General features: G+C 36.9%; 2 protein-coding genes across 2 annotated transcripts; both read right to left on the minus strand.

The window, feature by feature from the left end:
* Positions 1-22,273: 22,273 nt before the first annotated feature.
* On the minus strand, positions 22,274-24,992 carry LOC124912122 (protein FAR1-RELATED SEQUENCE 9). Its single transcript, XM_047452684.1, has 2 exons — positions 22,976-24,992; positions 22,274-22,599 (listed from the first exon to the last, which is right to left on the minus strand). Exons 1-2 carry the CDS (start codon positions 24,443-24,445, stop codon positions 22,429-22,431), a joined length of 1,641 nt encoding a protein of 546 aa, XP_047308640.1. The 5' UTR covers positions 24,446-24,992; the 3' UTR covers positions 22,274-22,428.
* A 21,008-nt stretch (positions 24,993-46,000) lies between these two features.
* Positions 46,001-51,864, minus strand: LOC124912022 (ankyrin repeat domain-containing protein 2B-like). Its single transcript, XM_047452576.1, has 9 exons — positions 51,705-51,864; positions 51,496-51,567; positions 50,903-51,039; positions 50,126-50,341; positions 49,143-49,291; positions 48,777-48,945; positions 48,104-48,196; positions 47,875-48,014; positions 46,001-46,234 (listed from the first exon to the last, which is right to left on the minus strand). The coding sequence occupies exons 2-9, from the start codon at positions 51,536-51,538 to the stop codon at positions 46,135-46,137; spliced, it is 1,047 nt and encodes a 348-aa protein (XP_047308532.1). The 5' UTR covers positions 51,539-51,567; positions 51,705-51,864; the 3' UTR covers positions 46,001-46,134.
* Between the last annotated feature and the right edge of the window lie 14,637 nt (positions 51,865-66,501).

Genomic DNA, 66,501 nt, shown 5'->3' on the forward strand with positions numbered 1-66,501 from the left:
AGAGAATGAAGAAATGGGAGGACAAGAAAAGAAGACACTTGGAGTTCGGGGGAAACCGAGTGGTAGTAAAACTTCTCCTCCATCAAGAGAGACGATTTTTCAAAGTTGATAAGGGGTCTGTGAGGCGATAAGAAGGCCCTTTCTTAGAGAAGAAATGGGTTGGAAAGCTAACATATCGCTCAAAACTTTTGTCGCATTTGGAGACATCATTTAGACCTACAAAGAGGATGCGACGAGGACGTCGCCGGAATGAGTGGGGGAGAATGTCACGGCCCACTTGCCTTCCTAACCCAAGAGGCTTAATCTTTCATAAAGGCCCAACACAAGGAACCTTCTAGTAGCCTTGTAAGAAAGAATGTCATGCTCTACATTAATGGGTCATTTAATGTAGTGGTTGGTTGGTAAACTATTAAGGTGGTAGTTGGGTAGTAAGTCATCAATGTAGTAGTTGGATAGTACACAATTAATGGGGTAGTTGAATGTTATGTAATTAATGCAGTAGGTGGGGATAACCTTATAAATACCTTTGAGGTATTCCTTTGTAAAGACCAAGTATTCAAGTGAGATAATATTAATATTCTTTGTAAGAGTTTACTCTCTCTCTCTAGAATTCTTGTGTCAACTCTATTAAATGTCGAGTGTTGCGTCGAGAAAGGCTGACTAGTTACTCGTTCTTGCGAAGATCATAACTAGTGCCGCACGGATCGTTAGTGGAAAGACTAAGCCCGTGACACCTTACGTCGAGATCATCTAGATTACGAGGAAGGTGTTGACAAATTCCTCGAGTATACTGTTAGGAATACATCCTGACAAACCGTGAAATGTCCCTGCGTGAAATGCTTGAACACGCCGTTTATGGAAATAGACGAAGTGAAGACTCACCTCATAATTTATGGAATAAATGTTCATTACGAGTATTGGTATTTTCATGGAGAAAAGAGACGTACTACTCAAGTTGTTAATGACGATGTCGATGAAGATGCCAATGACTTAGATGATGATGATGATGATGACGATGATCAGTCGGAGGATGCCGTGCCGGAATTCAACGATGCGAGACCGGAGATGAATAATACAGTTAATGAAGAGGTCAACGAAGAACGTTATATGCACGAATTTATAAACGATTTGTTCCCCAACGTTAATAACGTCCCGAGCAACGATGAACCAGTCGAAGATGCGCATAAATTTTATAAATTGCTTGATGATTGCAAACGGCCATTGTATGAAGGTGCTCGAATAACGAAATCATCGGCACTACTGAAACTACTTCACATAAAAATGTATGTCAGTGGACGAATTCTTCGTTCGATATGTTGCTGCGTCTGCTTAAAGACTACATATTACCGATTGACGCTGAATTGCCAAACTCATACTACGAAAGTAAAAAATTCATTACTGATATTGGACTTAAATATGACAAGATAGACGCATGTAAGAACAACTGTATGCTATTTTGGAAGGACGACATAAATGAAGCTTCTTGCAGAGTTTGCGGTCTTTCAAGATGGAAAGTCGACCAAACAAGTGGGACAGTTCGGGAGAAGCAAAATGGGAAATTCATTCCAAAAAAGGTGTTGAGATATTTCCCTTTAATACCAAGACTGCAAAGACTATACATGTCCTCAAAAACGGCTCCAATGATGAGATGGCATAAAGAAGGAAGAGTTGATAGTGATACGTTGAGATATCCCGCTGATTCCTTAACTTGGAAGACGTTTGATGAAAATTATACAGATTTTGCTTCAGAATCTCGAAACGTAAGACTGGGTTTATCAAGCGATGAGTTTCAGCCATTTGCAAATGGGAAAAAATCATACAGTGTTTGGCCGGTTATTCTCGTTCCTTATAATGTGTCACCCACGACTTGCATGGATTCTAACAATTTCATCTTATCTATGTTAATTCCGGGTCCAAAGAGTCCAGGAGATGCAATTGACATATTTCTCCAGCCATTGATCGAAGAGTTGCATGAACTGTGGCAAACAGGTGTGAAAATGTTTGATTCACACACCTCGCAATACTTTAACATGCGAGCGGCATTGTTGTGGACCATTAACGACTTTCCCGCATACGCGAATTTATCAGGCTGGAGTACGAAAGGTAAATTCGCTTGTCCTTATTGTAACAACGACACGGTGTCCCTTCGATTGGTTCATGGTTCCAAACAATGTTACTTGGGTCATAGACGTTTCCTTCCACCGAAGCACAAATACAGAAGGAATAAAGAGTCGTTTGATGGTCGAACTGATTATAGAGATCCCCCTAGATTGTTAACGGGGCAAGAATGTTACGAGCAAGCACGAGACCTAGAAGACATAATTCTTAGTGCGGATCTGAGCAAGAAAACCAAGATATATCATGAAACACGGGGAGACAATTGGAACAAACTTAGCATTTTCTTCCGTCTGCCTTATTGGAAATCGCTATTATTGAGACATAATTTGGATGTGATGCATATTGAGAAAAATATTTGTGATAGCGTGTTGGGAACAATAATGAATGTGAAAGAGAAGACTAAGGATGGTCCTAAAGCCCGTAAAGACTTAGAACTCTTAGGCATAAAATCATGGTTACATCCTATAAATGATGAAGGAGTTGTTCATTATCCAGAAGCGCCTTTCACTTTGACAACCGAAAATAAAATACGTCTTTGTAACTTCTTGAAAGATCTCAAGTTGTCTGATGGGTTTTGCTCAAATATCGGCGGTTGTGTGAATTTGGAAGAGAAAAAGCTTTCGGGATTAAAGAGTCATGATTGTCACATTTTATTGGAATATCTAATTCCTTTAGCAACTCGTGGATTGGTTCCAAAGTATGTGTATGATGCGTTAGTAAATTTGTCTCGTTTTTTTCGGTTGTTGTGCTTCAAAGAGTTGATTCAAGAGGACCTGGAACAATTGTACATGGATATTACATTGACACTTTGCAAATTTGAAATGATTTTTCCGCCGTCAATCTTCGACATCATGATGCATCTCCCGGTTCACTTGTCATTTGAGGCTTTTCTTGGAGGACCTGTTCAGTATCGATGGATGTATCCGTTTGAACATTACATGGGTACAATGAAAAGATATTTGCGGAATAATAACCACCCCGAAGCCTCTATAAGCGAGAGCTATCTTGTTAACGAAAGTATTAGTTTATGTGCCAGGTATATGGAGGAACAAGATCAGGAAAATGCACAACCTGAAATCTCGGGCATTTCAATATTTGCATCATTGGAAGACCTATCTAACGGAAAAGTATACAACTTGGATTATATCGATCGAGTGACAGCTCATTCTTACATTTTGAAAAATTGTCCCGAAGCAGAACCTTTTTACATGTAAGATTCAATGTTGCTGTTACTAATTAGCATTAAAGAGTGTTCTATTTAATATTCGATCTATTTGCAGAGATTATAACAACGAGTCCAGTGGAGAAACGTTTGTCGCATATTTCAAGCATCGAGTGAGTAAATTACAAACCGTATATCCTAACTCTTTTTATTCATATTAACAACTTCATTTCGGATACATATATAGGTCGCCCATTTAGCAGAAATTGACGACATATCAAGAGACCTCAAGATCTTAGGAGAAGGTCCAAGTATGTACTCGTCTATGTATGTTTGGTGTAAAGTAAACGGATTCAAATTCTGTACAGAAAAACACGACGAAGGTTTGACAACTCAAAATAGTGGGGTGGTTGTTGAGCGGTACAACGGATCTAAAACTATGTCATACTACGGAGTTTTGACGGATATAATCGAAGTACAATACTATTCTCACAAACGAGTTGTTTTATTCAAGTGTAAGTGGTTTGATACACACTCGGGGGAACTAGGAGTGAAAATGGATAAATATGGCTTCGTAAGTGCAAATGTAAACCGAATTTTGAAAACCCAAAGTCAAGACCCGTATATATTGGCGAGTCAAGCAAAACAAGTATTCTACGCCCCTGATATGTCATCCCGACCCGGTTGGAAGATTGTGACAAAAATAAAACCGCGGTTTACAAACATATAGTTCAGATTAATTAATTAGGTAGATTTATGTTTTTAACTTTATATTCATTTTTATTACTACTTTATTTCAATTATTCACTCAATTTTATTAATGGTGTGAATTAAGAATGTCTGAAGGTCCTAAAACAACTTGGAAGAGTATGAGGAAGACACCCAAGAAATTGGATAAAAGCTACCAAAACCTACTTGCCCAATCCGAGTCGTTAAAGCTTCGAGGATCGTCTTCTAGAGACCAACCACCGATTGTTGTGGTCCCGATAGCTACTGCGCCTCCCCGAATAGACGAGGCTGAAGACGATGATGAGCTCCAAGAGTTTATAGAGAGCACATTCGCTGATATGGTGCCTAGCGATGAGGCTGAAGACGAGGGTCTTGAGGAGCCTATCGAGGAGCAGGATGACGAGGAGGAGCACGGGACCACTTCCGACCCATCATCGACATGTATTTCGTTTACAAATTAGTTAGTGTTTCAATTGATTGACATATTTAATTATGATTTTGATAATTTTGAAGAATCTTCTGCCCGCAAGAGACGGGGGAAGAACAAGAATATTGCGCTGTCTAAGAGGGTAGCGGGGACGAGGATCCCTCTAACGTTTAGAGAGAAGGATGGGAGGCCAGGCGGTACAGACGTGGGAAGGACACGATGGTCTAGACATGTGGGGTAGATTATCCGGGACCCCGCAGCCGTCTCACACCGTCTTCTCAAGTGGAAGGCTTTAAGTGCAGACCAATTAGATTCACTGTGGACTGCTATCAAGGTAATACTTATTACTTGATTATACATTACGTCATTAAATAATTATTTTTAACATTTGGATGTTATTTTTTTCAGGATCCGTTCGAAGCGACTAATGGTGACATTGAGTATTTTCGAAAGACCGGGTTGGGACACGCCAATCAGATATGGGATAGATGGCGGTCGGATTTGAACAAGACATATATCCGCGTCCACAAAGGAGACGAGGCGGCGGTACTGGCTAATCCTCCACCAGACTACGATCGAGATGATTGGGAGTTTGTGTGTCGCAACCATTTCTTCACAGAAACGTTTAAGGTACGGTTTCATAATTCAAATAAAAGTTGATATTAATTAATCTAACTTCATTTGTTATTTCAAATACAGAGACACAGTTCTACAAATATTAAGAACCGGAAGAATCTGAAATTCCCGCATCGAACGGGAAGTAGACCGTTTGCACAAATTGAAGACGAGTTGGTAAGTACATTATTTGTAATAACTTAATATAAAGATTGTTATTAATTATATAAATCATTTATTTCAACAGGCGATTGAAATGGGACGGCCACCGTCTGTAATTGAAGTATTCAAGAGGACCCGTACACCAAAATCGACACAAGAAAACCCAACACCCGTCCCGGACGAACACGTGCAAGAGAAAATTGTAAGTGAATTGAATATGCCTAGTTTTTTAGTATAGAAATGATATTTTATTTGAATTGTGTAGGCTGAGATGGAGGAGGTTGTTAGTAACGAACCGGGAATATCGGATTTTGAATTGACGGAGAGGGTGTTCGGACAACAAAAACACGGGGTAGTGTTCGGAATGGGATCAGGCGTCCGGCCCACACACTTTCGTGAGGATCGTCGTAGTGGAAACAGTTCACAGCGAAACAATGAGCGATTGTTAGAAGAGAATCAAATAATGAAGCTCAAGTTGGAGGAACTAGAGAAGAGGGATGAAGAAAGAAGGCGCAGAATGGAAGAAATGCAATCGGAAAAGGAAGAAATTGTGGAAAGAATGGAGAGGGAGAAGTTAGAGATTACCGCAAAAATGGAGAGGGAGAAGTTAGAGATGAACGCAAGAATGGAGATAATCGAATTGTATATGAGGCAACAACCACCTCCTCCCCCCACAAGCTAAGGTTGTTTCGATTCAAAACATTTTTTCATTAGTGGTTGAATTTAGAACAGATTGTTCGGAATATTAGTTTGGTTTCGAATTTTGTAATGTTCATGATCAATTAATGTGATCGTTTAATGTATGTTGCCTTTCTTTTATCATTAATATATTGGTTTGTATGAACAGGTTTTGGTTGTGAGCAAAATAATCCGCACATTTTTAAAAATTTACGGGAAAAAACCGAAAGTAATATTGAAATCTCTCGGTTTTTCTCTTTTTGGAAAAACCGAGAGATATTAGAAAACTCTCAGTTTTTATCCAAAGAGAAAACCGAGAGTTATATGACAAACCCTCGGTTTTTACCCAAAAGAGGAAAATAGAGAGTTATTACAAAACTTTCGGTTTTCCTCTTCGGGTAAAAACCGAGAGTTTTCATATAACTTTCGGTTTTTCTCTTTGTGGGAAAACCGAGAGTTATTACAAAACTCTCGGTTTTCTTGAAAAGGAGAAAACCGAGAGTTATTGGAAAACTCTCGGTTTTTACCCGAAGAGGAAAAACCGAAAGTTTTGTAATAACTCTCGGTTTTCCCACAAAAGAGAAAAACGAAAGTTGTTTGCAAAACCCTCGTTTTTCCACACAGAGAAAAACCGAAAGTTATTTGTAAAACCCTCGGTTTTTCCACAAAGAGAAAAACCGAAAGGTCTTTGTAAAACCCTCGGTTTTTCCAAAAGAGAAAAACTCGAAAGTTTTCATATAACTCTCGGTTTTTCTCTTTGTGGAAATCCCGAGAGAGTCAATACCGAGGGATGGCAAGAGTAACTAAAACCTTCGGTAAGGTGTCTTCAACGAAAGTTATAACCGAGAGTTTTAACTCTCGGTTTTGACCACTTTTTCACCAGTGTCGGTTGAAAGTAACACTGCATCATCCTTTGATCTACATAACAGATTGGAAAATAATAATATTCACTCTCATAGTGAAGATGAGACTCCGGTTTTCAGACGGTTTGTCCATGACCAAATGGGTGCAGATGAAACCCAGCCGGATCAAGCTGCCACACAGCAGGAAGCTGACACCTCGGTTCAAACTGAGGAAATCGGTCGGTCTGACATTATTGCTCAGCCTACCGATATGTCTAGCCTTGATCAAACAAACGGTGATTTGGTAGACACTCCTGAACCGAATCTCAAAAGGAACACAAATCATCCTCTTGAGCTTATTATAGGTGACCCTTCAAAACCTGTCCAAACTAAGCAACAAATATTGGAGGAATACTTTAATTCCGCGTTCATATCCCAGATTGAGCCAAAAAGGGTGGATGAAGCATTGTCGGATCCGGATTGGATCTTAGAATGCAAGAAGAGTTAAACCAGTTTGAGAGTAATAAAGACTAGTACCTAGTCCCTAGACCGAAAGATCAACCGGTCATAGGAACAAGATGGGTATTCAGAAATAAACTCTATGAAGATGGTTTGGTTACGAGGAACAAAGCTAGATTAGTGGCACAAGGATACAAACAGGAAGAAGGCAATGATTTTGAAGAATCATTTGCTCTGATAGCTATAATTGAAGCCATTAGGATTTTTTTAGCATTTGCTGCTTTCAAAAACTTTAAAGTTTTCCAAATGGATGATAAAAGTTCATTTTTAAATGGTGACCTACGTGAGGAAGTATATGTTGAACAACCACCCGGTTTTAAAAATGCTGACCTGCCTAATCATGTATACCGCCTAAATAAAGCATTGTACGGTTTAAAACAAGTTCCTAGAGCTTGGTATGATACACTAACCGCATTTCTGTTACATCATGATTTCACCATAGGTTCAGTGGACAAAACACTATTTAAATTTGAGAAAAAGGGACATATTCTACTTGTTCAAATATATGTGGATGATATCATTTTCAGATCAACCGATCCTAAGCTATGTGATAAATTCTCAACCTTGATGACTAAAAAATTTGAGAGGAGTATGATGGGAGAATTAAGCTTCTTCCTAGGCCTTCAAGTTAAACAACTCGAAGGTGGAACGTTCATCAGTCAGCCCAAATACACAAAGGAACTTCTGAAGAAATTTGGGATGGACACATGATCCTCCGTTGCTACGCCAATGAGCTCATCAATTAAGATGGACAAAGATGATGACGGTCAGGGGGTAGACCTGACCGCCTATCGTGGAATTATTGGTTCACTCCTATACCTGACAGCAAGTAGACCGGACATACTATTTGCGGTCGGGGTGTGTGGAAGATTCCAGGCTAATCCCAATCAGTCTCACTATATAGCCGCTAAGCGAATCCTGAAATACTTAAAGGGAACCCCTGAAGTCGGTCTGTGGTATCCAAATGACTCATCCTTTAACCTCACAAGTTACTCTGATGCAGACTATGCAGGTTGTAAAGTTGATAAAAAAAGTATCAGCGGAACATGTCAATTCTTAGGTGATCGGCTTGTGTCATGGCACAACAAGAAGCAAACATCGGTTGCCACGTCAACCGCAGAGGCTGAATATCTGGTAGCCGGAAGTTGTTGTTCACAACTCCTATGGATTCAACAATAATTAAAGGACTTCGGTATCACCGCCGAAGATTCTCCAATTTTCTGTGACAACACAAGTACCATAGCAATCACGTACAATCCGGTTCTACACTCTAGAACCAAGCATATCGACATAAGGCATCACTTCATCCGGGAACATGTCATGCAGAAGCATATCCGGCTGGAATACGTATCAACAGATCAACAAGTAGCTGATATCTTCACAAAGCCTCTGCAGGAAGCTAAGTTCTCTTACTTCAGAAACATACTCGGTTTAACCGATATTAATCAACTCATTTCTTAAACCTTTAATCTCTAAAGGGAAAATCGGTTCGGACAGACAAAATCAGCAGTTCTTCCTAAAATGTCGAAAACCGAATTTACCATTGTATTTATTGAAGAACCTCTTTGCTCATCAGTTACAGTAAACCGACCAGTTACTTAGTGCCTACACTAATTAACTGCATCGGGACCAATGACTGAAAACCAACCGGTTTGAATATAATATATTCTGGATTATTTGGCCTCCGAACGGAAATGGAATAATTGTCTGTGTTTAGATGTATTTGTTCTGAAAAGATACATTTTCAAAACAAAACAGTCATGCCTCAAAAGACGTGAAGATATGATATCTCTCATCGTCCAGGCCTATGACTCACACCCTTAGGCTGTACACATACCTAATTCATGCAAAAAGCTTTATTCCATGGTTAATAAACTAAATCACCTATTACCCATTGGATAATACTATCACCCCTCAACTAATATATAAGTTATGTGAACATCAGACAAATATCCACAATATCAACTCATCATCTCACTAAGACAAAAATATCTCAGTTCCAAAACATTCTCCAAGTTGATTTTGACTCAACGTAGGGGACACAACATTATGAGATATTCAAGATGATTAAATTTCTAGAAAGTATCGGTCTGAAGCCTTTCCTATATGACAAACATGTCATCTTCCCTGAGACCGTACTCGAGTTTTTCCATAACGCTAGGGTCTTCCGTGGTACTCCATACTTTAATACCCTTATCCAATCAAGGGTTAAAGGAACCGTGTTTGATTTCTCCGAGCGTGATTTTGCTCGGTGCTTCGACCTTCCGATGGAAGGTCTTACCGATCTGAACGTTCCGGCCGAACTAAAAGCCGAAATCTCCTTGAACTTCTCTCGCTCGAACCTTCCAGTTGATGACCACGGAACTCGGTCATCATTGAGGGCTGAATACCAGCTTCTCAATGACATCATCGGTAGGGCCATCCTGGGAAAGGATGTCACAAACACCTACTGCGCCCCGTCTTCAACATCATGACCGCTATCACAAGTGATACTCCGGTCAATTGGTCTAGGCTGCTGTTTGACATCCTGATCTGGATGATCACTACCCGTCATACCGGCTTCATTCCCCCAGATCAGCTTTCTACTCATGGAACTCGAGGTTCTGCTCTGTCCGGGCGAAGGGCTGAACCAATCCCAGGTCTTGACTAGGGATTCCGCCGATTCATTCTATGAGCGGTTCGAGAAAGCTTGGAAGAAGAAGAACCGACACCTTACCTCCTCCGGCAATTAGTCACTCCTTCGACAACCGGTCATTTTGCTATGCGCACCGATTGTATTTTTAACCTACATACGAGGATGCATTCCTTGCGGTTTGCTGTAATGTATCGAATACTAAAGTACCGATAATAGTGCCGGCAAGAAAACCGATCTCAAACTGGAATATAGGCCACTGTGCGAAATTCTGTCAAAGTCAATTCAAAGAAGAGGAGGCAACAATGATAGCCTCACACACTCAAAAATTGAGATGATAGTCGGCTTGGTCAGAGGTATTAAAATCAACTGGGCCAAGGTCATTTTCTCATACCTGTGTGAGATGGTGTATCCATCTTCAAAACGGTCGTGGGGATACGTCGTTCCACTTGGTAAGCTAATGCGCCACTCCAATGCCGAAACCAGCCCGGACGTTTTCATTCCCTCCAACAAGATCATAAAATCCACCCACTTTCTGAAACCGGAGGACAAACCGGGCAAGACAAAGATCTCCGCCAGTAAACAATCAGACACCCAACGAAGGAAATCGCAGCCTAGAAATAAAAGGGCTCCGGTGGGTGAAAAATCCGGAAGCAAGGCGGTTCCGCAACCGTCCAGGTCGGCTAATATTCAGGTCGACACCCCTAATCCGAAGAACTCCGCGTCTAGCACTAGCCGGACTCACTCCAACAACACCGAGGAGAATCGGTTAGAGAAAGGGAAGGAGAAGATGGTCGAAGAACAACCGACCAGAAATGATGATGTTGAAACCGGTTCAGCCAAACGACCGGTGATATTTGAAACCGCGGACGAAAACGTGCGACAGATGGGAGAAGAATTTGTCTCCCAAATATTAGAACAACTATACGATCAGGCACATGCTACGAGCGATGTCTACTTTCGATGGGCTCTAGAACGGCAGGAAGTCCTTTATGCCGACATGTTACCGGCATTTCCCGCTAACAAGAGATATGAAAAACTGATCGAGATGGAAACGTCGGTGCTCAACCTTACAAAAGCTAAGAGCGTCGTCACCGCTTTTCGAAGAGAAAACATGGTCGAAGCGCATGCCAGGTTGATAGAACTCTCCGACCACATCCGTCATCTTCGTGAAAAGGAAGTCCCTGAAGAGGAGAAATCCCAGTTCGATGACTTGGTGTTGGAATTGCTAACGGTCAAGGAACGGGAGCTAATCGATGAAATGACGCGGTTGGAATCGGAACCCGCTCACCAAGAAGCGTCACACTTCTCCAGATCCGAACAAGGCCGAGAATATCTCCCCTCCACCGGAACCCACGATCAACAACATTGAAATCGAAACGGGTACTCCGCTCACCGATCGGCACGGATCTCCGCAAACCGACAACGCATCGGTGCCTGCTATAACCGAGGAAAACTGAACTGAACTACCGGTGAAAAACTGAACTGTGCGGTTCAACGGCTTACAGCCGTTGAAAACAACTACGGCCTAACCGATCAACTGTTCAGCTCCACGATACAAAGAACAACAAATCTGGAGACCGGTCTTGCTCACACCGACCAGCGTGTCGGTTTAATGGATCAAAAGCTAACGACAACAGATCAAAGGTTGGCAACCTTTGAAGTGGGTCTGTCTCAATCCGTTATCCAGGCCGGCTCAATACTTGAAAGGATGGCAACACTTGAAGAAAAGAATGCCCGGACCGAAGCCGAGCTAAAGGCAGTCTCCGAATAGCTGGCGGAGATGATAGCGGCAAAGCTGGCAGCCGACGAAGCGCTTGAAAAGGCGAATGAAATCGCGGCTCAGAAAATTCAAGAGGCCGAAGACGAGCGAATACGGCTTCAAAAGGAAAGGGAACAGGCGGATGCAGACCTGGCCCAACATGTTCAATCAGTAGAAGATGTTGCACCGGCACAAGCGGTTCAGGCAAATGAGAATGCGGCTCGGCTACTCGACCAATAACTGATATTCGAAGACATCGTCGATGCATATAAGAAATCGAAGGCGGCCGCTCCATCAACCGGACCGGTCACCAGAAAGAGAAAGGCCTCCTCCAAGAAGGCAGTGGCTAAAAAGTTATTGGCCGACATTGCTGAACCGGTTGTTGCTACACTCAACCCAGTTTCCCCAGAGGTTGAAGAAGTCGAGGAAGATGATATACCGCCGCTGCACAAAAGAACGCGGGGTCTCGAAGCAATTCCACTCAGATCGGTTCCTCCACCGGACTCACCATTCACCGGAACCTCGGGCGGTCAAGGATCCTCCTCCAGAGTTGGCGCCGATCCCTGCAATCCGGGAAAAGGAATAATAGCTTCCTACCTATGGGAGAGATTCATGCCTAAGAAGAGGGAATAGAAGTTTTATTTCTTATGTGTACTTTATTATATTTCCCACTCTTATATATATAAAGTATTTTTGGAAACCGGCCTACATTTCACTTCCTACATAGTTTTGAATATTTTAAATAAAATAATCAAAAAGGAAGAAATTGATAAGATAAAATTTTCCTTAAATTTTTCCAAAAATTTTCCAACATTTGTCTAAAAAAATTTCTAAGTTTTTTCCAAAAATCCGGCAAAAGAAACTCTTAAAACAACCGGCCTACAATTTACTTCTTACATAATTTTGAATATTTTAAATAAAATAATCAAAAAGGGAGAAATTGTTAGATAAATTAGACCGGTTAAACAAGAACTTAACAAAAATAAATTCACTGTGCAGGAACGGTTAAGAACCAGGATCGGTCAAAAATCTGACTGGTCAAGAATCCAACCGATCAAGAAGACAAGACCGGTTAGAAGAAGAAGCAAAGGATGTATCCAAAACCGGAAAGATATCTGGTTAACCTGAAGCTATGAACAACCGGTAGACATCCTAAACCGAAATGCATCCAACCGGAAAACCGATGAAGAAGCTACTTAGAGAAAGAAGTCAGAACTATCAAATTAAGTACAATCTACAAATCGGTGCAAACAAATACTTTGAGTATCTGCGGAAGATGATAACAAAGGAACAGACTATAACATTGCCATATTCATACAAGTCCAGTGATACTCTGCAGGCTGCAGAAGATCGCCTGAAGAGATCTTTCCATTTTGGGATAAGTCAGAGGCGCAACCTTCCAGGTGCAGGCAACTGTCAAACCGACAGTTGCTATATTAAGTAAAAGACAAACCTAGCCGGTTTGACCTACGCATTGGAATCCTAAACCGCCAGGTCTGAAACACTGAACCTCTGCTCAACCAATCAGATTCAAGGAGAAGAAATGTGACCGTTGGCACATTTCACCTATAAAAGAAGGAGCTGAAGAGGAGTAAATGCAGTTACCAGTTCCACCAACTACAAGTTCTAAGAGTTATTAATTACAAGTTTATCACTCTCTACAAGATTCAAAGTCTAAGTGTGCATTTGAAGTGAGATTACAATTTCGGTGAGAATTATACGAGTGTTTATCGAGAAGCAAATAAGTCTCGATCGGATATTGTGTTTGTGTATTCTTTAGTGAATATCCTTCTCACGGTTTCGAGAAGAAGGGGTGACGTAGGATTTTTATCTCCGAACATCCATAAAAACCTGTCATGTCATTTACTTTATGCCGGCTCTACGCTCTAACCGACTCACACTAACCGATCTGTACCGCTCTACATCATTTTAACCGCTTTACTGAACCTTTAAACTGACCGACTCAATTCCAAACCGACTTTATCCAAATCCATCTTTATTCATCCCGTGTGTGTGTTGCTTCAACCTGAAACAAACCACTTCCGCACTTGAACTCGGTTCAAGGGTTTGTGACAGTTTGTATAGTATTGAAACCCGGTGTTAATCTTTAACCGGATAAACACCAACCATTGAGTGAAAGAGTTAACCGGCCAAACCCCGGTTCCCAGCCCCGACCTAGCTTCTAACAAACACGCTTTTGATATTTTTAATATGTTTAACATGTTTTTCACACGTTTTGATAAGATTAACACGTTTAACACATTTTTGACATGTTTAACACGTTAAACATGTTTTTTTACACGTTTTACACATTTTTGGCACGTTTAACACTTTCTAACATGTTTAACATGTTTAACACTTTTTTGGTACGTTTAACACATTTTGACAAATTAAACACATTTTTGGCACGTTTTTCACGTTTTTCACGTTTTTGGCATGTTTAACACATTTTAAACATGTCCCAAGTGTGTTAAAGGGGCCAAAATGTATTAAACATGTAAAAATGTGGTTAATGTGCAAAAATTTATCAAACGTGTTAAACATGCCAAAAATGTGTTAAACATACCAAAATGTGTTAAACGTGCCAAAAATGTAAAAACGTGTCAAAAACGTGTTTAACGTGCCAAAACATGATAAACGTGTTTAATGTGTTAAAAACGTGTCAAAAACATAAAAACGTGTTAAAAACATAAAAACGTGTTAAACGTATCAAAAATGTGTTAAACATACAAAATAAGTGAAAAACTTGTTAAACATGCCAAAACGTGAAAAATGTATTAAATGTGTCCAAAACGTGTTAAAGATGTGTCAAACATGTCAAAACGTAAAAAACATGTGAAATGTGTCAACAACGTGTTAAACGTGTTTAATGTGTTAATAACGTTTTAAACGTGTTAAAAACATGAAAACGTGTTAAACGAGCCAAATATGTAAAAAACTTGTTAAACGTGCCGAAACGTGAAAAACGTGTTAAACGTGTCAAAAATGTGGTAAACGTGTCAAAAACGTGTTTAATGTGTTAAAAACGTGTTAAATGTGTCTAAAATGTGAAAACGTGTTAAACGTATCAAAAACGTGTCAAAACGTGTTAAAAACGCATTTAATGTGTTAAAAACGTGTTAAATGTGTCAAAAATGTAAAAACATGTTAAACGTATTAAAAATGTGAAAATCGTGTTAAGCGTGTCAAAAACGTGTTAAACGTGCCAAAAACGCGTTAAACGTGTCAAAAATGTGCCAAAAACATGAAAACGTGTGAAAAACGTGTTAAACGTGTTTAATGTGTGAAAAATGTGTTAAACATGTCAAAAACGTATTAATTTAAAATTACAATTCTGACCTAAAAATATTGGAATTCTAATTAAAATTTCAATTCTTAATATTAAAATGTCTAACAAACATAATAATTGAAATTGAACCCTCCAATTCCAATTCCAATGCCAATTCCAGGGTTATCACACCCTTAGAGGAATTCAAACACCCTTAGAGGAATTCAAACACTGCCTTAAAAATAATTAAATTTCTTATCTTCATTTTTCTCAATATATTATATAAATTTATTAATAAAAATAATTTTTATTTTTTCTCTTATATATATATATATATATATATATATATATATATATATATATTATTCTAATTGAAAATTATTCGTTATTTATTAAGTATAAGAAACATTAAATACATATTTTAAAATTATTGTAAATTTTTTTTGAATTTATTTTGTTTTATCTTTTCTGTGTGTATCAGATGTGAATTTACCTAGTATTTATTAAAAATAGTTAATAGTAATGAATGTTTTTGACTTTGACTCACCTTCCGTGAAGAACTTTGCGGTTTTCAAGGATGTATTTTAAAACATTAGATTACACCTTTAGGCATGATCTTAGGCCCTAAATCACCCTCAGTGAACAAACTTTTATATTTTCTCACCAATGTTCTAATTACTCAAGCAGACATTCCCAACATTCGATCACAACTTTCGACATGATCTTAGACCCTAAATCACCCTATGTGGACGGACCTTTAAGTTTTCTCACCAATGTTTGATTTACTGAAGACTACATTCCCTCCATGGACAAACCCTTATGTTTCTAGGCACCTGGTCATCGCGGAGACTGAGCATTGGTCGCGCACTTCGGTTTTTGGTTGAAAACCATGTTTAGTTGGTTTTCTTTGTCGAAAATTAGGTCAATGAGAGAATCCTCGGTCAAATGCCAGAATTTTTCGGTAAGGTGTAAGGGATGACTTTATTTTCTCGGTCGAAAATTAAGCCAAGAAAAAATCCTCGGTTGAATGCCAAGAACATCAAACTTCAAGTTTGATGATTTCCCCATACACCTCCGTTTGTGGATCTGAAGGCATGGGAAGCTTCATTTTCCCACATACAACACAATCATCATCATCATTTCGAAGCATCATTCGATCGGGAAGATGGTCAAATCGGGTGTGGAAAGTTCTTGGACAAATATTAGATTTTTGGTTATAAGGTTTAATCCAATATAAAGTGCTTACCAATAGTTTCCTTATACATTAGTATCAAATAAAACCAAAACATGAACATTAATTATCCGTTTTGATCAATTCAAGAACTAGATATTTCCAAACTTTTGAAATATTTCGTTTTTAAACAAATGTTTACAACTAATTGGAATTGATTCAAAACTATAACTAACATCTTCTAAAAGAAGTTATGACGCTTTTTAAATCGCAATTCTTGAACTAGACCTCAAGAACAAAAACTAGATTTAAAAATTTTCAAAATCAAATTTGGGTTTTTTTTATTTAATTTTATTCGTTCATATTGAATTCAGCATAATTCTATGAAATGATCTTAGGTTCGAACTCAAATAAAGAAAATGGATAATCAAGTAGTATTTAAGACTAATCGAATTGAAAGGTAAAAATTCAATTTGAATTTGTAAGTTGAATTAAAACATAAATTAAAGCTTATGGTGTGTTGAAGAACACTCCTGAAATCTCTATGAAGCGTTGTGATATCCATAAATGAACCTTAAAGCCTTACACAAAATTTTTAAAAGCTTGAGAAAATTTTAATGGTGGATTTCATGATGTTTGGAATGGAGAGTCAGGGTTATGATCATTCTTTTCGTTTTGCTTGAAGAGGGCTATTTATAGCCAAACGTGGTCGGTTGGATGATCAAGTTGATCAAATTTTAGAAAAAGAACATTAATGACTTTTGTCTATATTTGATCGTTCTCATCAATTTAGGGCATCATCTCCCCTATGATCGTAGGTGAAATGATCACCATGTTAGGGTGATCATTTTAGCATTTGAATTATTGGATTTGTTTGAGTATCGACCGAGTTCCACTTTTGAAAAATCAAAAGTTTCGGTCGATGTTCATCATGTTCTTTGTGAGGAAGACAACAATTTGAGGCTAAAATGTTGTCGTTTCAAGCCAAAGTACGAATGCGCATTTGTGCGCAATGTTCCTTCAGCAGTACATTGTGTTTAGGCGTTCTGTCTGCATTTGGGCTCACAGTGTTGAGGCACACGCTATTTGATCATGTATTGTGTGTAAGAACTTTCCTTTCATTGTAGCAGGTGACGCGACTTGCTATTGTGCGTGTGATGAGACTTAGGCGTTCATCCGATGGCTATGCGACTTTCTATAGTCGTTTCTCTTATTTTCAGTTGTACTGGATCACGACCCTTTTTTAACTATGAAGTTCATTTGAAATTGATTTTTCTTTACTCCTTTTAACTTTATTTTCAACATACAAAATATTTATATAGACACACATATTTATTTTGTCTATTTATTGTAATTTTGTATATTTGTAGGGCTTTATAAATGATTAATTTGGGATTTAAATAGATACAACATTAATCTCAAATTATTTGTTTAATTTATTTGAGACCTTAAACTTAATTTGGGATGAAATGAATACAACATTTATCTCAAATTATTTTATTTTATTTTTTGCCTTTTTTTAATTATTTGGGATTTAATTAATACAATAATTAATTCAATTAATTGTTAAATCTTGGTTTGACATTGATTTTGATTATTTTGAATTTATTTATTCAAAATAATTATATTAATATTCATAAATTGGGTAGGTGAAAATTTAGTTCTTACATAATGCCCTTCTCGAACTGAGTTTGATTATAACAAACTAGTTTTTTGAAAACCTGAGTTCGAGTCTAACATATGAACACTATGTTTTCCTGTCCAATTTATAGTTATGTATAAGCGTGATAGAAAGAAAGAACCTGAAGGTGGTGGATGTTAGTGTTGTCTTCTCTTTGTTGTATGTGAATTTGTCAAAGTCTAACCAACATTCATCTATGATCGTTAATCTTTCTTTGATAGTTATCCTATCAAAGATTAAATTTTGACCAAGGGTCTTTTGATTGATTTATGATTTATTTTTTAATCCCGTTTACGGGTCTTAACAAACTATCCGTATGTTAGCGTATAGGATGATGTACAGAAATGACCATGAATTTTGTTGAAAAATCAACTTTTATCTTGATTTGACATAATTATCAACAACTTATTTACGTTAGATGTATTTTTAGAACTATTGACCGATAGTATTTTGTTAATGATTGATTGATTTGTGAGTTACTAATAAATAACATATCGAACAATAATGTAAAAATGACTGTGGTACCATAAACAAATAAGTTTTTTTGTGAAAGTTGATAAACTTATTTATGGGAATTACTAACAAGTAACATATAGAGCGATCATATTAAAATGATCGTGGTACTATCAATAGATATGTTTGACGTGAAGGTTGATAAACTTATTCATGTGAGTTATTAATAAATAATGTATAGAGTGATCATATATAAATGATTGTGGTACTATTAACAAATATGTTTGACGAGAAAGTTGATAAAATTATTCACGTGAGTTACTAACAAGTAACGTATAGAGCGATCATATATAAATTGGTTGTCGTACTATCAACATATATGTTTGGTGTGAAAGTTTATAAACTTATTCACGTAAGTTACTAATAAGTAACATATAGAGCGGTCATATATAAACGATCATGGTACTATCAATAGATAGGTTCACCTAAAAGTTGATAAAATTATTCACATGAGTTAATAACAAATAACATATAGAGCGATTATATATAAATAATTGTGGTACTATCAACAAATATGTTTGACATGAAAGTTGATAAACTTATGCACGTGAGTTACTAACAAGTAATGTATAGAGCGATCATATATAAATGATCGTGGTACTATCAACATATAGGTTTGACGTGACATTTGATAAACTTATTCACGTAAGTTATTAACAAGTACATTTATAACAATCATATATAAATGATCATGGTACTAAAAACATATAGGTTGATGTGAAAGTTGATAAACTTATTCATATGAGTTACTAACAAATAACGTATAAAGCGACCATATATAAATAATCGTGGTATTATCAACAAATATGTTTGACGTGAAAATTGATAAACTTATTCACATGAGTTATTAACAAGTAACATATAGAACAATCATATATAAATGATCGTGGTACTATTAACAAATAGGTTTGACATGAAAGTTGATAAACTTATTCACGTTAGTTACTAACAAGTAATGTATAAGCGAGCATATATAAATGAGCGTGTTACTATCAACATATATGTTTTACTTTGATTATGTAAAAACGATCGTGAATACTTATCAATAAATAGGGTTTTGGTTGGGTCAAACACAAACGATCTTGGGTCAACATATAGGGATTTGGTCGGTGATCATACACAAATAATCTCGGGTACTTATTAACAAATAGGGTTTTGTTCGTATCATACATAAACAATCTTGGGTACCTATCAACATATAGGGTTTTTGGCTTCATCATGTAGAAATGATCATGGGAACCTATCGACAAATAAGATTTTGGCCCGATCATGTAAAAATGATCTTGGGCACCTATCGACAGATATGGGTTTTGCTTGATCATGCAAAAATGATCCTGGACACCTATCGACATATAAGATTTTTGCTTGATCATGTATAAATGATCTTGGGAACCTATCAACATATAGGATTTTGTCTTAATAATGTAGAAATGTTCTTGGGCACCTATCAAAAGATAGGTTTATTTTTTCATGGAGACGTGACCTCTTATTTAGCTTTTGTATGGCTTTCTTGATCCTAGGTTAGGATAAATTTTAAAATTAAACCTTTAACTAAATTGAACCTAGCCCTAACTTAGACTTAGGACCTTTTGTTTCTCTTGAACTACAATTTTTTATAAAATCCCCAAAAAAAAATAAAAAAAATTTAGAGCCTTTATATAATTCACTAAAGTTCCTAAAAATCAAGCTAGATTTAGGCCAATTAAATTTTGATTAATAATATGCTTAGTTTTGGTGTTTAGGATAATTTTATGTGTGGATAAATTATTTGCTTAGGTTTTCTTGTTTTTCTTTATGTTTTGTCTTTATATATTATTTCTTTGTTTTCATCTAAAGCAAATCCTTTGAATGTTAAAATGGAAAATATTAAATCGTAAAGCGTAAGGAATTTAAAAGAAAGACCAAAATTAGTTAGTAGAAACCTTAGGGGCATTATGGGATATAGCGTCTAAGAAACTCTTCCCCACACGTAACCAAACATCGAACTCACTCTCTTAATTACCTAATTTTTAAATTAGGTGGCGACTCTCTAGTCGTGAGGTTAATTAATATTGAAAAAGTTAAAGGTGACATATGTCATACTTCCCATTAAAAAAACTCACAATCTCTTCCAGATTCGACAGGATGGTAAGATATTGAGTTGTCTACAAAGCCTCGTTTTATAAACTTAAATTTTTCAAACCTTAAAATTAATTCCCCTCACATTTTCCAAATAATTTTTTTAAAGAGCGTCCCAGATTTTTCAAACTCGTCGATCAAAAAAATGTTTTTAAAAATCGATCACACTATTTATCCCCTCATATGCGTCTTTATGCCTTTGGCAACAACCCACCAATCTTAGACGACCTCTTTTACCCTCACTTCAATAAATCAACAACCAATACCAATTGATCACACCCCTCTTATACATCGTCAAACCAACCATTAAACTCTCAATTGACCATCATCTTGTGACTCGCACTTTTTCATATGCCTTTTTATCCACTCAGCTGACAAATCATCACCACTCGACTTTCATCTCGTGACCTCACACTTTCAAATGCCTATTTTCCCTTATTTAAAAATCGTGCCATCATATATTATACTCAAGAATGCATTCTTTAACATTGATCTCTCAAATATTTATAATACTCACTTTTAAATTTGCAATTTTGGAGATTCGAACCCTGGTCTTAAACATGAAATATGAACACCTTAACCTTCGACCACTTGAGATTGTTGAAATAATGAATGTATATATATTTTGTATTTAATATTTATTACCAATTAGTTAATTAGTCGACATCTTGTGACTCACACTTTTTCATATGCCTCTTTATCATATTTTCACATGTCTCTTATCCCTCGGTAATCCAATCACCAATCTCAATCACATTTTCAAACGCTTATTATTCCTTAGAAAACCAACCACCAATCTTAATCACAGTTTTACACGTCTCTTATCCTTTAACAAACCAATTACCAATCTCAATTTACATCTAATATTGTGACCTCACAATCCTTTGTTACCCACCTTTTATCCCTTGACAAACCACATCTCAATCACACTTTCACACGTCTCTTACCCCTAGGAAAATAAACCACCAATCTCAATAGACATTTAATCTCGTGACCTCACACTTTGGTCAATCAAATATTCGATTCATATTTTATAACCACTCTCATTTGTTACCAGCCTATTATCCATCGGAAAACGACACCCCAATCACACTTGCTTAAAAGGTTTCTTGTTTTGTTAGGTTGAAAGTTTGAAACATACATATAGAATTTTTAATTTTATTTTTAACTATTTTAAGTTTATGGACGGGTCAACCTGCGATCCGACCCAAGTATCAATTTACTCTCACATATATATATATATTCAAATTAACCATAGTTCTCGGCCCGCTAAACCAAACTTAGTTAGTTAAAAGATTGTACATATTTTTATTAGGTTATAAATTCAAAACATACCATTTATTTGTGACACTTTTGTTTTTGTTAAGATGTCAAAAGAAATTGTGACAAAAGACTATTTTTCATTCCCATAGTCTTCTTTCTAAACTAGCTGAAAAAATATCCAACTTAATTTATAGCAATACTTGTAGACAATTGCCCGTCTTTTAAAAGACCAGCATAGGATTTTAAATCAGTTTCTCATTATATATTATATCAAACTAAGTTCTCACTTGTTTTCAAATATAATCTCACCCTATTCAATAACAAGATAAAAATAATAATACAAAAATTTTTTTTTTTAATATGACAAACTGTAATCATGATTTACACTATCATATAAGACGTTCTAAATGAAATAAGACATATTATAATAAATACAAAAATCTAATGATATCACAAGCTAAACCAAGGCTCACAGTTTCTTTCAAATAACAATCAATAAATTGGTCAAATATATATCTTACCAAGTTCCCATTTTCAAATAAGATCACATCTGAATTCACACCTAAATAAAAAAATCTGATAGAAATGGTAATTTCGAATGAAACCATAGATATAAATCCAGGGAAAATCATATAGTTAAAGAAGTAATACTTGACTGTGAGCTCAAATGCAACCCTGTGTCTAACCATTTCATTGTATCTGAACCAACTAACTAACTAATGGCAGAAGAAGCAACCATCAAGACTTTAAAATGTATGATTATTGGTTTTATTGTTCTTTTAAGCTTAACCTAGCATTTTGAACTTTAACTGATAGCTTTAGCTTTTGCTCTTCCATATCTCTCAAAACTCCTAGCAGGTTTGCTCGATACACTTCACAACGTCGGTTTGTGTTATCTAACTCCGCTGTCAATTCATCTATTTTCCTTTGTTTCTCAATCTGCAAGAAAAAACATTTAGGGTTGGCTGATGAAGTTATCAATAAGAGCTTGTTTGATCTTGGGTTTTTAAAAAAAATTATGGGTTTTTTCTATCCATTTGGAAACAAAACTTTAGATAGAAACATATTCATAAATTTACCCCAAAAAGTGTTACTAAATGGTTCCTAAACATTTCAAAATCTATAATAACAACAATAGTAAGGCGAAAAACCTGAAAACCTGTCATTATTGAGCACATACACAGAAATCTCATACGCTTGTCATTTTAGAGAACATAACTAAAATATCATGCGAGAAAACATTTTTTTTAAATGGTCATGAATGCTGCATTTGCAGCAATATGAGATCAATTCGAGATAAAAAGAAGAGACTAACCGCAGATTGACATGGGATATGATCTGTCGTATTGTCTTCACTGGCATTTCCTTCTTGGTGACTTCCATTAGCCAAAGTAACATCGCTCGAGCAATCCGACATTCGTCTTTTTGCAGCCGCGACTTTCTTAGCAGCCTCTTGCAAAGCATCCATAGCCACGTTATAACTGTGTATAGATTTCGCCCCAACTTCAATGAACTTGATTGATTCCTGTCGTAAATTGTTATACCTATCTATCGAACAGTCTTGTTGAGCGCTTGTTGATGGAATTTCGAGCTCGCATTCTTCTTCATCCCCTCCACTTCTGGCATTTCTTGTCCACCGTTTCAAAAGATAAGCTGAAGGAAACGTGAGTACATTTTTCGCCCTGAAAATTGTTAATATATGCCTACAGATTATCCCGGAAAATTCAAACATCTGACAACTACAATTTGCTTGCATCTCGAAAGAATCGAATCTGACTTGACATCCTTTACTCTCTTCCCCAAACTTACACACCTTATAAACCGTGATCGATCCAGATTCCTCGATCTTAGAAGCCTGATTCGCAAGCGTCTCCACCAACTCGTCTTGAAACTTCTTGAATATCCTCTTCGTGTAGAGATTCGCAGCTTGTTTCTCCATCGGCGATGGCGTTTTGAGAACCTCGGTTATGTTCGTTGTATCATAGTCAGCCTTTAGTTCCTTTTCATGCCAGCTCGATATAGCCCGCTCGTACTGTTTGATGAGTAACTGAACCGTAGTGTTCGCATTCACAAACCCTTCGAAAAACGAGTCTCCCATCGATAACTCGCCAAAAAACGTGCCCCTCACGTAAAGCGGGACCCACTGGTGACGAACATTGTAAATCGATTGAAGCCAATCGTTGCCCAAAAGATAATATCTTTCCATTAATGATATCCAACAGGATTCGAACTCAACAACTGTATCAGTCTCATCAACACAGCTCATAAACTCGGACTCAAAATCGAGATTGGTTTGATAAACGTGAGCCAGCTTTTCTCGGGTTTCCTTAAATATGGTCCATTTACAGAACCGATGACATGTCTGAGGCAAGACCTGAGCAACAGCAATCTGTATGTGGGGAATAGTTTCGGTTGTGATGGATATTGGGAAACGACCTGCCATGGCTTGAAGCCATGTTTGGAGAATCCAAATGAAAGAGGAATCAGATTCATTTAGGATTAAAGCACAGCCGAACAATATGGGTTGTCCGTGATGATTTAATCCGGTGAAAGCAGCAAATGGTACTTTATACCGATTCATCTTATAGATAGTGTCAAACCTAACAGTATCTCCAAAGTGATTATAATTCATCCTTGAAGATGGATCAGCCCAGAAAATGTTTCCTGAGGAATGCTCAGAGCCAGCGTCAATTGCATAGAAGAAAGATGGATTCTCAGCCTTCATTCGTTTCAGATAGTCCAAAACATGTTGAATTCCACCCCCTAAATTATTCTGTCTGCTCATTGTTCACTAACAACCAATGATTCACCCTAAATTAACTTCAATTTTCCAATGTTCAATCTCATACATACAGTTACAGAACAAGATAATTAATCACATCTATAGCTCAACAAAGAAAATGATCAATTGAAGACACAAAAAATTATCTTTATCTAAACATCTGATCAAACCCAATATCCATATACTTTAAAAGAACTGAAACGCAAATCTCAAACCTTCATAACTGAGTTCACAGCTGAAAGGGAATATGGCGGATAAAGAAGACGATGGAGTAAATATCCATATTCCAAGACATGTGAGCGCCTAATAGCTGATATATCCTTATGATTCCATCAATTTTGTGTATTGCGAAACTCAAGCGTTTGACTGGACGCCGTATTAACGATACCGAATGAAATCAAATCATTTCGCCGCTAGGAAGGACGCCGATGATAGAGAAAAGGAATACGCTGGAATTCGGAAGCTGATAATAACTAATGTATGATCTCTAAGTAGGGTTTGGAAAAGGGTTTCCACCTGTAACAGATAGATGGGAAAGAGACGACGGGAGCATCAACAGGAATTTGGGAATGCGGCCTTATGAAGGAATACAATTATATTAATAATTTATAATATAAATAGTTTATTAAATTCATATTTATAATATATTTATTTCATTTTTATTATTTTTAAAAAGGTAAAATTTATATAAATACATATTTACAAACATATTTTTCTACCCTTTTAAAAGTAAAAGAAAAAATATTATTTTTAACACAAAATTTATAATAGTTATATTTTAACATGTGTAACTTAAATGAAAATAATAATAGTGAGGTAACTTCATTTAAAAAAAATAATTTTAAAGAGAATTTTTATTTTTTTTTATAAAGATGCTCTACATAAATATACTACATTTTTTTAAAAATAATAACTCTAAATAAATATAAATATTATTTTCACCGTTTACTAATTAAAAAAAATATCAATAATCTATATATATATATATATATATATAATGATGTTTAATTTAAAGTGTCCGGATTGACAGGTCGAGAGCTATATAATTTGAGAGTTAAAAATGCTGTAAGTGCGGTTCGAACTTGTAACCTAATAAAATATAACTCTTTAACCAACTAGGCTAATAAAATTTTATATTTTAAATTTCAACACCAAATTTGATGAACGCGATGGTTTATCAATAGTTTTTAATCGGTCATAATTCTCTTTTGACTCTTTTGACTATGCGTTATAGATTTCACTATTATTAGTTAACAATAATTGAAGAATTTCGTCACATTTATAGAGATAGAGAATATAATTCATATGGATATAGTAAGTTTCGCTTATGCTACTTTAATGGTAGTCTTTACATTTTCTCGTAGTATGGGGAAGAAGTGGACTCTAGAGGTCAAGCTAAATGAGTTGAGGAATCAAACTGTATCAAATGTTTTAGAGATCGTTCTGCAATATGAGAGTAAATGGATATTTGAGTCGGATTGTGAGTTGACCCGACCATAACTTAAAACGGTTAAAAATAAAATAAAAAATGCTATCATATTTTACCGTAATATTTTTTTCACTGTTTTTTTATATTATTATTCGTGCAAATGCATGAGATACATGCTAATTTCAAATAATTTTTAATGTATATTTTTCTTGAAATCTAAAAAATTGTTCTTGTAAAATTTTTATGGAAATATTTGTTTACCTTCTGCAAGTATGTCGATTTGATTACAATTAACATGTTCTTGTCCAATTGATGAAGATATGTTATATGAACTAATCATGAAAATAACACATTAAAAAAATTGCAATAAAATGTTGATGAATTGTTTGTAAAATAAGTTATGAAATAATTAATTTATTAGATAATACTTTTTTTAATTAAATTAGCTTTTTTAGATTTAAAAAAAAAATATATGTCTAAGTTGAATACCGTCTACTCTTATAGAAACTTGCTAGAATACATGTGTTGTACCAAAAAAAATATATATATATATAAAAGAATATTAGTTGTATAAATTATTAAATTCCAATTCATAAACATCATAATGATTAAATATTAAACACACATCTAAATTTTTTGTCCATTAGGAAAATTCCTTATTAACAATCTCCTAATGTATTTCATGTGCCTTCTGAGGGGTAATGATTAAAAAAAATCTATTTTTACCTCTCTCCCTCTTGAAAAGGCACATAAAAAGATTAGTAACCTAGGATCCCAAGTGATTTTAATTGGATACGTTCATTTTTTAAATTTGTTGAAAAATTGACACGGTGAAAGATAAAACTCTATTGAAAATTTTGTGAGATGTTTTAGATCGATGAAAGATAAAACTCTATAGGACATAAATTAACAAAATGAACCTTTGATGTTTTTAAGGACCGATGTTTGTTAGCCTAGGACCGAGATATCCGACTAAGGATCCTCGGTTCGGACCTAACCCTAGGACTGAGAAATTCGACCAAGGAATTTCATCTAGGATCGAGATGTCCGATCTAAGACCAATAGGTCCATCCTTAGAACTGAGACTCCCTAACCCTAGGACCGATAATCCTAACCTTGGGACTAAGACTCCCTTACCTTAGGACCGAGAGTCCTAACCTTGGGACCAAGACTCCCTAACCCTAGGACCGAGAGTCCTAACCTTAGGATCGAGAGTCCTAACTTTGGGACCAAGACTCTCTAACCCTAGGACCGAGAGTCCTGACTCTAAGATCGAAAGTCCTAACCTTGGGACCGAAAATCCCTAACCTTATGACCGAGAGTTCTAACCTTTAGACCAAGCATCCAAATCTTGAGAACGAGAGCTCCCGAGCCTAGGACTGAGGGACTTAGACAAGAGTTAACCCTGGATCAATAGGTTTATACACCTCGCCTAAGAAACTTATCCCCAGGCTAACCCATGACCGATAAGTTTTTACACCTATACCGATAAGTTTTTACACCTAGACCAGTAAGATCAACCAAGGAGCGAGAGTCCTTAGCACCTCGACTGAGGGATTTCGATCCTTAGACCGAAGATCATGAACCTCGAATGAGTGATTCCTAGACCTGGACCGAGAGTCATTCGACCTCGACCGATAAAAACGAACCCCATCCCTAGGACTCTTGTCCTAAAGCCTTTTGGTTCCACTTTTCAAAATCCAAATTTTTATAATTTTGGGACTCCAAATCATTTTCTAAAAGTCTCGAAAAATTAGAAAATTCATTTTAAATATTTTTTGATATTTTTTGAATATTTCAACAAAGGCTCATTTGGTGTTTATTTCTAAACCCTCATGTTTTTAAAAATGAATGATATTTTTCAGGTATTTCTACCTTAGTTATCATTCGCAATAGGTACCGCCATTTTAAATATTGTTGTTTTAATATTTTTAATAACGCTAAACCTAGAAGCATAATTAGGACTGAAAAAATAATTGGTTAAAACTTAAATGTTATACAACTGATTTTCAAAACGCCAACTTTATAAGTAGAGACTGTTTTTAAAACGGGTACGGAGGATGAAGCGCGAAAGCCTTTCTCAAATATCACAAAACTAGAAAGTTTGGTCAATACGTTTGTATACATATGCAAATTTTTATTAATTTTCAAAAAAATATATAACAATCTATTTAAAATAAATGGTCAGAACTTACATAAAATATATATATATACATAAAATCATAAATTGAAATCAACAAACACAAATGGTCTACAAGTCAACATGTTCACATTTCATATTTGAGACCAAAAGTTTGAATTTCGCTTAATGGAAAAAATTAGAAAGTGAGTACTACAATGGTGGTGGTATATATGGGATGGAAAAATTTGAATTGAGATGCATCTTTGAAGGATAAGAATGATGGTATAGAAATGAATGAATTATATGTGCATGTAGGTGATTGAAGGAGAAAATACGATGATATAAGACTAAAATGATAACAGCGGTGGTATATGTAAGTGAGAATCTGAGAGAATGTGTTATTCCTTAGAAAACCTTGAACAATTTTTTTTTTGATCAAGTAATCTTTATTTATAAGATAAAATTTATTTTTGTTTGAATATTTATTATTTTTATGGGGATAAGAATTTGAATTAAGATGCATTTTTGAAGGATAATGTATGATGGTATAAGGCTAAAATCTCAATGATATATATATATATATATTTATCGAGGACGAATAAATTGAAGAAGAATGTATGGTAGTATACGACTAAAATGACAATTATTCATATGGGGAATAAGGTTAAGCGAATCGAAAATGGTTTTCTACTAGATGTTGGTTGACCGATATAAAATGGCAAAAGATCAATTTGGAGAAAAGGGGATTTGCTGGTCAATAAAGGAGGAGATGGTTGGGGTTAAACATTTGACCAAATATGATTGTTCAATCTCAATAGAACATATCACTAAAATACCCCTATAGGGGGATAAGGCTAAGTGGATCGAAATGGGTTTCTATTAGATGTTCGTTGGCCGAAATGAAATGGTAAGAGGTCGGTTAAGAATCTTATAAAACCTATCACTAAAATACCCATAGAGAGAATAAAACTAAGTAGATCGAAAAAGGTTTTATATGAGATGTTGGTTAGCTGAAATTGTATATATATATATATATATATATATATTTATCGAGGACGGATAAATTGAAGAAGAATGTATGGTGGTATACGACTAAAATGACAATTATTCATGTGGGGAATAAGGTTAAGCGAATCGAAAATGGTTTTCTACTAGATGTTGGTTGACCGAAATAAAATGGCAAAAGATCAATTTGGAGAAAAGGGGAATTTGCTGGTCAATAAAGGAGGAGATGGTTGGGGCTAAACATTTGACCAAATATGATTGTTCAATCTCTATAGAACATATCACTAAAATACCCCTATAGGGGGATAAGGCTAAGTGGATCGAAATGGATTTCTATTAAATGTTGGTTGGCCGAAATGAAATGGTAAGAGGTCGGTTAAGAATCTTATAAAACCTATCACTAAAATACTCATAGAGAGAATAAAACTAAGTAGATCGAAAAAGGTTTTATATGAGATGTTGGTTAGCCAAAATGAAATGGTTAAAAGTTGACTAGGAGATGGTTGGGTGAAATAAGGGGGATTTATTGATTGGTAAATGAGAAGATGGTTGAGGCCATGCATTTGACCAAATAATATCGTCGAGTTTCTATAAAACCTATCACTAAAATACCACTATAAGGGATAATGAGCAGATCGAAAAGATTTTCTATGAGATATTGGTTGGCCGAAAAAAAAATGGTAATAGTTTAATTTAGAAAAACAAGGGGATTTGTTGGCCAGTAAATGAGGAGATGATTATGGATAGGTATTTGACCAAAATTATGATTGTACAATTCCTATAGAACCTATCATTAAAATATATATATATATGTTAGATAAAATTAGACCGGTTCACAGAACTTAACACAAATAAACCTTCCATGCAGGAACAAAGAACCGGACCAGTCAAAGTACCCAACCGGTTTGAGAAAACCAACTGGTCAGACCAATGAACCGGTTAAGAAGCTCAACCGGTCAAGTTATCAAACCGACCTGAAACATGACCGCTCAAAAGAAGGCTGGAAACACCAGACAACCGGTCAATAACCGGAAGTCATCAGGCTAAATCAAATGACCGACCAGCATAAGAAGATACTTCGGGTATCTGTTGAGAACGATACCAAAGAAACAGACTGAACATTGCCATATTCATACAAGTCTGAGGATAGTTTGCAGGCTGCAGAAGACCGTCCTACAAGATCTTTCTACTTCAGGATAAATCAGAAAGGAAATCTTCCAAGTACAGACAACTGTCTAACCAACAATCACCATATTAAGTAAAAGACAAACCTAGCAGGTTTGTCTTACACACTGGAAGAACAGACTGCCAAATCTGTAAAGTTGACCACCAGGTCTGAACAGTTGACCGCTAGGTCTAAATCACTGAACCTCTACTCAGCCAATCAAATTCAAGGAAGTAAAATATGACCGTTGGCATATTTCACCTATAAAAGGAGCAGCTGAAGAAGAGTAAATGTGAGACACAAGAGATTTTAAGGGGGACACAGTGAACAATTAATTTACAAGTGATAAGAGTGTGTTCTCTCTCTAGAAAAGCTTAAGTGCTAAATTGGAGTGTGTATTTACAATTTCGGTGTAAATTGTACGGGTGTTATCGAGCAAGAAATAAGTCTCGATCGGATTGTATTTGTATTCCTTAGTGAATATCCTTCTCGCGGTTTCGAGATGAATGGGTAACGTAGGAGTTTTATCTCCGAACATCCATAAAAACTTATCTTGTTATTAACTTTCCGCCTGATTTACTTTATAACCGAGCTGTACTAACCGACCTATACCATTTTGACCGACTCTACACTATCTAAACTGAATCACCAAGTTACAAAAACCGACCCATCAACTTCCAAACCTGTCCTATTCAAAAATCGGTTCTGCCTATCTCGTGAGTGTGCTACTTCAACCTGAAACAAACCTCTTCCGCGCTTGAACCTGGTTCAAGGGTTTGTGACAGTTTGTGTAGTATTGAAACCCCGGTGTTAATCTCTAACCGGATTAATCAACACCCTTTGAGTGAAACGCGCTAACCGGCCCAACCCCGGTCCTCCAGCTGAGACCTAGATCCTAACAATTGGTATCAGAGCAGTTAGTTTCAATACTCAAGCAAACATGTCTTTTGATAGGCCCCCAATGCTAGAAGGTGATGACTTTGCCAACTAGAAGGCACGCATGCACCTACACTTAATCACCATGGATGACGAGATGCAGTTCATTCTGGCCGAAGGACCGATAATCATTGACAAGGACAGGAAGGAATGGACAACTGAAGACAAGAGAAGAAATAACCTGAATAACCATGCCAGAAACCGGATCTCCAACAGCGTGGACAGAAACACGTACTGCAAGATCAGAGACTGCAAAACCGCAAAGGAAACATGGGACACGGTTATTCAGATTTATGAGGGAAATGAAAGAACCAAGGAAAACAAGGTAATGGTGGCTACTCAGAAGTTTGAAAGCATCAAGATGAAACCGGGAGAAACAATGAGAGAATACAGTGACCGGTTCACAGGTGTGTTAGACGAGCTAGCAACTCTTGACAAGAGGTATGATAACAAGGAGGTCATCATGAAAGCATTAAGATGTCTTCCAAGTGCGTGGGTTATAAAGACAATGGTGATGAGAGAATCAAACTGCCTAAGCAAGATGAAACTACATGATGTATTCGAAGATCTTAAGGCGTATGAGTTTGAAATGAGATCTAGGACTGAAGAAGAGGTTTCGGCCTCAACCTCAACTAGAGCATTGATCACATCCACAGAGCCGGTTGCACCTGCACCGATCAGAACCGCCGAACAGTTCACCGAAGATGCCATGGCGATGCTTGCACAGAAGTTTGGGAGGTTCATGAAAAGAAGCCAACCGACAAACTACAACTATGGTGATAAATCCAATGTAAGATGCTATAATTGTAACTGTTTGGGACATTTCAAGTGGGAATGCAGAAAACCGAGGAGGGATGACCGGAAACCGGATAACCAAAATAACCGAAATAACTACCAACAAACCGGTGAAGGAAGTGAGGTTCAGAAAGCACTAATAGCCGATGATGGAGGAAGCTTATGGGCTCACAGTGACAGTGATGATGAACTCACATGCCTCATGGCAAATGAGGAACAGGTATTTGACTCTCCTTGTGAAGAATTTACTAAAGATGAGTTATACAATGCATTGAATGATATGGTGGTAGAGTATAAGAACCTACTAGCCATGTTACCTAAGCAACTCAACTTTAGAACCGACCCTATAATACCTATTTTGACAGAACCAGAAATACCAGTTATAACCGAACCAGAGATCATAGAACCTGATGAAACACCTATCTTAGAAACCGAGTTAGCACCAGAACCACCATCTAAAACCGAACAGCCTAATGAATCAGTTCGAGAATTGACCGAGGAAGAAAATGCCCGGCTCCAGTATAAAATGGCCGCATATAAGAGATCTAGTGACATGGTAAAGAAGATGTGTAGCTATAAGAGACATCCTTTTTGCATGTTCGGCTTAGGATACAAAAAGGATAGATCCAAAGACCAAAAAACCGCAGAGAAAGTAAGGCTCTCAAAGAATGACCTTCCTTTTATAAGTTTCATTAGAAGTTCCTTAACCGCTGAAGAGGAATTGACCGCATACTATACGGTAGAAAAACTAACCTATGTAGGCCCAACCGACTCTGAGAAGTGGCTTGACCCTGAGAAAAGGAAAGCCGACCTGCTCAAAAATAGGAAAGCCAATCCTCAACCGCATAGGTCAAACCACAAATCACCCTCATTTAAAGCCTTCGTAGAAAAACCGAAGTATCCAAAACCGAGTGCCAAAAAGGCGGTTAAGACCTTAGCAAAGAAAGTTGTCTGGTTTGTCAAAGTCTGGATGCCCAAGGGACTAATCGCCTGTGGACCCAAGTAAATGTGGGTACCAAATAGTTGTAAATATGTACATTTTGCAGGATTTAAGGAAACGGCTAGGAAACTCTGAATGGTACTTGGATAGTGGTTGCTCTAGGCATATGACCGGGAACAACAACCTACTAACCGACATCAGAATAGAAACCGGTGCACTAATCACTTTCGGTGACAACTCAAAAGGTAGAACTGTGGGCAAGGGTAAGATTGTCCATGGTAACCTAAAAATTGATAATGTACTCTTAGTAGAAAACCTACGTTTTAACTTGCTAAGCATTAGTCAAATGTGTGATGCTGAATACACGGTAGAATTTCTTAAACATGCATGCTTAGTTAAGAATTCTCAAGGTATCATGCTACTAACCGGAAATAGGCTAAGAAATATTTACAAGGTAGATTGGAAAACTAAGATAGAATATCCTGTATGCATGATAGCCAAAACTGATCAAACCTGGTTGTGGCATAAGAGACTAAACCATCTAAACATGAAAACCTTAAACTATATTCGCGGTAAAAAGTCAGTCGAAGGCATTCCTGACATAGTATTTAACAAGGATAAGGTTTGTTCAGCATGTCAAATGGGTAAACAAACTAGGTCAACTTTTAAAAGTAAAGGGAATATTCAATCTAACCGATGCTTAGATCTTCTTCACATGGATTTATTTGGACCGATTCATGTCATTAGCCTAGGAGGTATGCTTACACCATGGTAGTTATTGATGATTACTCTAGGTTTAAATGGGTAATATTCTTACCATCCAAACGCGAAACCGCATCAAACTTGATCACACTGCTTAAACGTTTGCAAAACGAAAAATCAACTCGCATTAATAAAATTAGAAGTGATAGAGGTACCGAATTTACCAACAGTACCTTAACCGTATTTCTTGATGAATCCGGTATTTGACACGAGTTGTCTAGTGCTAGGACTCCTCAACAAAATGGCCTGGTCGAGAGAAGAAACCGGACTCTCAAGGAAGCCGCACGGTCCATGATAGCCGATTCGGGTATTGCTCAAAAAATTTGGGCTGAGGCTATCAACACTGCATGTTATACACAAAACCGGTCTCTGATTAACAAGTTTCATAACAAAACACCGTATGAGGTTTATTTTAACAGAGTTCCCAACCTTAAGTACCTTAAGATTTTCGGTTGTAAATGCTACATACATATAAATGGTAAAACCTATCTTTCTGCTTTTGATGCAAAAAAAACCGATACTGGGATCATGCTAGGTTACTCAGCAGTGAGTAAGGCATATAGAGTGTACAACAATAGAACCTTAACCATGGAAGAATCACTTCACGTTGTTTTCGATGAATCGGTTGAAAGTAATACTGCATCATGCTTTGATCTACACAACAGATTGGAAAACAACAATATCCATTCTGATAGTGAAGATGAGATTCCGGTTTTCAGGCGGTTTGTCCATGACCAGATGGGTAACGTTGAAACCCAGCCGGATCAAGCTGTCCCACAACAGGAAGCTGACACTTCGGCTCAAACCGAGGAAATCGGTCGGTCTGACAATCCTGTTCAGCCTACCGATATGTCTAGCCTTGATCAAGCAAACGGTAATTTGGTAGACATCCCTGAACTGAATTTCAAAAGGAACACCAAGCATCCTCCTGAGAAAATTATAGGTGACCCTTCAGAACCTGTTCGAACTAGGCGTTAAATTTTGGAGGAATACTTTAATTCCGCCTTTATATCCCAGATTGAGCCGAAAAGAATAGATGAAGCATTGTCGGATCCGGATTGGATCTTGGGAATGCAAGAAGAATTAAACAAGTTTGAGAGTAATAAAGTCTGGTACCTAGTCCCTAGACCGAAAGATCAACCGGTCATAAGAACAAGATGGGTATTTAGAAACAAACTCAATGAAGACGGTTTGGTCACGAGGAACAAAGCCAGATTAGTGGCACAAGGTTACAAACAGGAAGAAGGCATTGATTTTGAAGAATCATTTGCCCCTGTAGTTAGGATTGAAGCTATTAGGATTTTTCTAGCTTTTGCTGCATTCAAAAACTTTAAAGTTTTCCAAATGGATGTTAAAAGTGCATTTTTGAATGGTGACATACGTGAAGAGGTGTATGTTGAACAACCACCCGGTTTCAAAAGTGCTGAATTTCCAAACCATGTATACCGGTTAAACAAAGCTTTATACGGTCTAAAGCAAGCACCTAGAGCCTGGTATGACACACTAACCGCATTTTTGTTAAAACATGACTTCACAATCGGTTCGGTGGATAAAACGTTATTTAAGTTTGAGAAGAAGGAACATATCTTACTTGTTCAAATCTATGTAGATGATATCATCTTTGGTTCAACCGATCCTAAGTTATGTGATAAATTTTCAACCCTGATGACTAACAAGTTTGAAATGAGTATGATGGAAGAATTAAGTTTCTTCCTAGGTCTTCAGGTTAAACAACTCGAAGAAGGAACGTTCATAAGCCAACCCAAGTACACCAAGGAGCTTCTAAAGAAATTTGGGATGGACACATGTTCCTCAGCAGCTACTCCAATGAGCTCATCGGTTAAATTGGACAAAGATGATGAGGGTCAATCGGTAGATCTGACCGCTTACCGGGGCATCATCGGTTCTCTTCTATACCTGACAGCAAGTAGACCGGATATTCTATTTGCAGTCGGTGTGTGTGGAAGATTTCAGGTCAACCCAAAACAATTCCACTACACAGCCGCAAAGCGAATATTGAAATACCTAAAGGGAACACCTGACGTCGGCCTGTGGTATCCAAAGGATTCATCCTTTAACCTAACGAGCTATTCAGATGCAGACTATGCAGGTTGCAAGATTGATAGAAAAAGCACCAGCGGAACATGCCAATTCCTAGGTGACCGGCTTGTTTCATGGCATAGAAAGAAACAAACATCAGTAGTCACATCAACCGCAGAAGCTGAATACCTGGCGGCCGGAAGCTGTTGTTCACAACTTCTTTGGATCCAACAACAACTGAAGGACTTCGGTGTCACAGCCGAAGAGTCTCCGATCTTCTGTGACAACACAAGTGCCATAGCAATCACCTACAATCCGGTTCTACACTCCAGAACCAAGCACATTGACATGAGGCACCACTTCATTCGGGAACATGTCATGCTGAAGCATATCCGGTTGGAATACGTATCAACAGATCAACAAGTAGCCGATATCTTCACCAAGCCTCTACAGGAAGCTAAGTTCTCTCAATTCAGACTTACACTCGGTTTAACCGATATTAGTCAGATCATCCCTAAGGATGCTTAAAAGGAAAACCGGTTCGGACAGACAAAACCGGTAGTTCTTCCTAAACTGTCGGACTTCAAACTTTCCAAGGTATCTATGGAAGAACCGCCTGGTCTATCAGACAGAGTAAACCGACCGGTTACTTAGTGCACGCACCAAATAACCGCATCGGGACAAACAACTGATAACTAACCGGTTCGGAAATAGTTTATCTTAGATTATTTGATCTTCGAACAAAAGTGGAATAATTATCTGTGTTTAAATTTATCTGTCCTGAAACATTGCCTTTTCAAAGTAAAATGGTCGCACCTAAAAAGACGTGAAGATTTGATATCTTTCATGGTCCAGGTCTATGACCAACATCCTAGGCTGTAGACATGCTTATTTCATGCAAAACTCTTTATCCTATGGTTAATAGACATTATCACCTGTGATACCTGGATAATAGGCTCCTCTCTCCACTAGTATATAAGTTGAACAAACCTTAAACAAAACAATCACAAGCTGCATAACTCTTTCTCTCACTAAGACAAAATGTCTCAGTTTCCAAACATCCTTCAAGTGAATTTCAACTCTGCTCAAAGTACTAAGCATTATGAGGTCTTCAAGATGATCAAATCACTTGAAGATACTGGTCTCCAACACTTTCTAGATGACAAACATGTCATCTATTCTGAGTCTGTCCTGGAGTTCTTCTATAACGCCAGGGTCTTTCGTGGAACTCCTCACTTTGACACTCATATCCAGTCAAAGGTTGGAGGAATTGTATTTGACTTTACCGAAAATGACTTTGTCAGATGCTTTAACCTGCCAAAGCAGGGGCTAACCGACCTCAACATACCGGCTGAACTAAAAGCCGAGATCTCCTTAGTCTTTTCCCGGTCAAGCCATCCAGTGGATGACCACGGTGCTAAGTCACTATTGAAAGCTGAATACCAGCTTCTCAATGATGTAATCGGTCGAGGCATCCTGGGAAGGGATGTGACCAACACATACTGCACCGCTGCTTTCAACATGATGGCTGCTATAACTACTGGCACACTGGTCAATTGGTCGAGGGTACTGTTCGACGTCCTAGTCTGGATGATTGGTGTTCAATCAGTCGGCCTCGTTCCTCAAATAAGCTGTCTGCTTCTAGAGCTTGGAGTTCCAACATGCCCAGGGGAAGGGCTGAACCAAGCCCAAGTACTTACCAAGGAATTAACCGACTCCTTCTATGAGCGGTTTGAGAAGGCGTGGAAGAGGAGGAACCGTCACACTCACTCCAACGGTCACACCAACTCAAGCGGATATTAGGTCACTCCCTCCTACACCCGGTCATTTTGCTGCACGCACCGGGTGTATCTTTGTTCAACCTCCTTATGATCATTTCGGTTTTATCTATGTTTTCTTCGGTTTAGTCTAAGTTATCTTCGGTTTCAATCGGTTACTTTTCAGTGTGTTGTTACATGGGTCATTAATGAAAAGTAACATTTAATTAATGAGGTAACCCCCAACTACATGAGTAATCAATACCCAACTAACTTGGTTACTTTTCAACTAAATCCTACCTCGAGCTCCGCAATTAGTCAAAAGCAACCTCTTCCCAACACACTTTGGAAACATAAATATTCTCTTCTCCAATAAGAAAAAACTGACATTCAATGTTAATATTTCCCTCCAAAACCAAATCTATATAAAGGGCTGTCTCCTAATCAACTCAACACATCCTAAACACATAAATCTCTTGTACTCCTTCTCTCTCTACTAGCAAAGTTTGAATCATGCCTAGCCGAACTTTACCAAACTTCCTAAGCATTGATTTTGATTCTTGCTTGGAAATCAGTGATCAAGAAACAAAAGAGATGTTATTTGAATCCCTCATTAACACCGGTCTTCGACCCTTTCTCGAAGAATCCGGCCCTATACTTCTTGAGGATGTCAAGACCTTCTTTAGAAGTGCTTGCATCAGAGGAAACTATATTGTTTCCGCGGTGAGAGATCATACCTTCTGGCTGGATGAAGCCGAATTTGCTCAGATGTTCAATCTACCCACCGAAGGGTTTTCGGACTTCCCACCTAGGGAAGGAAGAGCCGCGGTGTCTTACTCTTGGTTGTTCTCAGGAACCGGGAGGCCGGTGGAGAACAACGGGCCAAAGACCTGTCTTCGGTTTCACGTCCAGCTCCTACTTGAAATCATCAACCGCTCGTTAATCTGCCAATCCCCTAACCAGCGGTACTCCAAAAAGGTGTATAACATGATGACCTACATCATGAGTTATGCCCCCATAAACTGGTCATCGGTCATATTCAACAACCTAAAAACTATGGTGTTGACCAAAAGAGGCCTCGGTTACGCTCCTCATATCAGTCAACTCATACTCAAGTATCGTCCAGAATTCGGACCGGGTGCACCGGCATCCCTCTCAAACATTCTTGATGTGGATGAGGTAGAGGATAAGTTCTCTAGGATGGTTATTGCCTAGGCCATATTCCTTGTTATCTCTTTTGTATTCCTTCCTTTCTGTATTTTCAAACCGATCTCTATATCGGTGTCTATCTTGTACCTTTTCATTTAATGAAACTCTATTTCAGTCTAAATAACCGGGTCCAAATAACAACTTAGAACATCCATCTAAGCAACCGATTAATATTATCAAGTAACTTCGTTTTCATTAAAATATCCGGTCAATATCAAAGAAACCGCGTCTTCGCAGTTATGCACGGTATCAAGAAGAACCGCTTAATCAAAAGTTGTAAACAACTCAGAACACTCAATAACCGGTTATATCGATAGACGGACCTGTGTTCGTAGAATTTTCCGGTGAAGGTCAAAACACCGCATCACTGCGGTTCACAAACCACTTCACAATACGGTTACAAAAAGGGGATTGCGTCATCAAAATCAAAATCGAAAATTTTGGAAGGAAATTTCTCGCCCAAAGACCTCCCGCTCAAAATTCCCGCCTCTAATTTGGCGCCCATAGTTTGCCGCCTTTGGTTTACCGCCCATTGCTTCCCGCCTCTTGGATTACCGCATTTTGGCTTCTCGCCCACTGATTGCCGCCTTTTAGCTTGGAGGGAAAAATCCCGCCAAAAGTTGATGGGACGGTTGGGCTTCTAGACCGCGCCTATAAAAGGAGACCTTGGTCATTTCATTTCACTCCTACGCGAAACAGCTTTCTCTCTCTAAGCTATCAAACTTTCTCACAGCGGTCACTCTCTTGTTCTCTTAAATTCTCAATCATCAACTATGGGTCGTGACTCGGCATTATTCAAACACATCATTCAGGTGGATTTCGAGGAGATCCGACAAAACGGTTCGGTTCCGGCAAAGGAAGTCATTGCCCGGATTTCCGAAGCCGGACTCGAGTATTTTCTAGGCGGTTCTTTTGTTCTCTACCGAGAAGCGGTGGAAGAATTCTTCAAAACCGCATCTCTCTCTGGCGACAAAATAACCGCAACTGTTGGCGGCAAAGAATTCGATATAACCGAAGAGTCGGTTGCGGAAATCCTACGTCTTCCAACAGATGGCCGGAACGCTTCGATGGAGCTAGCCCCAACAACATTCGAGGCGGCCTGCCAGATTCTCTCTGCAACCGGGGATCCGGTAAAAGTATCCGGTAAGAAATCGACATTACGACCGGAATACATACCGCTTTGTGACATCTTCACAAAGTCGGTTCAAGCGAGGGTGGAAACTTTGACAACCTCACCAAGGCCAAAATTGAGATGCTCATCGGCTTACTGGACGGTATGAACGTCAACTGGGCGAAGGAGATTTTCAACAATCTAAAAAATATGGTGAAACCGGATTCCGCCCGGTCCTGGGGATACGCCATACCACTTGGGAAGATAATGCTCCATAACAACGTCAACACCGGTCCTGGTGTTCTTCTCCCATCAAGCAAGATAATAAGATCCAAACAATTCTGGGAGAGGAAGCAGCCGGCCCCCGGTTCCACAGGTGGCCGAAGGAAGAAATCTACAACCGAGAAACCGGCTCCGGCAAAAGACAAGTCCGGAAGCAAGGATAAGGAACCTATAGTATTCACGGAACCGCAAACGCAAGATGAGGAAGACTCGGCTTCCACGTCTGACCGAACAGGATCACAGAAAACCGATGACAATCCATCTGATAAAGAAGGACCATTTGAAGAGGATCAATCGGCTACAAGTCTTGACAATGCGGGTACGACCGCAAGCCCTGAAAACACCGATGCCGGTGCAGACGGCCGTGGGGAGGAAGAGGTTACCGCTGACAACGACCAGAAGATGGCCGAAATTATAGTGCGCAAAATCCTGGAGGAAATCGAACTGCGAGTTCAAGCGTCTGCCGCAGTATACCGGGAATAGCACGAGTACCGAAGCGACAAATTCTTCAAACACATGTTACCGGGCCTAACCGATGAACAAAGTTTCAGAAGGCTGAAGAAGATAGAAGAAAACGTTATAAGCCTCACAAACGCCGAGGATCCTAACGAAGCCATGGACCGACACGCAATCGTGAAACCGCGTGCTCGGCTACAAAAGTTAACCGTACACATACGAAAGCTTACAGAAAGGTATGTTGCGGGAACACCGAAGGCTAAGTTACAACTCCTGGTGTTGGATATGCTTGAAGTCAAGAAAGGAGAAGTCATTGACGAAATAGATCGGCTTGACGCGGTGCACAGACAGCAAAACACACCGCACTCTCCGCGTCCTGAGACCAGTGACGGTCAGAATCGAGGTGAAACGCCTCCTCTACGGATCCAGTCATAAACGAAACCGACGAAAGGACAGAAACTCCTTTCACCGGGCCATTTGAAACGGATCAACCGGGGGATTCAGAACCGGTTGTCACAGAAGAAAGAGTAAAGACTCTTATCCAAGAGTTTGCCAACTCAAAGGTTCGACCGTGGAAGAGGAAAATCAAGAAAGCCGCGCGCCAAACAATCCTGTTAGCCAAAAAGACGAGGGATGATCTTGTGAAGGCAGAGGCCCGGATCACAGACATTGAAGCCGACTACCGGGACGACACGGTTCTGCACAACGATCATCTTAAGCAAACCGAGGACTTGGAAGATAAGACCTCAAGGATGGTGGATGACATGGGTCGGTTTGAAAGGGAAACCGAGCAACAGCTCACAAAGGTCGATGAAGACCTGGGGCGGTCAAGCAACGAAGCCGCTTCCACACTCAACAGAGTCATCAGCCTCGAGGAAAAGAATGCAAGCTTTGAGGACCGGAATACCCAACTTGAAGCCGACCTCAATGCGCTCACTGAACAGGTAAATGAATTAATCAAGGCCAAGATTAATGCTGATACAACGGTTGAGGAGGCAAACGCCCGAGCGGCTAAAGAAGTTCAAGATGCGATGGACGAATAAACGCGGAAAGCAAAGGAGGCACCGCGATTGTCCGAAGAGGAAATAGCCGTGCGCAAACGAAACACAGCGGCTAAATATCCGGCACTTGCGAAGTCCATGGCAGCTCAAGCAGCCAAAGATGCAGAGCGGTTCAACGCACAAAAACAAGGGCTCGAAGAATATGTCAAGGCTCACAAGAAGACCAAGGCGGCTTCTTCCTCTTCGGTTCCGGCAAAACGGAAAAGGAAAACATCATCAAGGAAGGTTCAAGTAGTCGGGATGCTGGAAAGGATTACCGAGACAATCATTGAAACTCAACCAAACCCAGCTATGCACACCGAGGATGAATTCGAAGAAAACCTCGAGCCGCAATCTACAAGACAGCGAGTTCTCAATGCGGTTCCAATCAGCACGGTCGGTCAACCGCAAGCTGAAGGTTCATCTTCAAGACCGGATCAACCGGATGAGGAACAACCGACCGATGCTATGATGAAAGACTTCATGTTTACCGAATCAGAATAGGGGATTTCCTTTCTTAATCTATGTTTATTCCGGTTTCTATATATAATATTTTCGCTTTTTCGGTTACTTATATATATATAAAGTTATTTTTGAAACCGGCCTCCACTTGTATTCTTACATGGTTTTGATAATTTTAAATAAAATAATCAAAAAGGGAGAAATTGATAAGATAAAAGATGATAATTTTCCAAAATTTTTCTCAAAATTTTTCCAAATTTCTTTTCGAAAAATTCTCTCAAGTTAGTTTCAAAAATCCGGTCAAATAAAGAACCGGCCTACGTTTGCAATCTTACATGATTTTGATAATTTTAAATAAAATAATCAAAAAGGGAGAAATTGTTAGATAAAATTAGACCGGTTCACAGAACTTAACACAAATAAACCTTCAATGCAGGAACAAAGAACCGGACCAGTCAAAGTACCCAACCGGTTTGAGAAAACCAACCGGTCAGACCAATCAACCGGTTAAGAAGCTCAATCGGTCAAGTTATCAAACCGACCTGAAACATGACCGCTTAAAAGAAGGCTGGAAACACCAGACAGCCGATCAATAACCGGAAGTCATCAGGCTAAATCAAATGACCGACCAGCATAAGAAGATACTTCGGGTATCTGTTGAGAACGATACCAAAGGAACAGACTGAACATTGCCATATTCATACACGTCTGAGAACAGTTTGCAGGCTGCAGAAGACCGTCCTACAAGATCTTTCTACTTTAGGATAAATCAGAAAGGAAATCTTTCAAGTACAGACAACTGTCTAACCAACAGTCACCATATTAAGTAAAAGACAAACCTAGCAGGTTTGTCTTACACACTGGAAGAACAGACTGCCAAATCTGTAAAGTTGACCACCAGGTCTGAACAGTTGACCGCCAGGTCTGAATCACTGAACTTCTGCTCAGCCAATCAAATTCAAGGAAGTGAAATATGACCGTTAGCATATTTCACCTATAAAAGGAGCAGCTGAAGAAGAGTAAATGTGAGACACAAGAGATTTTAAGGGGGACATAGTGAACAATTAATTTACAAGTGATAAGAGTGTGTTCTCTCTCTAGAAAAGCTTAAGTGCTAAATTGGAGTGTGTATTTACAATTTCGGTGTAAATTGTACGGGTGTTATCGAGCAGGAAATAAGTCTCGATCGGATTGTATTTGTATTCCTTAGTGAATATCCTTCTCGCGGTTTCGAGAGGAAGGGGTGACGTAGGAGTTTTATCTCCGAACATCCATAAAAACTTGTCTTGTTATTTACTTTCCGCCTGATTTACTTTATAACCGAGCTGTACTAACCGACCTACACCATTTTGACCGACTCTACACTATCTAAACCGAATCACCAAGTTACAAAAACCGACCCATCAACTTCCAAACCTGTCCTATTCAAAAACCGGTTCTGCCTATCTCGTGAGTGTGCTGCTTCAACCTGAAACAAACCTCTTCCGCGCTTGAACCTGGTTCAAGAGTTTGTGACAGTTTGTGTAGTATTGAAACCCCGGTGTTAATCTCTAACCGGATTAATCACCACCCTTTGAGTGAAACGCGCTAACCGGCCCAACCCCGGTCCTCCAGCCGCGACCTAGATCCTAACAATATATATATATAACCTATCACTAAAATGATTTTTTATGAAATGTTGCTTGGCCGAAATAAAATGGTAAGAGGTCGGTTAAAGATCATATAAAACTTATCACTAAAATATCCTAAAGAGGATAAGGTTAAGCAGATCAAAAAAGATTTTCTATGTGATGTTGGTTTACCGAAATAAAATGGTAAAAGAACAGTTAAGGAGGAGATGGTTGGGGAAACAAGGAGATTTGTTGGTTAGTAAAGGAGGAGATGTTTAAGGCAAATCATTTGACCAAATATGATCATCCAATTTTTATAGAATTTATCACTAAAATAGCTCTATAGAGGGATAAGGCTAAGCGGATCAAAAAGGATTTTCTATGAGATGTTGGTTGGCCGAAATGAAATGGTATTAGTTCAATTTGGTGAAAAGAGGATTTGTTGGTCATTAAAGGAGAAAATGGTTGGGGCGAAGCATTTAACCAAATCGAATAGTCCAGTTCTTATAAAACATATCACTAAAATACTCATATATGGAAATAAAGATAAGTAGACCGAAAAGAGTTTTCTATGAGATGTTAGTTGACGAAATGAAATGGTAAGAGGCTGAATAAGGATAATATAGAACATATCAGTAAAATACCCCTTGAGGGAAATAAAGTTAAGCAGTCGAAAAATATATTTTATGAGATGTTGGTTGGTCAAAATGAAATAGTATGACGTCAGTTAAGGAGAAGATGGTTAGATGAAACAAGGGAGGTTTGTTGGTTAGTAAAGGAGGAGATGGTTGGGGGAAGACATTTGACCAAATAGGATCGTTCAGTTTTAGAACATATCACTAAAATACCCCTATAGGGGGATAAGGCGATCGAAAAGAATTTTCTATGAGATGTTGGTTGGTCGAAATAAAATGGTAATAGTTCAATTTGGGGAAACAAGGGAATTTGTTAATCAATAGAAGAAGAGATGGTTGGGTCAAGCATTTGAACAAAATATGATAAGCGAGTTTCTATAAAACTTATCACTAAAATACCCCTATAGGGAATAAGGCTAAGCGTGTCAAAATTATTTTTTTATGAGATGGTTGTTGGCGAAAATAAAATGGTAAAAGATCAGTTTAGGATTCTATAAAATTATCATTAAAATATCCCTAGAAGATAAAGCTAAGCAGATTGAAAAATATTTTCTATGAAACGTTGATTGGCTGAAATAAAATGGTAAAAGGTCGGTTAAGGAGGATATGGTTGATCCTCTCTTCTAGCTAGTGGTGGTGGATATTCTCATCCTAAGGTCCTAGGTTCTAGCCCGTCAGGCGACAAGTTTTACGTCTGATTCCCATTCTTTTTTCCCAATAAAGGAGGAGGAGATGGTTCGGTGAAATGAAGGATTTATTGGTTAGTAAAGGAGGAGATAATTAGGGGTAGACATTTGACTAAATAGGATTGTCTAAAGGAATAAGGCTAGAGGATTGAAAATAATTTTTTATGGGATATTAGTTGGCTGAAATGATGATAAGAGGTTTGTTAAAACAATCTATAAACTTATCATTTCTCTAATGAGGCTAAGCGGATTGAAAAATATTTTTATATAAGATGTTGGTTTGCCGAAAAGAAATGGTAAGAGATCGAATGATCGTTAAATATATGAGATAATTTTAATATTTTATTTATATATTTAATTGTGCACGAAAATCCTGCTAATTATATAATTAAATAAAAAATACATTGTACCTAAAATTAATAATTAATTAATTTTTTAATATTTTTTTATTCTTTCTATTTCCTTTTAGTTAAAATCTTTATTTTATTTTTCATAATTCTGCTCTGTCCTACCTCTCTTTCTCTTATTCAACCCATATATATTTATTGGTTTAAAAAATACATCAAAACTTAGTTATATTTACTACATTCTTATAAGAATCCAAACTCAACTAATTGTTCAATAGGTTAGGTAAACAAATTGTCATATATTTGAAGAACACTCCCGGAGGACAAAATTAATTACATATGCTATAAATTTATGTCTATTTGCACTTTTATAAGGCACATATTAATTTCACATATTTTTATAATTTTATAATAATTATTACTATTTAAAACCAACAAAAAAAAATAATTAAAATATCAAATTAACTCTTAAAAATCTTAATAATTTTTTTAAACTCTTCTGATTATAAATTTAAGATCTTAAAATTGGATGGATTTATGAATTTTTTTCAATTTTGGTTTTTGTATTAGAAAATAGCTGTAGAACATTAGAATTTAGAACCATTGAACTGCATGATTCTACAAATGGTGTCGTCTTATTTGAATCTAAATTCAGATGAAACACCAAACCCTTATGTGGATTCCAAAACGGATTATTTTGTCAAAACCATCAAGCATGTCTGTCTCGCATTTTCAAGAACAAGAACATAATAAGAAGTAAAGCAACAAATCGGATCGAACAAGGTTTACCTCATACATAAATCATCCTCATCATCACCGTCATATGACAAAATAAATAAATAAAATACACAAGAAATAAATAGGGTTTTTCTCAAAGGAATCAAACCTTTTTGGGTATCCATCTCAAAGAAAAACATCCTTTTCTAGCAGTGAAAGCACCTCATGCTGGTTGTTCAGCTTTGCTACATCAATGGGCGTCTTCCCATCCAAATTCTGAAGTGTACTGCATTCAAACCGTTTTTATAACAAAAAAAAATCAGAAATGGAGTTACCAAAGCATAAAAGTAAAAGAAAAAAAGAAAAATCTTTAAAGGATAATTGGTTGACTTCTACTTATAAAAGAGCTTTGTTTGATCTTGGGTTTTATGATAAAATCAATTGTTTTGATGTAAAAGAGGATTATTTTGAATAAAATTATCAAAATAGCCTTGATTTTTATATTATAAAAAATTAAGTAAATATTTTATATTTTGATTGATGAAATGATTATTCAACTGTTTATTTTCAAATAACCCCCATCAAACATGCTCTAAAGCCTTGTTTGATCTAAGACTCTTTAACTAATTTGGTGATTATTTCCATATAACATGTTTGATGTAGATTATTAAAAATTGGGTTATTTAGTTAAAAAAAAAACATTAAGAGGTGGTTTGATTGGGGGTTACTTGAATAAAATTGGGATTATGATTTCAAAATCTTGTTAAATAGATTAGTGGATCATTTAAGTTAAATTATTAAATATCCTTTGGTATTTAATGCTTAAATTCTATAAAAAAAAAAATTAAAGAAGCAATTTTAAATGGTCCGGAGTGAAGACTCTAACCCATGACCTTGAAGACATGAGTTCTTGTCTCAATCACTGAACTATGAGCCTCAACGAGTCAACCTTAAATGGGTAATTTGATTGATAAATTGAGTAATTTGATTGTTCAAGGATAAACAATGTAATAAGAAAATTGTTTGAATTATAACCAAATAACCACACATCAAACAAGCTCTTAATATAAATATATAATTTGAAAAACTATTTTTTTTTTCTTTTTTCTAAACAAGCTCTTAGTGTATTTTGGCTAGTTGATGATTTGAATTTGATTAGATGGTGAATAGAGTTTGTTTGATCTTGATTTTTTTGGTTTTTTAAATAAACAAAAAAAAAACTTGTTTGAAGTTGAAATGGATGGCATAGCTGTGGAGGATCAGGTTAGGATTCTTCATTCAAAAAATAAAAATTAAATAAAAAACTTGTTTGATTAAAAATAGGTTATTTGAGATTTTTTTAAAATAAATTACTAAAATATCATTTGTATTTAAAATTTAAATTTAATAGAAATAATGTAAGACTATTTTTATATTTTGGGATTAGAAGGATAATGATTTGATAGATAACTTTTTTAAAACCAGAAAAAGCTATTACTATATCAAACGATATCTAAGTGCTTGTTCGGTTAAGAGTTATTTAAATAAACCTTTGTTTATTTAATAAAAGTTGAGTTTAGGTGATTTGGTGATTTTGAGGAGGTGAAAATTTTTTTGATAAAAAAACTTAGAAAATATTAATATATAATGATAAACAATGTTTTTTTTTTAAAAATAGATGGTAGTTTAGTATTTTGATTAATGAATTAAGTGAGATAATTGATAAAAGAGTGGATGAAATGATGTTTGATTATAGTTGGATTTTTAGAAGAAAAAAACACAACCGAACAAGGCTTCTTTGAAATTATACTCAAATAACTAATATCAAACAAGGCCTTAGTTATTGATTTTCAAGATTCATTCATGTAGCTTATCATTTAATTTATTTTTCTGTTTTACTTAATTTCAAATGTTTTGTAATAAAAAAAGGAGAGTGAGTTGACTTACACAGCAGCACCATGTTCCAGAAGAAGAGCAACACACTCCTTCCTCCCATAACCAGCTGCATAATGAAGTGCCGTGTTTTTATTCTTATCTAAAGCATCCACAACTGCTCCTGCCTCGAGAAGGATTTGGGCGCATTTCACCTGAATTTTTGGTCAATAAAGAAGAGTTGGTATTTCTTTTTTCGAATCAAAGAAACAGAAACATACTCAATTTCAACATATTGTTTTACCTCACCATAACCGCATGCAAAATGCAATGCTGTTCTCCCCTCCGAATCCTCCTCATTCTTGTCTGCACCGGAGGCCAATGCATTTTTCAAACCCTAAATATCAAATAGTAATTCAAGATGTCACTGTAGAAAAAACTTAAAATGAACAGTTTAATTGGGTCAAATGAGATCATTTAATATTTGAATATGTTGTAAAGCTGAAATGGAATTGGCAGTTCAATTTCGAGTAGGTTTGTTTTAGTACTTAAAAAGAACTGAATTCTGATGGAACTAAAATGTGTATAATATATAGTTTAGGTGCAAGTTCACTCTAATACTTCCACAATTCAAGTCAAGACCATTCTTCTACCTATTTGTTAATTAGCTAAAAATGAGTTTATATGGGGTTTGATGTTTGTAGGCAGTTACAAGAAGAAAATAAACAGCTCTTAAAAATTACAATTTATTTCTCCAAACATTAGAATTGAAATTCCAATTTTACTCATTCAAGTATAGCCTAATGGACGAAGTTATTTATGATGGGATGTTAGTATATTTTGATTAAATCCAAAAGAACAAAAATAGAAAAGGCCATTGGTGAGAAACCCAATTAAGGATTAAAAGGAATAAACGGATAGAGGCAGAAAAGGGAAAACAAAAAAGGATAAGTGAAATTATTGGGAAATTTGCATACCTCCACATCACCAACACTAGCAGTGCTATGAACAACAGATTCATCTTCATCTCCTTCTGTTTCTGTTTCTTCTTGTTCATGATTCCCACCAGAGCTACCAGTTTCTCCTGCAGCCGCAATACCCATAGCTTCACCTAACTTCTGAAGAACATCTTTGTCATTCCAGTACCTAGATGTCACAAATAAATTCAAGTACAGAAAAAGGGACCAATAACATACTTTGACTGGTTATTATTAATATTATTGTTTCGATATCCTTGCAGAACAACTATGATCATAAGATGAAAAAAAATCAGCATAGCTTTCTCTTCTATAGACTAAAACCAGTTTTAATCGTTTACAGGATGCTTATGATAAAATAAGTACCTCATCATAGCAGCTGGACCTCCCTTCTCTATCTCATCCAGGATTGGTTTTAATGTTGGATCATCTTTGATGCGGGACATTCGTTCTTCAAGCTGGTCCTTATTTCCAGGATTGGTGAAGTTCTCCATCATGTTAGACATGGAAGGATCCTGCACCATAAATTAGGTAATCAGCACCAAACTTAGGGTGTGTCTGAGAAAAGTGAAAATTAAGTGCTACATGTTGAATACAGAATTTCAAGTGGCAAACGAGTTTAAACTTTGTAAAACGAATGATAAATAAACCAAATGAAAATATCTAAATTTCAAGTGCTTCGTGTCACTCAGAAAAGAACAATCATTGTCAATCTCAAATATCTGATTTTCAATATTAAAATATATGGAATAACTGTCCCCATTAGGGCCATTACTATCCTTCACTAAAAGAACATCATCAGAAATAACATTTCAAATGTCCTTGACAACGAATAAATGATTAACATGTTATAACTAAAACTGTCACTATCCCTCCAATTAGACATTTTTTATCTGTTATCATTTCTATCCCAATATTCACTTTCACTGATATTTTCAATAGGACCAAGACTGCCCATAAAAAATTTCACCCAACTGAGCGCTTCTAGCATAACTTTTCACAGTAGCAGGGTTACTATAACTGACTTCATTGAGTTTGAAATGTAAAAGTTGATTGATAAAATTCGAACTAATATCGGGAAGTACTTAAAAACTACTTTAATCTTATAATAACGTAATTTGAATACTAGATCACCCAAGTAAAGTCATTTATAACTTACCAAATTAAGCAAAGCTTAATTAAGCTAAATCTAAATAATTAAGTGAATTTTAATAAGAGTTATCCAATGAACTTAATTCAAATAAGGACTTGATCATTTAGAGTAAGTGATAAGCTATATTATCAAACACCGCCTTAATTTATGGAAATTCGGAAATAATATTTGAAAGTACTTTTGTAACATGCAATACCTGCATTAAAGCATTGCCAAGACGCTCGGCCATGGTCATGAATTGTGGATTCTGCATGACCTGTTGCATGGTGGAATAGTATTGTTGTGTATCAAATTGAGGAACCCCCTCCTCAACTGCTGATGCACCCTGAAACGTCTTCGTGAGCTGCTCAGCCATTTGATTAAATGAGGGATCTTTAGCTATCTGTTCAGCCAATTCCTTAATGCTGGGGTCCTTCAATCAAAACATTCCAAATTAGTAAATAACACAAGCGTATTCTTAGAATAAAGAAAAAATTTGAGGTTGAAAGATAGTAAAGCCTATGTATTCTTAGAATAAGGAGGCACTGTTTGTATTTCCCTGGCATTGGTGTTGATTTCAAATTTTCAAAGATAGTAAAGCCTATGTGTCAAGTACTAGCATTAAATAAAGCATAGAGTAATGGCTTCTCAACAATAGACTCTTTGAGGTGGTCAATTGTACATCCTTCCCATTTAAGGAGATTAATAATACAAGGATTTTCGGATAAACTACTAAATGTTGCATTTATTTTCAACTTTCGGCACAGTGGTTGTCAATTTCATATTTGCACCTACATATGTAAAGCATAACACTTAATGCTCCTATCAAATCAGAACATTTTTTAGAATAATGTGTTATAACTATTCCTGCACATATGGGTACTAATATGAAAAATATCTCAAGTTTTCAAGTCCACTGATAAGGATAATATAACTAATTGTATATCCATGAGAAAAAAATGGCAAAGAAACAGAATAAGAACTAAAATTTTACATTGAGTAAACCAGACATTGCTGAGAAATCAAAAGGATTTTGAGGAAAAGCCTCTGCTGCAGGGGTTGGCCTTCTTTGTCCAGATTGTGCTTCCGAAGAAGATGTTTCAGACTTTACATTTTGAACCTCGCCTTCATCTGGAAGAGGAAAACATGGAATAAAAAATGAAAACCAACACAGGAAATTATGGGTAATTACACTCACTTTATAATGTCATAATTACATATATAAATTTAAAGAATTCACATTGCAAGACAACTTGACAAAAATAGTAGCATTACAGCACTGTAGATTGTAAGAAAATAATCTAGAACACAAACCTCATGATTTCAGACTAGAATATAGCATATATACACAGTTTGCTTTCTCAAACATAGTCTACCTTGTCTTCTTAGTTCTTATCTAGTTATTAGAGTTGTCGATAAATTCACATTTACTGATCTTTTGTCTACTCATGATTAAGAATATTTAACAGAAAAATTAAAGCATAAGTTATCCAATTGAAAAGAATAAATGGCAATAGCTCACACTCAGTAGCTCCTAGCTGAACTAAGATAACAGCAGAAAATGACGGATGAATTCAGATATCTTACCCTTGCTTGCAGAAGCAGAGACATCCTTCTGAGAATCAGCCATGGAAAAACAAGCGAGAAATATTGAAATACCTGAATTTGAGCATACACAAACACTAAACTAATCAAACAAACAAAAAATCACGATAGAGAGACACCGGAAGTAGGTTAGCTACATGTCATCACTTCAATCTCGGAAATAAAAACACAATTTGAACCAATTCACTGACCTGATTGAGTAGGCTGATGAAAGTGTTGATTCGGTGAAAGGTATCGCGAACTCAAAAGCCTTAGCAGAGTTACGTTTCGGATCTCCCTCCGAGTACTTACCCGGATTGAAAAACCCTAAGTACTTGCCACCGATCTGAGTGAAAGGTTACAAAAATTGATACTCCGGTGGGCCACCTCAATCCTCAAGAACGTAAAATGAATGGTTTATACTTTCTTTTGCCATTTATACTCTCACAATTATTATTTTTTTACTTTTTACCTTAACTTTTTGTGCCTTATTTGGATATGTTTCTCATTTTTTAAAATAATTCATATTCTTACATTTTTTTTAAATAATTCCTATTTTCTTACATTTTTTAATTATTCAATTATCAAATAAAATATTAAAATACCTTCAATTTATTTATATTAATTTTTTTAGTTAAGATTTTTTTTTCACGATTAAATATATATAACTATCATTATCATTTCAATGACCTACTCTTAACAGACATCTTACCATTTCATTTCGGTCAACCAATATCTCATAAAAAAATATTTTTCGATTCTCTTAACCTTATCCCTCTATAAGTTATTTTAGTGATAGGGTCATTAAATCTTTAACCGACCTCTTACCTTTTAATTTCAGACAATTAACGTCTCATAAAAAATCATTTTTGATCCGCTAGCCTTATCCTCTATAGAGAGGTATTTTATTGATAGGTTCTATATGATTTAGATGATCCTATTCGGTTAAATGTCTAGACCAAACTATCTACTCCTTTACTGACAAACAAATCCTCTTATTTCACCCAACCTTTTTCTTCTTAATTGACCTTTTATTATTTCATTTCGGCCAACCAACATCTTATAGAAAATCTTTTTCAATTCGCTTAGCATTTTCCCCTAAAGAAGTATTTTAGTGATAATTTTATAGAATCCAAAACCGGCCTCTTACCATTTCATTTCGGCCAACCAACATCTCACATAAAATAAATTTTGAAATGCTTAGCAGTATTCCTATAAGGATATTTTAGTGATAGGTTTTATAGGAACTCAACGATTCTATTTTTGGTCAAATATCTGGCCCCAACCATCTCCTCCATTACTGACTATAAATCCCCTTGTTTCCCTAAATTGAACTATTATCATTTTATTTTGGCCAATCAACATTTTATAGAAAATCATTTTCGATTTGTTTAGCTTTATTTCATATAGAAACTAGATAATCTTATTTAGTCAAATGTTTGCCCCAACCATTTCCTCATTTACTAACCAATAAACCCCCTTGTTTCACCCAATTATCTTCTCCTTAACCGACCTCTTCCCATTTAATTTCGGCCAACCAACATGTCATAAAAAAAATCGATCCGCTTAGCTTTATCCTCTTTAGGGTATTTTAGTGATAGGTTCTATATTATTCTTAACCAACATCTTACCATTTCATTTCGGCTAACTAACATCTCATAGAAAACTCTTTTGATCTGTTTAATCGTATCCCCTATAGGGGTATTTTAGTGATAAGTTCTATAAAAACTAGACTATCATATTTGGTCAAATGCTTGGCTACAACCATTTCCTCCTTTAATGACCAACAAATTCTCTTTTCCCAGATTGAATTAATACTATTTCATTTCGGTCAACCAACATCTCATAAAAAAACTTTTTTTAATTCATATAGCCTTATCCCTTATATGGATATTTTAATGATAAATTCTATAGAACTAGACAAACCTATTTGGTCAAATTCCTTGCCTTAATCATCTCCTCCTTTACTAACCAACAAATCCCCTTTTTCACCGAACCATCTTACCATTTCATTTTGGCTAACTAACATCTCATAGAAAACTCTTTTTGATCTACTTAATATTATTCCCTCTAGAGGTATTTTAGTGATAGGTTCTATAAAAACTGGACTATCATGTTTGGTCAAATTCTTGGCCACAACCATCTCCTTCTACTTAATCGACATCTTACCATTTTATTTCGGTTAACCGATATCTTATAAAAAAATCTTTTTGATCTTCTTAGCCTTATCCCCCTCTAAGAGTTTAGTGATAGGTTATATAGGATCTTTAACTTACATTTTACCATTTCATTTCGTCCAACCAACATCTCATATAAAAACATTTTTGACCCACTTAGCCTTATCTCCTTATAAGGGTATTTTAATGATATTTTCTATAGGCACTGGACGATCCTATTTGGGGTCAAATGTCTGGTCATAACCATCTCCTCCTTTATTGACCAACAAATACCCTTGTTTCCCCAAATTAAACTATTACCATTTTATTTCGGTCAACCAACATCTCATAGAAAACCATATTCAATCCGCTTAGTTTTATCCGCCTATAGGGATATTTTAGTGATAAGTTATATAAGCATTAGACGATTCTATTTGGTCAAATTCCTTGCCTTAATCATCTCCTCCTTTATTAACCAACAAGTCCTCTTATTTCACCCAACCATCTCCTCCTTAATCGACCTCTTACCATTTCTTTTTGGTTAACCAACATCTAATAGAAAATCTTTTTCGATCTGCTTAGCATTATCCCCCTCTAGGGGTTTAGTGATAGATTTGATAGGTTCTATAGGATTTTTAACCGGCCTCTTACCATTTAGTTGCAATTAACGATTATCTCATAGAAAACCCTTTTCGACTCGCATAGCATTATCCCCCTAGAGAGGCATTTTAATGATATGTTCTATAGGAACTAGATGATCCTATTTTTGGTTAAATTCCTAGTCATAACTTTTTCCTCTTTTACTGACCAACAATCCCCTTGTTTCCCCAAATTGAACTATTGTCGTTGTTATAATATAATGATAATATATCTGTAAGATATTATCACAATATGATAAATTGTGATAATATCAATATTATATTATTATATTATATTAGTTTTCTTATAAGTATAGTGTAATGTATATATATATTAGACATAACATATATAACTCTAAATATCATTCAATACAATCTCTTATATATTCTAACATGATATCATGGCTAAAGTTTTGTTCTTGAGCTACAAAATTTAGTCTTCCGCTACATCCATAAATGATTAATTTAGCCATTGATGGAAAACTCTAATAATGCTCTAATCATTATTATTATTATATTTTTTAATAATATTTTTTTTCTTTCAAATAATTATGTTGATGTTCTTATTTTCTTCGACAATTATATTCTCTGAGTTTTGTTTTCAGTTGTTGTTTTATCCCATTAGTCAATATCTATATTTTTATTGGTCTTAATCCAATCATATGTGCTTCTTTATTGGTTATTTAGTCAATACACTTCCATCATTTCGTTATGATTGATTTCTTTTCAGGTGTTGTTCATCCCAACATTCTATGCACATGGGATTCTTCCTTCTTCGCTGGTTTTCTTTTATGCAACACATTGTCATTCCGTCGTTGGATGGATCTCGAGACTCATGAGTAACTTTGGAGTTTATGTTGTTGTTTCACCCCAGCATCTAATGCCCATGAGATTATACATCTTCGTTGATTTATCAGTCAACACACTATCATCCTGCAACTAGATGAACCTCACAAGTTTCTAAAGCTTGAAGAATACATCATCAATATTTCAGCATCTCGTCTTTAACCTCAAGTTATTCAAGTCCTTTCCATTTTGAGTTTGAGATGAGATGTTATAATATAAAGAGAATATATTTGTAAGATATTATCAAAAATATTTTGATAAAGGATCGTTTAGGATTTATTTTTAAACCCTAATTCCCTTTAAACTAATGTTCTTCAAATATATTCCTCCTTAGTCATCATCATAAACAACAGGTACCAGTATTTAGATATTTTTGTTACAATTTGTTGGGTTTAATTATTTAAGAAATAAATAATTAATTAACTTAAAAGAATATGCACAACATAATTTTGATTATATGGTTTGAACAAAACTAAGTTAGGTTATTTGTTGTTGTGCAGGTACAGATCTAAGGAAGACTGTTTATTCATACGTCATCTAACTCCTTTAGACGCGGTCTAAAGGAAAGCGCAATTAGACGCGGTCTAACTCTTTTAGATGTGGTCTAAAGGAAAACGTAGTTAGACGTGGTCTAAAGGAAAGCGTAGTTAGACGAGGTCTAACTCCTTTTGACGTGGTTTAAAGGGAAGCGTAGTTAGACGTTGTCTAACTCCTTTAGATGTGGTCTAAAGGGAAGCATAGTTATACGCGGTCTAACTCCCTTAGATGTCTGAAGCGTCTAACTACGTACTCACTCAGCTCATCTGCAATTACCGTTTTCAACAGTCTGACACCTTAGCTACAACAACGAATGAACAACTGCCACCTACTCCAATATTCAAATTGCCCACAATGTAGTACAATAGAATATCAGTGGATATTCGGCACACTACCTGTCTGGTATGACCACGATCCCAATGCTTATAGTCTGTTTTACTCTCGTACTATTGGCGGTCGTCCAACAAAAGGAGGACACGTGTCCTCCAAGAAGTTTCGACCATTGGTACACTTCAACTATAAATAGAAGCTCAAGGACAACGGACCAAACACCTTTCGCCATACTTACTGACTTTTACTTGCTCACACATTTGCTCTTGCCATCTAATTGTCTTATCTCTCTCTAAAGCTCAAGAGCAAATTACTTATTGTCTAGTTGTGATCATACTGTAATTCGTATACTATCTTTTCGGTGTGAAATCTCAGTGATGTAAGTTGAACAGAGGTTGTTTTGTCCAACAAATAGTTAGTTAGAAGTTCAGAAGCAGGCAGTTGTTAAGTTATGTGGTTTCTAACTAGGTTTGTGTAGTGTGTTTTATACCTACCAAAGTCTTCTAGTGAATATCCTTCTGGTTGTGGAAGAAGGGGTGATGTAAGAGTTTTATCTCCGAACATCCATAAAACTCTCTGTGTTCTTTACTTTATGCCATTTATATTTGTTCATCTAAAACTTCAAATCCAACAAACATTTCTTCACTTGAACTCGTTCAAGAGTTTGTGAAGATTTTCGTAGAATAGAAACATGTTTTAACTTCTAACAGAGTTAAAACCGAATTGAAGTCATAAGATGTTTACATTAGTCAGACCCCGTCTCTATTGTCAACACTGATCCTAACAAGTTGTATCAGAGCCCTGTTTTCTATTCTCAAGCATCATCAAATTCAAAATCATGTCTATGGATGCCACCAACAAGGTTATTATGTTCTGTAAGGAAAACTACAACGAATGGAAGGTGAGAGTGTAAACTCATCTATTTTCCATAGATGATGACATGTGGTTTGTCATCACTGATGGTCCAATAAAGATTGAAAACCCAAGATCTGAATGGACCAATGAAGATAAGAGGAAGAACAACCTCGACAATATGGCTAAAGACATCCTCTACAAGACTATGGATGATAACATGCTCAACAAGATCATCACATGCCCCACTCCAAAGAAATTTGGGAGAAGCTGACTCAATTGTGTGAGGGCAATGAGCAAACCAAAGATAACAAACTCATGGTTTACTCACAGTAGTTCGATAACCTCAAGATGCATCCTGGAGAGATGTTGAATGAGTTTGATGAAAGATACAGTAAAATCATCACTCTATTCATTTTGGGAAAGACTTACAACAACAGAGAGGTTGCGATCAAAGTCATGCGTGTTATGCCTAGAGAGTGGGATATTAAGACGATGGCGATGAGGGAATCTAAAGACCTCAACAAGATAGATCTGTATGACTTGCTAGCCGATTTGAAGGGCTACGAGTTTGAGATAAACTCTAGGAACAAACAAGAACATTCCACATCTGTCATTTCTACCAAGGCATTAATGACTACTGAGGAGCCACCTAATGCCACTACTATGAAGACTGCTACCGAGTAGATTAGCAGCGACGCCATGGCTCTCTTCGTGAAGAAATTGGGAAAATTCATGAAGAAGAGAAATCATAACTCAAGCTCTTCAAATAATAATAATGATGATAAGAGTAACTTTAAGGATAACTTGAAATATTTTAACTTTGATAAATTAGGACACTTCGAGGCGGAATGCGGGAAGCCAAAGCGAGATGACAAGAAGAAAGATGACAAGAAGAACCAGAAAGAACTGAATGCTCTCATGGTTGTTGATAGCAAAGCCAAGTGGGCTCAAAACGACTCAAATGATTCATTATCCAGCGACAACGATGATGAAAACATTAATCGCTTCATGGCAGAAGAAGAATCTGAGGTATTTGACTTCTCCTCAAAAGAGTTCACAAGAGATGAATTAACTACTGCACATAATGACATAGTCATTGAGTACAAGAGTTGTTAGACTCTTGTAATGAAATGAGAATAAAACATGAAACTGATAACTCTTCTTCATCTCAAACTTCTAAACCAAAAGATTTTGAAATTAAAGTGGTTGAGCTCTCATTTGAGAATGAGAAGCTCAAGGAAAAAGTTCAAACACTATTTTCTGAAAACCAATGTTTGACATATGTGGTAAGTTCCTAGACGAGGTCTGGAGATGCATTTAGACAGTAAATAAGTAGGTTGATGCCTACCGGATGCAAATCCGGTTTAGGATTTGACAATGCCAGCCCAGACTAGTCGACAAAGAAGTTACACCTAGAGAAAGACAAACTTAAGACTATAGGTTTTTTCATGGGTAGTTTAACTGATAAAGGAACTAATCCAAGCTGTGAAGATCTAACCTTAAAGGATCCCACTAAAAGCTGGATGAAGCCTAAGAAGGGAGAAGCCAACAAGTCTGGCAAACCAAAACCTGACAGGAAGTCAAGGAGTTTCAAATAAAAACCATCCTCTAAGGTTAACAGATCAGCTTCTAGTAGGAAGACGTCTACTAAGCCAAAATCTTACGCACTAATCACAACACAACATGGGAAATCCATCAAGATAACTCAAATATGGATTCCCAAAGGACTGATTGACCGATGACCCAAGTGAATGTGGTACCAAAAATATCTAAATATGTATTTTATAGATACAACATATCAACTACTTAGAAGAATCTATATGGTATCTGGACAGTGGTTTCTCTAGACACATGACTAGTGATAGACGACTTCTGACCGAAGTGACGAAATGCTTAGGGCCTAAGATCACTTTTTGTGACAACAGAAAGGATAAGACCATGGGTAAGGGTAAAATTATCCATGGTAACATCACCATCAACGACGTGCTACTTGTTGAAAACCTGTGTTATAACCTGATTAGCATTAGTTAATTGTGTAACAATAGATTTACTGTTGATTTTCAAATACATGCATGTCTGGTTAAGGATCAGTAGGGCAACACCCTACTGATAAGTAGTAGAGTAGGAAATTCTTACGAAATGAACTGGAAAAATAAGATATCTAATCATGTATATTTAATAGCCAAAAATGATCCAAATTGGCTATGGTATAAGAGATTAAATAATCTTAATTTTAAAACTATTAACAACTACATGATTTAGTTTTTAGTTTACATAATTTGAAGTTTTCAAAGGACAAAGTCTGTCCTGCTTGCTAGTTGGGGCAATATGTCAGATCAACTTTCAAGAGTAAGGGGAAATCTCAATCCAACCGATGCCTGGAACTGCTACACATGGACCTGTTTGGTCCAATTCTAGTAAAAACCTTGGGAGGAATGAGATTCACTGTAGTCATAATTGATGATTTTTCAAGATTTACTTGGGTTATTTTTCTACAATATAAAGATCAAACTGCTGAAAAATTGATAAAGATACTTAAGCATCATCAAGATTAGAAGTGAACGGGGAACCGAGTTCATAAACAAACACCTATTTTTTTACCTCGAGGAGTCTTGTATTAAACACGAGTGGTCTAGTGCTAGAACTCCACAACAAAATGGTGTTATTGAGAGGAGAGTCAGAACATTGAAAGAAGTAGCGAGATCTATGCTAACTTACTCTGGTGTTTCTCAAAAGCTATGGGCAAAAGCCATAAACACATCTTGCTATACATAAAACCAATCAATGGTTTATAAACACTTTTGCGAGAAACCTTATGAAATCTTTTATGGAAGCATTCCAAATGTTTCGAATTTTCGTGTGTAAGTGTTTTATTCACAATAATAAGAAAAATCATTTGGCTGCTTTTAATGCTAAAGCAAAGGCTGGAATCATGCTAGGATATTCCTCAGTCAATAAATCTTATAGAGTGTTTAACAATAGAACACTAATTGTGGAATAATCTTATCATGTTGTTTGTGATGAATCTGTTGAAAATAATTCTGAAGAATTCATTGAAATTTCTAACAGATTAGAAGCGACAAGTCTTGAATCTAATAGTGATGATGAAGCTCCGATCAACATGATTCATTCGTCTAATCAGATGGCTGATCCGGTTGAGAGTCAACCAGACGTCCAAACTACAAAGTCAGTAGATGGCTGACAGTTCGGGCGTCGTGGGGCCGTCTGACTAGACATCTGATCCTTTAGGACGCAGCTGAAATCATCCACCTGAATTGATAATTTGTATCCTAATTCTCCTCTTAGGACCAGATGCCAATTATTGGATGAAATAGAAAACTTCGCCTTTATTTTTCAAATTGAGACAAAGAAGATAAATGATACATTGTTTGATCCAGATTGGATCAATGCAATGCAAGAGGATTTGAATCAATTTGAAAGAAATAAAGTGTGGCATCTGACTCCAAGACTGACTGATCAATCGGTTATTGGAACCAGATGGGTTTTTCGAAACAAGCTTAGTGAAGATGACTTGGTTATGAGAAACAAAACCCGATTAGTTGCTCAAGGCTATAGACAAGAGGAGAGAATTAACTTTGAGGAGTCATTCGCCCCTATTGCTAGACTCGAAGCAATTTGAATCTTCCTAGCTTATGCATCTTTTAAGAATTTTAAAGTTTATCAAATGGATGTGAAAAGTGTATTTTTGAATGAAATTTTAAATGAGAATGTATATGTTGAACAACCACCTGGATTTCAAGATCACTCTTTACCAAATCACGTTTTTAAACTTGACAAAGTTTTATATGGTCTTAAACAAGTTCCTAGAGCTTGGTATGACATTTTAACTAAGTTTTTATTTGATCATCATTTTGTTATTGACATAGTTGATAAAACTTTGTTTAGATTTCTTAAAGATTCTCACATTTTACTTGTTCAAGTATATGTTGATGATATCATTTTTGGGTCAACTAACCCCAAATTATGTGAGAGATTCTCTATGTTGATGCATGACAAATTTGAGATGAGTATGATAGGAGAATTGAACTTCTTCCTTGGTCTTCAAGTTCGTCAACTTGAAGATGACACTTTCATCAACTAGGCCAAATACACAAGAGAACTGCTAAAGAAATTTGGTTTGGAGAATTGCTCAGCTTCAGCTACTCTAATGAACTCCTTTAGTAAGCTTGACAAAGATGAAGATGGCCAGAGTGTCGATATCGCTATTTATAGAGAGATCATTGGTTCTCTGCTATATTTAACTGCTAGCCGTCCATACATCCAGTTTGTTGTCGGTGTCTGTGGAAGATTTCAGGCAACCCTAAACAATCTCATTATATCGCTGCTAAGCGTATTTTGAAATATTTAAAGGGAACTCAAAATGTGGGACTATGGTATCCGAAGGATTCCAGTTTTAATTTAACTAGCTATTTTGATGCAAACTATGTAGGCTGCAAGATTGATTGGAAAAGTACTAGTGAGACGTACCAGTTCCTTGGTGATCATCTAATTTCCTGGTTTAGCAAGAAGTAGACGTCCGTCGCCATGTCTACTGCAGTTGCTTCTCTCAGATCTTGTGGGTTCAACAACAGCTGAGGGACTACGACATTAATGTGGACGAGTCACCGATTTTATGCGACAACACTAGTGCCATATCGATTATATACAACCCGGTGTTGCACTCTTCGACGAAGCATATCGACATTCGACACCATTTCATCCGGGAGCATGTTAGTCAGAAATATATTCGTCTAGAATATGTCCTAACAGATCAGCAAGTGGTAGACGTGTTCACGAAGTCACTCCCCGAGACTAAGTTTTATTACTTTAGAAATGTTTTGGGTCTTGTAGACCTAAATTAATTTATTTTAATTAATCATGCACAAATTGAGGAGGAAATTTATTGATTAAAGTTATTGGATAGACGGAGGTTTCAATCGGACTTATTAGATCAGTCGTCTAAAGAAAATCATGTACTTAGATGAGTTACGTTTAAGCAACATGCATATAAGCTTGGTTAGACGTCTAATTGTGAAGACAGACATCTGAAGCGTCTGTAGACATGCGTAGTTAGACGTCGTCCGAACAAACGCATGCTAGACGTCTTTAGACGTGCGTAGTTAGACGTCGTCCGAACAAGACGTCTACCTAGTTTAGACGTAATGAATACAAATAGCATAGACGTCTAACTACATGTATCCTTAGACGTCTCATCTTCGGATGAGTTGAGGACAACTATTATTTTCTATGCGCTGTCACTTTTTTTTCCGCTCAAACAGTAAAAACAGTCATTGTTTTCAAAATTATTTGGAGATAATATATTTAACAGATAAAATAAAATCTGATAAATATTTCTAAATATCAATTAACATTGAGACACGTGTCTTTTAATGTTAAAAACATGACTATATTCCTAATGGCTTTATAAAGCAATTTTCTGCATTTATGAGGGATTTTATGAAAGACTTTTAAATGATGACTCTTCTTGGAAATGGCTTTTAAATTAAATGACAGTTTTTAATGATGTATTTTCACACGTGACTATTCGAATTCTATTTAAGAACATATTTCATGCCAAAAACACTTTTTCACGCCATTCTTGAGATTTCTTTCTGAAAAACCCTAATTTCTTCTATGCCTTCTCTTTAATGAAAACATAACTTCTTCATCGTCTTTTATTCAAACTCCAAGATGTCTGATAAGAAAATTGTGTCTCTATCTCAAAACATCTTGCAGGTAGATTTTGAATCTGTTTATTCTCATGAACAACAAGATGTTGTTGATATGTTCAAAACTCTAGAGGCGTTTGGCCTTAGAAAGTTCCTCGGCGGTCCTTTTATTCTCTATGAAGAAGAAGTTCGAGAGTTCGAGAGTTCTTCAAGTTAGGGAAAGTTGTTGGTGACTCTATCGAAGCGATGGTGAACGGTGCACAAATTTCTTTCTCTAAAGCCTTATTCGTCGAGTTCTTCAAACTTCCATCGAAGAGTCGTGTCTTTGACGTCGTGATTCCGGACGAGACTATTTCAGAAATATAGACCCTCTTCTCGGACATAGGCGGTCCGATTAACATCAATAGGAAGAAGAAAGTTCTAAAATACCATTTCTGCATTCTAAACGATATTGTAGCCAAATCGCTTCAGGGAAGGGTAGGGTCCTTTGATCTCTATACTCAAGACCGATTTGAGTATATGGTGGCTATAACTAGAGGGATGCCAGTCAATTGGGCGTCCATTCTTTTCTTAACTCTCTACCATATAGTTTCTCCATCGAGTAAGTAGAGTGTGGGCTTTTCAGTCCAACTCGACTGGCTCTTAGAGCATCTGCATGTCCTGGTAGGTAGGGGTGCGACTGTTAACCCCTACTGAATATTGACGAATATTTATGTGAAGGGCTTCTTGGCACGGATAAAACTCGTGAAGGAGTTGAAGTCTGAACCCTCTATTCCTCAGACGAGTGGTCAGTCGATCACTCGGTCCAAGCGTCTAACGTCCTCTAGCCGCAAGACTCCTACTAAGAGGGCTAGGCCTTCCGCTATAGACTCTACTGCCAGTTCAAACAACCAGAAGAGAGAACCGATTAAGGACTCCAGAGAAGTTGACTCCATCCCTAAAAGGGAAAGACGAGAGGAAACCCCCATCGCTGTTATTCCTTTGTCCTCTCTCTCGCCATCACAATAAGCGAACGTCATGGATATTCCGAAGAAGAAACAGGTTATGACGTCTTCTCCTAATGCTGATAAGACGAAAATCAACAAGAATCAAAAGGAGGCATCTAAAGATGTTCAGATGTCCTCCAAGGCCACTGCTCCTACAACCCTTAGTGACATTTTTGTTGCTCAGCAAAAGATGTTCATAGAATCGCTTACCCGTGTTGGTGCTCAGACGTCATCTAAGGTAACCCCTTCTATCCCTATGGCCATAGTGCCCAATGTTTAAGTTCCCTTGGTGGAACAAGCTGATGGACCAACTGTTGAGCCAATTGGTTACCCTATTGAGAATTTTTAGGGGGAAGACACGATTGTCTTCTCAGTTGAACTAGTAGCCGTCCAAGTTGTTTTTGTTATTGAAGTTATTATTCCTGAAGTAGAGTAGGAGGCTGTGCCTACTACTGCTACTGTTTTTAATCAAGAAGCAACCATTTAGAAGATTGTTAACCCTACAGTTGTTATTCTAGAGAATGTTCTTGCTAAGAACATGTCTCCATTCGCTCTACTCAGAGTAGTGCGAGGTATTTTGATTAGAGAACCAGTTCCTACCCCTAAACATGTTGAAGTTCCAGGGAAAGGGAAGGATGTGGCTGTATTTACTCCCAACCACACATCCAAAGTTGATCAAATGATTGACCTTATAATGAAAGAGGTTGAAATGAAGGCCTCTGAAAGAATTGAAGCTTTCGATACGTGGATGAACCATAGACTCCACTCTCCATTCGATGAGATGATAACCAATAAGAATATAGCAAAGGAGTAGAAGGAAATATTGTTGAAAATAGAGAAGTCTATCTTCTCCTAGATGAAAACGAAGAATATCCATGAAGCTCTTAAGCGAAGAGAGTTTGTCGTGGCAAACGCGACAAGGAAAGCACTTTATCCATATTACTATCAATGGAAAGCAAAATTCAACTCCTTTGCCAAAACTGCTAAAGTGGACGTGAAAATTCTAAATTGCATCCGCTTACTCATGGAGTCCTATTTCTCCACTATCAGCCAATTCATTCATAACATAGAGTCGTCTAAATCAAATGGTCTTCGGAACAGGTCATCGCGTGAAGATCTCGACTACTTAGACGACAATGAGGAGATGATATCCATTGAGGACATTCCGACTTTTCAAGGCGAGCTCCAACAGATTTTCAGGGCTAAATAGATGATTTCTGAAGATGAGGAGCATGCGACTCTTCATCTCATCGAGTTAGACAAATCATCCGTTGAGGAAAGGCAATTCTTGGCCTATCATTATTTTGAGAAGACACCCCTCCCGTCTGAAGCTCAACAAGAGATTCCTTAGGTCGATGAGGAGTAGGCTGTTGCTCCTACATCTAAGCAGACGCCTCTGTCCATTCAGAAAGAAACGTACGAAGTTCCCCCGACGTCTGAACAAAGGAAGTCGTCGTCTGTTGAGGGGGAACCCTCAAAGTCATCCGAACAAAGGTTGGTTCCATCCACTGAGGGGGAACCCTCGAAGCCGTCTGAACCAGAATAGGCGCCATCCGCTGAGGGGGAACTCTCGAAGTCGTCTAACAAGAGCAGACTCATCTACTGAGGGGGAACATATTCGTTCCCAAGGGGCTCCTAGATCCGAAAATACTAAGTTTTCATCTTCGTCTGAAGAGAATACGTTTGAAGAATTGATGCCCACTCCTCCAACCCTTCATCGCTCATCTCCTGTGAGGACAGTCTGTTCTCTTCATGAACATCTTCTTGAACATCCTCTTTACTCTGAAGACATCTCAGGATACGTTAATGAGATGTATACTAAAATTCAAGGGAATGGAAACGACTCTATGGCAATAGTAAATTCTCCCCAAGCACCTGCCAAAGGCAAAGAACCAGAACACTCTATTCAGGTTAGTCTTCATGCCAATCCTATTCGATATGTTCCTAATAGTTCACAGATTGTCTCCTCTACCCCTCCTTATTCTGAGGAAGCCTCTTTTAGATATGCGAGCTTCCGCAAGACTCTTATGGATGCATTGGGCACAATGCAGCAGAACTTACTAGATTTCTCCTCTAGACTACAAAATCTTGAAAAGGGAAGCACTACGTCAAAGGTGTGACCCTCTAATGGTAGTTCAAGGAACTCATCATACATCGATTCATTGAAGGAGATAGACTTTTTGTTCACAGTTATCATTATTGTGTCTCCAACCACATTCGCCGTCTTGAAAAACTCACGAACCTCTTTTTCGTAGAAAACATAAGGACCGCCGAGATACTTCCTGAGGCCAGAGTACTCGAGAGAATGAAATATTTCCACAAAATCTTGTTGATCGATCGAGTAGACATCATCAAAATCCACCTGTAGAGTGTTGTGAAAAAGAGAGATAACTTTCTTGTCAGCCATTTTGAGTGTAATAAACGGATTAGTATGGAGATAAGCAAAGTTTTTTAGAGAGAAGGCAAAGAGAAATATAGGGTTCTAAGAAAATAGGAAGCGTAAGAGCCCAGAACACATGAAAAATGTCTTTAAATAGAATTCGAATAGTCACATGTTTAACCGTCACTTTTTGAAAAATAAAACCCATTAATTAATTTTAGATGCCTTTTCCCAAAAGTATTCATCATTAACTGAGTTTTTACCAAAAATATATTAATATTTAAGGGTATATTAGTTATTTTCTTTAACATTGAAAGACATGTGTCTTCAAGTTATTCGAATTTAGAAAATAACTAGTTTAATGTTTGGGCGGGAAAGATTAGATGACAACGCATATTAACAGTTGTCCTCAATTAGTTCGAAGATGAAGTGTCTAACTACAACGTAGTTAGACGTCTAACTCGCTATCTACATTCTGGCGTCTAGGTTGGATAGACGTCTAATAGACGTAGGCGTCTAATTACGCTTGTCTGACAGACGTCTAGACGTCTATTAGACGTAGACGTCTAATTACGCTTGAACAACACGTGTTAGACGTGTGTCTGGTTAGAT

Source organism: Impatiens glandulifera, chromosome 8, assembly GCF_907164915.1.
Source record: "Impatiens glandulifera chromosome 8, dImpGla2.1, whole genome shotgun sequence".
In the NCBI taxonomy this organism is placed as follows: Eukaryota; Viridiplantae; Streptophyta; class Magnoliopsida; order Ericales; family Balsaminaceae; genus Impatiens; species Impatiens glandulifera.

Excerpts from the sequence above, each read along its gene's own strand:
- LOC124912122 (XM_047452684.1), bottom strand. The coding sequence starts at position 24,445 with ATGAGCAGACAGAATAATTTAGGGGGTGGAATTCAACATGTTTTGGAC. Across the intron at positions 22,600-22,975 it reads ATATCCCATGTCAATCTGCG|ATTGAGAAACAAAGGAAAAT; the intron begins GTTAGTCTCTTC and ends TTTTTCTTGCAG.
- LOC124912022 (XM_047452576.1), bottom strand. The coding sequence starts at position 51,538 with ATGGCTGATTCTCAGAAGGATGTCTCTGCTTCTGCAAGCAAGG. Across the intron at positions 50,342-50,902 it reads CAATGTCTGGTTTACTCAAT|GACCCCAGCATTAAGGAATT; the intron begins GTAAAATTTTAG and ends TTTTGATTGAAG. Across the intron at positions 48,015-48,103 it reads TTGCATGCGGTTATGGTGAG|GTGAAATGCGCCCAAATCCT; the intron begins GTAAAACAATAT and ends CCAAAAATTCAG.